The sequence below is a fragment of the Triticum aestivum genome, chromosome 6D (assembly GCF_018294505.1).
Source record: "Triticum aestivum cultivar Chinese Spring chromosome 6D, IWGSC CS RefSeq v2.1, whole genome shotgun sequence".
Taxonomy (NCBI): domain Eukaryota; kingdom Viridiplantae; phylum Streptophyta; class Magnoliopsida; order Poales; family Poaceae; genus Triticum; species Triticum aestivum.
In genome coordinates, this window is record NC_057811.1 from 153853467 (window position 1) to 153925555 (window position 72089).

Here is a 72089-nt window from a genome sequence, read left to right on the forward strand (position 1 = left end):
TATTCACTAAGTGCTAATGCTTTGGTCCGGTACTCTATTAAAAGGAGGCCTTAATATCCCTTAGTTTCCAGTAGGACCCCGCTGCCACGGGAGGGTAGGACAAAAGATGTCATGCAAGTTCTTTTCCATAAGCACGTATGACTATATTCAAAATACATGCCTACATTACATTGATGAACTGGAGCTAGTTCTGTGTCACCCTATGTTATAACTGTTGCATGAGGAATTGCATCCGACATAATTATCCATCACTGATCCAATGCCTACGAGCTTTTCACATATTGATCTTTGCTTACCGTTGCCACTGTTACAATTACTACAAAACTGCTACTGTTACACTTCCATACTACTTTGCTACTAAATACTTTGTTGCAGACATTAAGTTTTCCATTATGGGATTCACCACTAAGGATCTTATGACGTTTCATAGCATCAAATTCCAAGTACTGCGTGGGTAAAATAGGGTCATAAGGCCAAGGTGAAACACCCAGCTCTCTTGCTAAGCGTGTGGCATAAATTCCACCATAAAAATATCCACTACCAGCGTTGTGTTGCAACCTGCGTGCAACAATCGCTCCAAGGTTATAACTTTTGTCACCGGTGAGAGCGGTGCGTAAGAGGCTCAAGTCTGGAGCACGAAGTGTACTACAATCTTGTTTTCCTACAGTACATTTTCCATTAAATAACGCAAAGTACTGGACTGAGGGAAAATGAATGCTCTTTATTCTACCTTGCGTCACTTCGCTAGTCTCACCATAGAAAAGACTAGTCAAGAATATCTCAAACTCAGATCTTGGAGGTTCGTCAAGCGAACCCCAGAATGGGATTTTGCAGCAGTAGGCAAATCTCTCTAGAGATATGGTAAATGGATTTTCATACAGTTTAAATGACACCCTAGACTCACGAGGATGGAATTTAAATCCTTTGGTAAATGATTTAGTGAGGTTGAGGTGTTGGTTGCACTTATCTGAAATGCAGGGACCGAGCTCAGCATTGTGAACATATTGCTCAAGTTCTTACTTAATGCCCACACTCACCATATAATCGTTGCATGGCCATAAGCATGATTTGGTGGCGGCATCTCGTATGGAACTTTCACTTGGTTCAACATAAGACCGACGAGCGGAGCTGCTACTAGAAGATGCCTCCGAGGATCTCCTCCTCGAAGAACTCCTTCCAAAGAGGTTCATCATATTCACGTAATATTTTCTGAAAATTTTTGGGTCACAAAAATTTGTTAACAAAACTTCACAAGATTGGTAGCTACTACTCATGGGTATGCGTAGAGGCCATATCAAGCATTCAAACTACTTAGAACTCTAATAATTCAACATGCAAGCACATCTACAACAGCACCAACAACAACTAATTATTAAAAATATAAACCACTAAAGCAAAAACTAATTGGACCAATGGAGGAGTCACATACCAAGCAACAATCCCCCGAAACAGTTTCGAAAACGGAGCTTCGAGCAAAGAGATCGAAATCCGCGGGTTTGAGAGCAAGAACACGAGAGAGAGAGAGAGAGCAATGGTGAATTTTTTCTAGAGGTAGGTGATGATGTCGAATGAAGAGATAAGTGAGGGGGCCCACGTGGGGACCACAACCCACCAGGGCGCGCCTGGGGGTCCTGGCACGCCCAGGTAGGTTTTACCCACCTGGTGCACCTCCCTCTGATATTATTTGCACCAGAAATTCTTAAATATTCAGAAAAATCGTATTAAAATTTCAGAGCATTCTGAGAACTTTTATTTTTGGGTCATTTTTTTATTGCACGGGGAATTCAGAAAACAGACAAAACATGACATTTTATTTTATTTAACTAATAAAAACAGAAAACAAAAGGTAGGGATAGAAGGTAGTGCTCACTGAATTCATCAACTTCATACCTCTAAAAAATGATCCATTAATAAGATTGATCAAGTCTTATTAACAACCACTTTCGATTAGCATGAAACCGAAGAACTTTCGTAAATCACTAAGTTAGCTCAACGGGGATATGAATGTCCCCAACAATAAAGATTTTATATTTCTTTTTAGCAATAGGTAGAGGTAGTTGAAAACTTCCAATAGTGATTGTCGGAGATTTTTCAATAACATTAATACCATTCACTTGGAATTGTTTCTTCGGAAAGTGCACCGTATGCTCATTACCATTGATATGAAACGTGACCTTGCTTTTATTGCAATCAATAACAGCCCCTGCAGTATTCAAGAAGGGTCTACCAAGGATAATCGACATGTTGTCATCCTCGGGCATCTCAAGTATAACAAAGTCAGTCAAGATAGTAACATTTGCAACAACAACGAGCACATCCTCACAAATATCGATAGGTATGGTAGTTGATTTATCAGCCATTTGCAAAGATATTTCAGTAGGTGTGAGTTTATTCAAATCAAGTCTTTTATATAAAGAGAAAGGCATAACACTAACACAGCTCCTAAATCACATAAAGCAGTTTTCACATAGTTTCTTTTGATGGAGCAAGGTATAGTTGGTATTCCCGGATCTCCAAGTTTTTTAGGTGCTCCATCTTTAAAAGTATAATTAGCAAGCATGTTGGAGATTTTAGCTTCCGGTGTTTTTCTCTTATTGGTGATGATCTCTTTCATGTACTTTGCATGAGGCATTTTCAAGATAACAGTCAAGTGAGTACGCAAAAAGACTGGCCTAATCATTTCAGCAAAGCGTTCAAATTCTTCATCATCTTTCTTTTTAGTTGAACTAGGTGGAAAAGGCATAGGTTTTTGAACCCATGGTTCTCTTTCCTTCCCATGCTTTCTAGCAACAAAGTCTCTTTTATCATATCTTTTATTCTTGGGTTGTGGGTTATCAAGATCAACATCTGGTTCTATCTCAACATCATTGTCTGGTTCTTTATTATTTGTTTGGGCATCTTCATGAACCTCATCATTATCTTTTTCATTGTCAGAAGGTGAGTGTTCACTGCCAGATTGAGTTTCAGCATCAGAGATAGACACTTCATTGTCATTATCAGGAGGTTTCTCTACTTTAGGTCCACTAGAGGCAAGCAAAGTCCTATCATTTTTCTTTTTAGAAGGACTAGGTGCATCAGTGTTAACTCTTCGAGAGTCTTGTTCAATTCTTTTTGGGTGTCCCTCAGGATAAAGTGGTTCCTAAGTCATTCTACCTCCTCTAGTCATTACTCTAACAACATGATCACTAATATTATTATTCATTTCATCAAGCAATTCTCTTTGAGATTTAGCAACTTGTTCTAGTTGAGTTTGAACCATAGAAGCATCTTTTCCTACACCTCTAACATCATTTGAGATTCTAAATAACAAGTCACTCAAGCAAGCAATCATATCAGAATTGTATTTCAACTGTTTCATAACATTTGCATTGAAGTGATCTTGCTTTCAAATATAATTTTCAAACTCATAAAGGCATTGACTAGGATGCATATTGTGAGGATTATCATTGTCATTGAATTTCATTAGAGAATTTACCTTTACCAGCTTAGGTGGTGGTGGTGTATCAAGCCCATGTATTTCTTCAATAGGAGGTAAATTTTTGACATCCTCAGCTTTAATACCTTTTTCCTTCATAGATTTCTTTGCCTCTTGCATATCTTCAGGACTGAGATATAAGATACCCCTCTTCTTCGGAGTAGGTTTAAGCGATGGTTCTGGAAGAGTCCAATCATTGTAATTTTTCAATATGTTATTCAATAATTCTTCGGCTTGTCCAATAGTTCGTTCCTTGAAAACACAACCAGCACAACTATCTAGGAAATCCCTAGAAGCATCGGTTAATCCATTATAAAAGATATCAGGTATTTCATTATTCTTAAGAGGATGATCAGGCAGAGCATTAAGCAATTGGAGAAGCCTCCCCCAAGCTTGTGGGAGACTCTCTTCTTCAATTTGCACAAAGTTAAATATTTCCTGTAAGGCAGATTTTTTCTTATGAGCGGGAAAATATTTTTTAGAGAAGTAATAAATCATATCCTGGGGACTACGCACACAACCAGGAGCAAGATTATTATACCAAGTCTTAGCATCACCCTTTAATGAGAACGGAAATAATTTGAGCATATAATAATAGCGAATCTTCTCATCATGAGCAAAAAGGGTGGCTATATCATTCAACTTATTAAGATGTGCCACAACAGTTTCAGTTTCAGAACCATGGAAAGGATCAGATTCAACCAAAGTGATTAACTCTAGGTCAACAGAGAATTCATAATCCTTATCATCAACAAAGGTAGGTGAAGTAGCAAACTGAGGATCACATTTCATTTTAGCATTCAAAGTCTTTTCTTTATACTTGCATAATACTTTTTCCAGATCCTCTCTATCCTTACAAGCAAGAATGTCTCTAGTTGTCTCCTCATCCATAACATAACCTTCCGGTACCTTAGGCAATTCATATCTAGGAGAACTAGGTGTAATAGGCGTTTCAAGATTTTCAGTTTCAAGCTCTTCATCAATTTCAACAATCTCATTATGTCTTACTCTAGCAATTTGCTCATCAAGAAATTCACCCAGTGGAACATTATAATCAAGGAAGGTACTAGCATCATCATGAGTAGCATTCATAGCAGAAGTAGCATCATCAATAACTTGCGACATATCAGGATTGATAGCATGTGGTGGTGTTGCAAGTATACTTATAACAGAAGGTGAATCTAAAGCGGAGCTGGATGGCAGTTCCTTACCTCCCCTCGTCTTAGAGGGTGAAATCTTAGTCTTAGCGTCCTTCAGATTCTTCGTAGTGATAATTTGATAATAATCCCAAGTAACTCCACAAATATAGCCCACAAGTATAGGGGATCGCAACAGTTTTCGAGGGTAGAGTATTCAGCCCAAATTTATTGATTCGATACAAGGGGAGCCAAAGAATATTTGCAAGTATTAGCAGTTAAGTTGTCAATTCAACCACACTTGGAGATTAATTATCTACAACAAAGTAATCAGTAGCAAAGTAGTATGATAGTTTTGATAGTAGTAGCAAAATCAATGGTAACGGTAACAGTGATAGCAGTGATTTTGTAGCAAGTGTAATAGTAACAGCAGCAGTAGTAACTTAGCAGAAACAATATAAGAGAAATTCATAGGCATTGGGTTGGTGAATTCGTTCGATGATATTCATCATATAACAGTCATCACCCAGGGCGATACGGCACTAGCTCTAGTTCATAAATATAATGTAGGCATGTATTCCGTAAATAGTCATACATGCTTATGGAAAGAACTTGCATGACATCTTTTGTCCTACCCTACCGTGGCAGCGGGGTCCTATTGGAAACTAAGGGATATTAAGGCCTCCTTTTAATAGAGAACCATAACAAAGCATTAACACATAGTGAATACATGAACTCCTCACACTACTACAGGATGCTGCTAACGCGACACTACGATCAAAGACCCTTCGACGAAACTGTGTGTGATGCAATAATCAAAAACGGTGGTGTAAAAGAACCGTCAAAAAAGGTGCAAAACGTTTGCGATGGAGGATGCATCAAACACGGTTCAGATTTTAGTTGTGTGTGCGATGCAGGGCATACGGTTCAGTCCAATGAACTGTTTGCGATGAGGCGGAACAAAAGAAACGGGCAGCCTGATGAAGGCGTGTGCGATATACAACATACGGTTCACTCGGATGAACTGTTTGTGATTAGGCAACACAAAAGAAACGGTTCAGCCAGATCAAGGTGTGTGTGATTGAGGGCATACGCTTCAGAAGGATTAACTATTTGCAATTAGGCAACAGAACAGAAACGGGTCAGCCAAATCAAAGTGTCTGCGATTGATGGCATACACTTCACATGGATGAACTGTTTGCAATTAGCCACAACAAACTGAAACATTTAGATAGATCAACATGTGTGCGCCAGACGGGCACACACATTCTAATTAAAAGAAGCGTGCGCGATGGTAATAACGAGTGCGCACGGTTGTTGGAACAAGACGTGTGCTGACATTGCCTATTGCGGTGCACCCTATGGTGCAAACGCCACGTACGCGGCCGAGAAGGCGTACGTGCCCACGTTACGCCTTCCGGGAATAGTGCCGCACTTATAACCGTCAGTAAATTTTGAGCATGCGTCCCGTCACATTCCAAATTGCAAACCTGTTCACATCGATCAAAACCTAAACGGTTTCCCACTTAGGAGCGTATTACTACTCGGTTATAAATACTACTACTCCAAGATGACTGCATATTCCTCCTCAACTCCTCATCGACAAAAACAAACAAGTCATTCATCATCGTTCCCTTTGCATCTGCCATGGCCAGCGTGAGTTCTGGGTCGAGAGATTGCCACCAGGGAGATGCGAGCATGGAAGCGGAAGCACGAGAGATGTCCCACCTCGCCGCGAACGCAGCCGGCATGTCCCGTCGCGCAGCCGTAGCAGCACAGAGGTCCCGCCGCGCCGTCAATGCGGCAGACTGGTCCGGCCGCGCTGCGGAAGCAGAAAGATGTCCCGCCGCGCCGCGATTGCAGCAGAGATGTCCTCCCGCGCCGCGGCAGCCTAGGAAAATGTCTCGCGGGCAGGCGAGGACTCTTACAGGCACATGCATGCGGTCGTCCACAGCCAAATGGATCAGATCTCCGCTGGGCTAGGTTGCAGGACGACATGAAAGCCTCTTTTGAAGAGGCTACCGGCGTCATCCGGCAACTAAATGAGAGCAATGCGAAGCTCCGGGCCGAGCGCGACCTGCTGAGGGCGAAGATCGTCGGAAGTGTGGAGCAGCAGCAGGAGACCACTGCCTTGTTGAAGAGGACCGACGTCATCGTCGAGAAACTTATGGACGAGAATGCCATGCTGCGCATCGAGCGCAGAAGGCTGGTGGAGGAATCCGTGGATGCTCTCAAGCAGCATCTTGAGGACAAGAAAGAGCTCATCGCGCTCTCCGCGGAGACTAGTTCCCGCGGCCTGCAGCAACGTAGAGATCAGCTAGCCAGATCGTTGTCTTCCTTCTCCTTTTGCCCTTGTGTATTTCGGGCGTCGCCGCAAGTGGCTTTTTAAATTATATTCCTAAATATGTAAGACAATTATTATCCACTGTCATCGTCCTTATATTCATCATGCTTGCTATAAGTCGCAGTCGATGCTATATAGGTCCGTCAGATCTTACATCAAGATCCGTGCAAAACTTTCTTTTCAGATTTCATTTTTCTCTCTTAAATCCCAGTCCAGTGAGACATATAGCCACGCCGTAGAACAGGGGCTCGGGCGCCATTAATGGAGACGTGGGGAGGGAGGTGCGCGGCGAGTAGCGGTCAAAGGGCTCTCCTCCCGATGAGCACGCGTAGGGGTCTGATCGCACGCCTCCCGTACTCAAATAGCTACCCCGCACGGCACCTCCTAGCCAATAAAAAAACGGGACGCGTGGCGGCATGTAATTGGTAAGTAGAATGCCCACGGTTTCAATAATACTTGTGTCAATGTGACAGCACTTGTTCCAAAATGACTTTGTGATTGTTAATGTGTGCGCCTTCGCAAATAGGATAGAAAAATTACCACAACATGTTGGTGCCATGTCATGACACCATGCCAAGTTTCATGATTTTCAGGCGTGTTTTGGATTTACAGAATTATAAAACCAAGTTTCTCAATCTTTCCGGCCGAGCCACGACGCCCAGATGTTTGTATTTCATTCCCATTTCTTGCATGGGACCTAGAAATTCACCCAAGGACACACATGTGATTTTTCAAACAACTTTGGTACACTGGAGCCTGTGCTTGTAGTTCAAATTTGAATTATGCACATTAAATGCGTAGAAACTCAATTAATGTATAAAAAAAGGCCAAACGAACCAGGAATAATTCCAAAATTTAGCACGATACTTCTATTTGGCCTAATCTGCGTGTGTAAAAAAATTAAGGCGGGAGAAGGTAGTGTACGTATGTCGTTTCACACACGGAGGTGACACGTTCCCTCTCGGAACCACGAGCCTTCTTGAGGGATGCTCCGGTTTGCAAGAAGCTTACACCAAAGCTTGTCCCATTTCGGCCAAAAAATTACCGCAGCATGTTGGTGCCATGTCATGACACCATGCCAAGTTTCATGATTTTTAGGCGTGTTTTGGATTTACAGGAATTAAAAAACCAAGTTTCTCAATCTTTCTAGCCGAGCCACGACGCCCAGATGTTTGAATTTCATTCCCATTTCTTGCATGGGACCTATAAATTCACTAAAGGACACACATGTGATTTTTCAACCAACTTTGGTGCACTCGAGCATGTGCTTGTAGTTCAAATATGAATTATGCACATTAAATATGCAGAAACTCAATTATTATGTAAAGATGCCAAATGAACCCGGAATAATTCCTAAATTTAGCACGATACTTCTGTTTGGTCTAATCTTCCTGTGTAAAAAAATTAAGGCGGGAGAAGGCAGCGTACGTATCTCGTTTCGCACACGGAGCTGACACGTTCCCTCTCGGAACCACAAGCCTTCTGGAGGGAAGCTCTGGTTTGCATGAAGCTTACACCAAAGCTTGTCCCAATTCGGCCAAAAAAATTACTGCAGCATGTTGGTGCCATGTCATGACACCATGCCAAGTTTCATGATTTTCAGGCGTGTTTTGGATATACAGGAATTAAAAAACCAAGTTTCTCAATCTTTTCGGCCGAGCCACAGCGCCCAGATGTTTGAATTTCATTCCCATTTCTTGCATGGGACCTATAAATTCACCAAAGGACACACATGTGATTTCTCAACCAACTTTGGTGCACTGGAGCATGTGCTTGTAGTTCAAATTTGAATTATGCACATTAAATGCCTAGAAATTCAATTAATGTATAAAAAGGCCAAACGAACACGAAATAATTTCAAAATTTAGCACGATACTTCTATTTGGTCTAATCTGCCTGTGTAAAAAAATTAAGGCGAGAGAAGGCAGTGTACGTATCTCGTTTCGCACACGGAGGTGACACGTTCCCTCTCGGAACCACAAGCCTTCTTGAGGGAAGCTCCAGTTTGCAAGAAGTTTACACCAAAGCTTGTCCCAATTCGGCCAAAAAATTTACAGGAGCATGTTGGTGCAATGTCATGACACCATGCCAAGTTTCATGATTTTCAGGCGTGTTTTGGATTTACAGGAATTAAAAAACCAAGTTTCTCAATCTTTTCGGTCGAGCCACGACGCCCAGATGTTTGAATTTCATTCCCATTTCTTGCATGGGACCTAAAAATTCACCCAAGGACACACATGTAATTTTTCAACCAACTTTGGTGCATTGGAGCATGTGCTTGTAGTTCAAATTTGAATTATGCACGTTAAATGCGCAGAAACTCAATTAATGTATAAAAAGGCCAAACGAACCCGGAATAATTCCAAAACTTAGTACGATACTTCTATTTGGTCTAATCTGCCTGTGTAAAAAAAATTAAGGTGGGAGAAAGCAGTGTATGTATCTCATTTCGCACACGGAGGTGACACGTTCCCTCTCGGAACCACGAGCCTTCTTGAGGGAAGCTCCGGTTTGCAAGAAGCTTACACCAAAGCTTGTCCCAATTCGGCCAAAAAAATACCGCAGCATGTTGGTGCCATGTCATGACACCATGCCAAGTTTCATGATTTTCAGGCGTGTTTTGGATTTACAGGAATTAAAAAACCAAGTTTCTCAATCTTTCCGGCCGAGCCACGACGCCCAGATGTTTGAATTTCATTCCCATTTCTTGCATGGGACCTATAAATTCACCCAAAGACACACATGTGATTTTTCAACCAACTTTGGTGCACTGGAACATGTGCTTGTAGTTCAAATTTGAATTATGCACATTAAATGCCCAGAAACTCAATTAATGTATAAAAAGGCCAAACGAACCCGGAATAATTCCAAAATTTAGCACGATACTTCTATTTGGCCTAATCTGCCGGTGTACAAAAATTAAGGCGGGAGAAGGCAGTGTACGTATGTCGTTTCGAACACGGAGGTGACATGTTCCCTCTCGGAACCACAAGTCTTCTTGAGGGAAGCTCCGGTTTGCAAGAAGCTTACACCAAAGCTTTTCCCAATTCGGCCAAAAAAATTACCGCAGCATGTTGGTGCCATGTAATGACACCATGCCAAGTTTCATGATTTTAAAGCGTGTTTTGGATTTACAGGAATTAAAAAACCAAGTTTCTCAATCTTTCTGGCCGAGCCATGACGCCCAGATGTTTGAATTTCATTCTCATTTCTTGCATGGGACCTATAAATTCTCCCAAAGACACACATGTGATTTTTCAACAAACTTTGGTGCATTGGAGCATGTGATTGTAGTTCAAATTTGAATTATGCACATTAAATGCCTAGAAACTCAATTAATGCATAAAAATGCCAAACGAACCCGGAATAATTCCAAATTTAAACATGACACTCATGTACTAGTTGCATGTTCACTGTACGTCAATGTTCTAGCAATTCAAACACCAAACTTTCCCTCCATAACACAATTTTGTCTTTCAAAACATAATGAAAAAATCAGGTATACCACAAACAATTTACTAGAAATAATCGTGTGGGATGCGATATAAAATATCTTGGCGCACCGTCTTGTCTGGCTTATGCAGGAAGCTTCGTCGTCTACAGTCCACCGCCCCAGCTTGAACCACACTTGCGCGCCAGTTTCTCACGGCACCGAGCGAATTTCTTTTGCCACCGCGGAAATATCTATCTCCCCACCCCCTCCCTCCTACCAAAAGCAACATTTCCATTGTTCCTCCTTGCTTTTCAAGTTCAAACCTTCACTGCTGCTTACTGGCAGCTCAGCCTCCTCGCCCGTGACCCTTCTTCTTGCAGCGCCACCTCCTCGCCGGCTACCCTTCTTCTTGCAGCGCCGCCTCCTCGCCGGCAACCCTTCTTCTTGCAGCGCCGCCGCCTTGCTAGCGACCCTTCTTCTTGCTGCGCGACCTCCTCGCCGCCGACCCTTCTTCTTGCTGCGCGGCCTCGTCAATATGGTCAGGTAATCCACACCCCACCCACACCATCCTCCCCCTTTCCCGTCCCACATGCCCCGACCGACGGTGTGACACCTTCCACCGAAATCACTGCCCCCTCCTCCAATTAAGCGCCGTCCACAACCATTTTGCACGCGGTATAACATGGCGCTCAGTAGCATGCGGCCGCACGCGCGCACGAGGTCGCTATGGCTGCCATGTGTGTCGACCGCCATATCTTGGAGGAGCACCTCGTCTTCGAGGCCACCGTCGACACCACCACCCGGTTGTCTACTTTAAAATACAGTTCATGATGTTTTCTTGAGGCCACCGCCAGTGCCTTCCAGCGATTTGTCCTCTGTAATGTTAATATGCAATCTGATGTTCAGTTAACAGTTTGGTCCTCTGAAATGTAATGTTCAGTTAACACTTTGGTCCAACAATTGCTACATTTCGTAGTACTGTTCTCAAGCATTCTTTGTTTTGTTAACTGTCTTATCTTCTAGTACATGTTTCTATTCTGCAATGTCGTGCCCAGTTAAATATTTTGGTTCATTTGATCTGCTGTCCATTTAACTGTTTGGTTCAGTTCTGCAATTTGATTTTCATTTGCTGTAGGTACAATTTTGTATTGTTATGCATGTGACACCAATCGAATATGGCTGTACTCAATACATATTCTATAGTATGGAAACTCTCAGTTAACCTAATCAAGATCTTCCTTATGTGTGTTGCAGGGAAACAATGGGAGACACTGCGGTTTACCATCGAGGTTTGTTCAAGCAGGGTCCTTTGGCTAATAGCACATTATTTTGCAGTTGCATTAATCATTCTAATATTTAGGTTTCTTACAATTTGGTCTTGCACATGTAGGTCCTGCTGTCAGAGGCTTAGACCCACTGTTCGACCCATTTTGCATATGGGGAAATGAGATGTCCATGAATATCAGTCAAGTCAAGAAACTCAGAAAGATTGTTAGGATGAAGAAACTTGCGACGAATAACAACAAGATCTTTGTTTGCACAATGAAGAAGACATCAGTCAACTATAGGATGGTACCAACTCTTTTACCTTGTTTTTACCCCTTGCGCCATTTCAAAATTTACAACAACGATTTATGCATAGTTTTGTTTTCAGTACTTTTCAAAGCATTTCACCGATGATTACCTCCCAAACCACCTGCATGGTCAAGAGGCGAGGAAGGTATTCATTCAACACCCACGGTACAATATTGAAGTCTTGCTGAAGAGGACGAAGGTTGGGCGGGCAATTATCCATAGCCACTGGCCTAAAGTTGCAAGGACATTCAACATCACTAAAGGCTCAATATTTGCCTTCCGCTTCTACAGTTTCCCAGATGAGATTCATCTGTCTATTTACCGTGTATGATGCTACTTTCCAAAGTTTTTTGATGATGCATGTGAAACTTGGTGCTGTTGTGTAATGGCGTAACTGAGTGCCGAAGCTATCTGATGTAATTCGATTATGAAATCCTGGTTGCTTTTATACGGATATGAAATATCTGGCGTGTTTGATAAGAAATATCAGTTTGATTAGTACATGAATTATCAATAATAGGCTAATTACCCTGCTTATTGGGATTTTCTATTGCAGACGGTTACTCAGACAGCACCGTGGGCGATGAACTCAAACAACCTGCACGGTTTCTAGAAAATAGGCGTGTTCAATCAACTAACAATCACACACGGCTTCCGGCAGCGAACTGTTTGCGTTAGGCCACCTTGCACAAACGTTTCCACACAAAGAACTGTGTGTGATATACATACCTACGAAAATGTTTTTCTAGGATTCACCGTGTGGGATGTACATACCTACGGAAATGATTTTCTGGGATTCACCGTGTGGGATGTACATACCTACGGAAATGATTTTCTGGGATTCACCGTGTGGGACGTACATACCTACGAAAATGATTGGGTTTCGATGCCTCGCCCGATTGCACACGGCCCCAGCCTGTGTCCCATGAGGGCCTATCCCCGACGGTTTTTGGATCGTGTGGGAAGGACCCTCCTATCACCCACACTCACTTGGCGACGGTTCCAAATGCCGTCGCAGAAAGGGGTTAAAAACCGTTTGTATATCACCTCGCTGTACCAGTGTCAAACTACGGTCATCATCGGGAAGTGTCCCGACTATTGTCACTCCGGGGTTGCCGGATCATAACACGTAGTAGGTGACTATAACTTGCAAGATCGGATCTAGAACATAGATATAATGGTGATAACATAAACGGTTCAGATCTGAAATCATGGCACCTGGGCCCAAAGTAACAAGCATTAAGCATGGTAAAGTCATAGCAACATAAAGAACATAATGGATACTAGGGATCAAGCCTTACCAAAACTAACTCGATTACGTGATGAATCTCATCCAACTCCTCACCGACCAGCGAGCCTGCGAAGGAACTACTCACTCCCGGTGGGGAGCATCATGGAATTGGCGATGGAGAAGGGTTGGTGATGACGAAGATTGAAGATCCCCCTCTCCGGAGCCCCAAATGGACTCCAGATCTGGCTTCCCGATGAACAACAGGAGGTGGCGGCGGCTCCGTCTCGTGAAACGCGATAATTCTTTCTCCCTAATTTTTTCTAGAAATATGTGATTTTATAGCGTCGGTTTCAGGGTCTACGGGGCCACCAGGTGGGGACAACCCACCTAGGCGCGCCTGGAGGGGGCGCGCCCTGGTGGGTTGTGCCCACCCAGGTGCCCCCGTCCGGTGGTTCTTGGCTCCAGAAATTCTCTTTTATTGAATAAAAATCCTCGCAAAGTTTCGTTCCAATCCGAGAAATTTTATTTCTGCACAAAAACAACACCATGGTAGTTCTGCTGAAATCAGCGTCAGTCCGGGTTAGTTTCATTCAAATTGTGCAAATTAGAGTCCAAACAAGAGGAAAAGCATTAGCAAAAGTAGATACGGCGGAGACGTATCAAGGTGATGAAGAGCTTGTCGTAAATGGTTACATCGATGCTAGCTTCGACACAGATCCGGATGACTCTAAGTCACAAACCGGATACATATTTATATTGAATGGTGGAGCTGTTAGTTGGTGCAGTTCCAAGCAGAGCGTCATGGCGGGATCTACGTGTGAAGCGGAGTACATAGCTGATTCGGAAGCAACACATGAAGGAGTCTGGATGAAGGAGTTCATATCCGATCTGGGTGTAATACTCAGTGCATCGGGTCCAATGAAAATCTTTTGTGACAACACTGGAGCACTTGCCTTGGCGAAGGAATCCAGGTTTCACAAGAGAACCAAACACATCAAGAGACGCTTCAACTCCATTCGTGAAAAGGTCAAGGATGGAGACATAGAGATTTGCAAAATACACACGGATCTGAATGTAGCAAACCTGTTGACTAAGCCTCTTCCGCGAGCAAAACATGAGCAGCACCAAGACTCCATGGGTGTTGGATTCATTACAATGTAATCTAGATTACTGACTCTAGTGCAAGTGGGAGACTGAAGGAAATATGCCCTAGAGGCAATAATAAAGTTGTTATTTTATATTTCCTTATTCGTGATAAAGGTTTATTATTCATGCTAGAATTATATTGATCGGAAACTTAAATACATGTGTGAATACATAAACAAATATCGTGTCCCTAGTAAGCCTCTACTAGACTAGCTCGTTGATCAAAGATAGTTAAGGTTTCCTAACCATAGACATGTGTTGTTATTTGATAATGGGATCACGTCATTAGGAGAATGATGTGATGGACAAGACCCATCCGTTAGCTTAGCATATGATCGTTCAGTTTATTGCTACTGCTTTCTTGAATGTCAAATACATGTTCCTTCGACCATGAGATCATGAAACTCCCAAATATCGTAGGAATACCTTGTGTGCTATCAAACGTCACAACGTAACTGGGTGATCATAAAGATGCTCTATAGGTATCTCCAAAGGTGTTTGTTGAGTTGGGATGGATCGAGATTGGGATTTGTCACTCCGAGTATCAGACAGGTATCTCTGGGCCCTCTCGGTAATACACATCATAATAAGCCTTGCAAGCAAATGACTAATGAGTTAGTTATGAGATGATGTATTACGGAACGAGTAAAGAGACTTGCCGGTAACGATATTGAACTACGTATGAAGATACCGACGATCTAATCTCGGGCAAGTAACATACCGATGGACAAAGGGAATTACGTATGTTGTCATAAGGTTCGACCGATAAAGATCTTCATAGAATATGTAGGAGCCAATATGGGCATCTAGGTTCCGCTATTGGTTATTGACTGGAGAGTTGTCTCGGTCATGTCTACATAGTTCTCGAACCCGTAGGGTCCGCACGCTTAACGTTCATTGACGATATAGTGTTATATGAGTTATATGATTTGGTGACCGGATGTTGTTCAGAGTCCCGGATGAGATCACGCACGTGACGAGGAGCTCTGGAATGGTCCGGAGGTAAAGATTGATATATAGGACGATGATATTCGGACACCGGAAGAGTTTCGGAGTGCACCGGGTAGTCATCGGATCGCCGGAAGGGGTTCTGGACACCCCCGGGAGGTGTATGGGCCAAGGGGAGAGACACAACAGCCCACAAGGGGGTTGGCGCACCCCTCTCCCTGGCCGCTGACCCTAGGGAAGGAAAGGGGGAGGGCTAGCCCCTCCTGCCTTGCTCTTCTCATGGGAGAAAGGAAAGGGGGGGGCACCCTCCCCTGCCTTTCCCCGCTCACCTAAAAAAGGCAGGGGGCCCGGCTAGGGGCAGGACCCCAAGTGGGAGGCCCCACTTGGGGCGCCTCCTGGCTGCCTCCTCCCTGTCCATAGTTTCGTCCCTCGGTCATATTTTCGAGTGCTTAGGCGAAGCCCTGTGGAGATAGCTTCACCATCACCGTCACCACGCCGCGTGCTGCCGGAACTCATCCACTATTTCGCCGTCTTGCTGGATCAAGAAGGCGAGGAAGTCATCGAGCTGAACGTGTGCTGAACGCGGAGGTGTCGTACGTTCGGTACTCAATCGGTTGGATCACGAAGAAGTTTGACTACATCAACCGCGTTATTAAACGCTTCCGCTACGGTCTACGAGGGTACGTAGACACACTCTCCCCTCTCATTGCTATGCATCTCCATGGATAAATCTTGCGGGTGCGTAGAATTTTTTTTGTTTTCCATGCAACGTTTCCCAACAGTCAGAACTCTAACTTCCTAAGGCTAGCCATAGTGGGGGTAACATAAGCGGTATCATGCACTTGGGACTCACAAACATGCTTATGTGGCATACAATTAAAGAAGAAAGAGAGGGTTATAGTAATATTGGTAGATACCGTATCATAATTAATGTTATGCTATTATGTGTCATGCATGACAATAAATAAGACCACATATGATACTAATCTATGATACTATGCACTATAGGTGTAGTATTATACACTAGTATCATATGCATAATACTAGTGTATGATACTCCTCACTATGACCAGCCTAAGAGCATAGCTAATAGGAGCGCCAACTATTGGTTGTATCTAGTAACCATGTTATTTACAGCCAACTTGATAGTCAACTCATATAATAGTTAGATATAGACATTTATTTTACCATTGTTTGACCCACCTTCTTCTCTCACAAAGTTTTTTGGAGTCTATGCTGCAGCTGGCTACTAATCTATTGCTCTATTCTCTTCTCTCCTTTTCTCTACAACGCAATAAAAATATTATATTTAAATCATTATACTCTGCTTACAACACTTTAATGTACTTGCTCTAAGCTAACCAGTTAATATTTTCGTTGCATCGTTATTCATGAATTTTTTTACGTTTCTTTCATCCTATAATTACCCCCCAAGGCTTTGGTGAGCCGACCAGGAACCGGTGGCACACCCCGTTAGACACCCGACAATAGCATGTCCGTCCATTGCAGGGCGGGGCAGGGCCCAATGGCATTCAATGGAAACTTGGAGTTCAAGCGAAGCGCCCAAGCCATTCATTAGTCATGTAATTTTGGGTCAAACTTTTTTACCGCTATATATTTATTTCTCATATGAACTAATGTTTGACTTATTTCCCCTTGTTGTATGACACATGATGCATTGCTTGAATTTGGATTATTTGATAGCTAGAATGTGGTATTTCTTCTAATTTACTCAGGAGACGACATTCAAGAATTCAGGTGTTCTTTATCTTTCTTCTTAATTGTCACCTAAAACCATTTATTTGGTTGTGAGAAATGAAATAAGAGAAAACTTACAGATCAATTAATTGAATCACAAAAATATGCTATGCACAAATATTTTTTACTCTTATTGAATCGCGGTAAAGTTTCTAATTCAATAAGAATTTCGCGGGCGAATATTTACTCTTTCCTGTCTTATTTGTTAATTTATAAACTTACCAAATAAGACAATTTTTTTGGTTTGTTCTGCCTTCATTTAAAAAAATGCCACCGTTGAACATTGGAAGGTGATAGGTGTTCATATCCCCCTCTCTCCACACACACACCTAAATAGTTGATCCCTACTAACTTATTTATCTTAACAAGCAAGCATCCCAGCTCATCATATAACCATGCATGAAAAAGGTTCACCTTAACATGCAACCATGCATGAATAAAGGTCCACCACAACATGCAATTATGCATGAAAGTATACTCTATTTTATTAAAAAACATATATTCAATTAATATATCACAAATATATATATATATATATATATGTTCGATTTAATTCTCATGTTATTAATTTAAACATTCATGTTAATACAATCAAATTTTATTAAAGATGTTGCAACCAATTTCTGCTGCAACGCACGTGGTATCATCTTTTTTTAAGGGGCCGTGGTATCATCTATAGTTATAAAAGAATTAGGACTGAATCAAAAGGCAGCACAAGGCCCATTATACTTAGTTCGCACAAGCGCCTCTAGGTGGGAGCAACTAGTTAACGAGCGCTCCTTCGGGAGCCTCGCAACGATCACTTGCGAGTGGGCTGAGAGCGCGCCACTTGGCGCGCTCTCCGCTGCCGCCACATGTCGCGCTCTGGGCGCTCCTTCTGAATTTTGTTTTTTATTTTTCTCGCGTTTTCTGCTTTTAAACTGCTTTTCCCCGGGTTTTTTCGATTTTTTGGTTTTCTACCGGTCTTCCTTAGCTTTTGGACAAAAAAAAATTCCGAAAAAATATTTTCGCGCGAAGAAAATGCATTTCCATTTTTTTTTGCTTCCGCGAGAGGCACAGTTTTGCTTTCGCGAGAGGCATGGTCGTGCCTCTCGGAAACGAAAAAAACGCGTTTTCTGTTTTTTTCTTTCGCGAGAGGCTCGGTTTTGCTTCCGCGAGAGGCAGTTTTTTCGTTTGATTTTTTCGTGAAAAAGAAGTTCGTCAAAACCTATCAACACGATATCTAGTTTTGAAGGTCATGAGGCAAGCAATCCAACGATGAAAATAGTTCGAGATTTGGACGCACAGTTTAAAAGATAAAACGTTTTTAATAAACGAATCTACTGAAAAAGGAAAAACTCCCAGGTTGCGACAAGTGGCACACATGCAGCACACTACTTCTCGCAACCTGGGAAAATGAGAGTGATCTTTACAATAAGTACTCCTCAATTAATGATTTCGGCTCTAGGTTGTTAGGACCGGCCGAAGCATGGGCCATAGGAATTACCTCAAATAGTAGACCACCAGGGCTATATCTCGCCCGTACCTATACCTATTAAGAATCGCCTACGGGCGGGAGCATTCGGGTCGGCCCAACAATGTAACGGGACTCAAGGCCTTTTCTGTTGTTGTTTTTTTGTTTCAATTTTTCCACTTGTAGCACGGTTTTCCTATGGGTTTTCCTATGGGTTTTCGTTTTTTCTTTTCCTCTATTTTTTTCGGGTTTCTTCCCTTATTTTCCCCTTTTCTATTACCTACTAATAAAGCAAGGTGCGTTTCGTCGGTTTTTTCATCCGTTCACCGTTAAAATTTATTTTTCTATTCGAGGTGGTATTAAATTTTTGTGCGTACATCAGCTTTTTAGTAATCCAGAATTTTGTACTTGGCCCGCACATGTTTCGGCCCAGCGAAACCAGCCCACCTATTTGCCTGCCTATGTAGCCGCAAAAACACATTTCATGCCCTGTGCGATAAATAGTCAGAGTTCGCACAGGGCGCGCAAGATTGGGCCGGCCCGTTGTTTTTCGTCCAAATTTATTTTTATTTTACATTATTTCGTAAATATTTTTTTAAGTTCAGAATTTGATTTTTTGTCAAATTTACGGAAAATGTTCGAATTACAATATTGTCTCGCCCTTTTAAAAATGTGTGGAATATTAATTTATTTTTGCTTTCCGATTTTTTTAAATTACTAAATATTCCAAAATTGTTTTGGATTAAAAAACATGTATTTTAAAAAATAATAGGGATTTTAAATATATTATTGTTTTAGTAAAATGTTCACAGATTAAAAATAATATCTGTGTTTATTAACAAATTTTATTAAATTGTTCTAGATCTTCAAAACACGTTCCATTTTCAAAAGTCGGTCACAAATTAAAAAAAGTTTGGCTTTTGATAAAAGGTTCATGTCTTTCGAAAATTATGTTGTTTCAAATTTTGTTCATGTTTTTTTACAAAATAGACAGAATATTAAAAAACATTGTTTGTAATTTCAAAAAATGTTCATGTTTCCAATAATATTCGGCAATTCATATTTTTTTAAAAGTTCAAAAAATGTTTTAAATCAAACATTGCACTATCTTCTTAAATATTCGCATTGCAGTATGTTCTTAAATATTCGTGTTGGCCATTGGTTAGCAGTAGGCGTTTGTAGCTGTGGCTAGCGGTACAAGATCCTGTAAGGTCAAGCGTTCAATCGCTCAACATATTGTTTTTTTGGATTATTACTCGTTCCTTGCGAATATAGGTTATTTCGGTGCTTGCCAGTGGGCTGGCCCAGACACGAACTGTTGTGCGTCCCACACGCTATTTCATGCAAATATATTTTGTTCCGTCCATTCCACACGTCGTTCCCCAGTTTTTTTCGGTTATCCCCCAGGTTGGACGGACGAGCATAAAAAAATAAGGAGGTTGAACTATGGACCTTCCCTATTGTGCCGACGGATAAAACCAACTCAGCTAGGTTGCAATTATGATAGGAACAGTCCCATCTTGAAATTTTATACTAAATCATAACAGTTTTTATATGTCCCTAAGTTGTCTGGAAATAAGGAGGTTGTGTGAGAATAATGAAGTTCTCTCGAGAATCAAGAGCAGAACAAGGGACTTCAGAAATTATTGTCGGAGGTAACTTGCACGTGCCAATAAAAGACAATATGATATTTGGCTAGAATGGAAAAAAATATGGGCATGTGCTAATAAAAAATGTGAGCGCAAAAATAGTTTAGATAATAACCCCTAACAATGAAGGGACATTCATGCCTGGTCATGCGTTCATTATGCCAATGAAACATAATTTATGAACTGCAATTAGTAATTCATCCGGTTACGTCGTTGTAGAAGAAAGTAGTCGAAGCAACCCTGCCTCGAAGGTTGCCGCGCAGTAACCAAATAAGAACACAACCACAACTCTGAGACGGAGGTGGACCTGGAGGAAAAAAAGGTACCCGTTGGATGGTCGCCGCCACGCCGACTAACCCCACCACTATCAAGACCTCGCGGGCCAAACGTGACTCATGAGAAGACAGCAGCTCCTCGCTCCATCACCCACCGCCATGGAGATTGGTTTTGGTGAACACATCAATTATCTCTCCCACTGCTTCTTGCAATAAAAATTATCTCCCCGTTGCAACGCACGGGCAAATGTGCTAGTATGTCAAATACACATTGGAGCACTTTTTATTGATAAAAAATATAACTATGATTTTTTTTAAATTGTACAAACTTTTTTTGAAAATATCACGAATACATTTTTAGAACTCATCAATATTTTTTTAATGTAACGTACATTTTTCTGATTGTACGAAATATTTTTTAATTATATTTTTTTAGATGTCACGTACATGTTTTTTTTTAAACACGTGACGTTTTTTAAATGTTACAACAAAAAAAGAGCCACGCCCATAGACCCCACACGCACTACGACTTGCAGACAAGTCCGGTCCAGGAACGTTCCAGTTCACGAACGGGTGTTATTATGCAGCGATGCAACGAACCACACATTATAAAGGGTAGGGAAGGTAGAGAGGGCTTGTGTGCCATAAAACTTGACATGCACAAAGCATATGATAGAGTCGAGTGGCCTTTTTTGAAAGAGATTATGTTGAGATTGGGTTTTCGTCAAGAATGGGTGAATTTGATTATGCAATGTGTCTCAACTGTCGAATACAGAGTAAGGATCAATGCAGAGGAAAGTGAGAGCTTCAAGCCTACTAGAGGATTGAGGCAGGGTGATCCGCTATCACCATACCTCTTCTTGCTATGCACAGAGGGGTTGAATGCATTGCTGACACATGCCGAGGAAAACGAAAACATATCAGGAGTTAAAGTATGTAGGGACGCCCCGCCAGTCACAAATCTTCTCTTTGCGGATGATTCATTGATCTTGATGAAAGCCAATCAGCATAGTGCGGCGGCCCTGAAATCAGCATTAGATTTATATTGTGCGGCGTCGGGACAACTGGTAAGTGTGGAAAAATCCAGCATTTTTTTAGTCCTAATACAACGGTTGAGATCAGGGAACAAATGTGTACAACGCTGAATATAATGACGGAGGCAATGAATGATAAATACCTGGATTTACCAGCCAACGTGGGTGCTGATAAATCAGACTGCTTTAAATTTCTGATTGAACAAATTGTTAAGAAAATTAGTGGTTGGAAGGAAAAATTACTGTCTGCCCGGGGGAAGGAGATCCTACTCAAGGCTGTGATCCAAGCCATACCTACCTATGCAATGTCGGTCTTTAAAATTCCTAAAAAATTTTGTAAAGGAATCATTGACGCGATAGCGCATTTCTGGTGGGGTGACGAGGAGAACCAGAGGAGGATGCACTGGATGGCCTGGTGGAAAATGTGTGTACCAAAAAACCAAGGTGGAATGGGATTCCGTGATATCCACTGTTTCAACCTGGCTTTGCTCGCCAAACAAGCATGGCGTCTTATAGATAATCCTGATTCCTTGTGTGCCACTATTCTGAGGGCCAAGTACTACCTGATGGCGATTTGCTGAAGTCTAAGCCAAAGCGTGGCGCTTCTTTCACCTGGCAGAGCATTATGGTAGGTATAACTACTCTGAAACGTGGCTATATTTGGCGAGTGGGTAATGGACATAACATCAATATCTGGGAAGATGCCTGGATCCCAAACTGTGTCACTAGGAAGATTGTGACCCCTAGGGGAGCCATTTGCTATCAAAAGTGAGTGACCTGATTGACCCTGCTTCCAACAATTGGGACGAGGAACTGATTAGACAAACTATGTGGCCCATTGACGCACAACGAATTCTTTCAATCCCACTTTCGCAATATGATATGACAGATTTCATTGCCTGGAGTTACACAAAAAATGGTATGTTCTCGGTAAGGTCTGCTTACTCGGTGGAATGGAATTATCAGTATGAGAGTAGACTCAAATATTCTAATGGGATGGGGCGAAGCATACCAAATCCTATTTGGTGTCAGATATGGAAGTTAGCCTGCCCAACAAAGGTAAAAAAAATTATATGGCGTACATTACATGGCACTCTCCCATGTCGGGTAACACTCGCTAATAGACACATGAAGGTCTCGCCCTCTTGCCCGACTTGCTCTCGGGGTTTAGAAGATACGAAACACATGCTTTTCCTCTGTAGTAAAGCAAAGGAGGTTTGGAAGAGACTAGGGATGGATGTGATAATTGATAAAGCTTGTGAGGTTGATCTTGCCGGGGAGGCAATATTGGAATACCTTTTACTTCTTCCAGACCAAGACTTGAGTATTATGGGGTACCAAAATGTACGTGAAATGATAGCTATTTCAGCTTGGTACCTATGGTAGGAAAGACGAAAGTTAGTGCATAAGGAATTAACTCAGAATGCAAATCAGATAGCAATGGGGATCATAGCTCTCACATCCAACTTTGTAAATGCATCATCTCCAAAGGCGACGATGAAAAAGGGGGGTTGGTACTATCCTCCTAGGGGTTTTGTGAAACTTAATGTTGACGCCTCTTTTGATCATGATATGTTGAAGGGTACGATGGGGGCAGTTTTAAGAGACCACAAAGGTAGGTTCATTGCAGGAGGAAATGGAAAGATTGACTATTGTGCGGATGTTTTGATGGCTGAAGCTTTAGCTCTCAAGTTTGGCCTAACAATGGCGCAAAGGGCGGGGTGTAACCGCCTAATCATCAACTCAGACAACTTGGAGGTGGTTGAGACCATGCAGGAAGGAGGACAATCAACGGGGGCGGCGGCAGCAGTCTTCGAGGATTGTTACCACTACACCTGTGATTTTTTCACGACTAGATTCGAACATTGTAATAGAGGGGCAAATAAAGTAGCTCATGAACTTGCTAGATTAGCTAGATTTTCTTCAACTTCCGACTGGTTTGAGGAACCTCCAAATGAAATTGTAATGATCCTCACAAACGATGTACTGGTTATTTCAAATGAATAAAGCTTCCTTTTAAATAAAAAAAAGGGTAGGGAAGGTGGCCTGATCGCTTAACAGGAGTAATTGGACCAAAATATCGATATATATGATCCCGACGGTGGCTGCGGCAAGAGCGATGGATGGCAGTGACATCGAGAGCGGCGGCGTTTGGATGATGGAGGCGGAGCCGGACAACTGTGGTCGGTTCAGGGTTACCTTCGCCGTGGGCCTAGTGACTCTCTCTATTATGGTACTCTCCATATACCTAATGGGTCCAGACACGTTCGACCCTGACCCTCCAAAACCGGAGAGCATGTTTGTTTTCATCGCCGGCATTATATGCCTCGCAGTAGGTTGCTGTTTCTTCCTGCTCTTTGGAAGTCTCATCCAGGAGTGGGAGCTTGGCCACCCTGAGGGACGTAGACTTGTAGATAAGTTGCTGATGTAATTGCACAAGTATACCTAGTACGTGTTGTGTTCTTTATTGATTAAGGGCCTGTTCGGTAGCTCGCCAGCTCCCAGCTTCCACGAATCCGCGAGGGAAGTTGGCCCGAACGGCCCAGCTCCAGGAAGCTGGCTTCCCAGATCGAAACAACGTCGACGTACAAAAACTTGGAGCTGCAGTTTTGTCGATCCCAGAAGCTGGATTCCTGGAGTTGGCATTATTTACGATCGGATGCCACCGCGAAGTGCCTCACGTACCGGTTCGTTATGTTTCCCTCCGATCTGGGCCAAGCCCATCCTCTCTCCTCCTGTTTCACACCGATCCTACCTGTTGAGCCGACTGGGCTCCAGCCCGCCCAGGCAGGCCGGCCTGCTAGCGCGACGAGAAGCCGAAGTGATCGAGCCGAACGGTTTTCCATCGATCCCGATTCGTGGAAGAAGCTGGTGATCGAAAACAGAAGCTGGATTTGAGGATTTCCTGGAGCCAGGGAGTTGCCGAACAGGCCCTAACTCTCACCCGGCCGGCTAGTATACAGGCCGTGTGTGTAATGAGATGTATGGTTCTTACTGGCTACTGGATGATACAGAGTTCGCAGTCAGTCATAATCTTTTGTTGTTCCAGGCTGTTGAGCGCTCTATACGAATGTACTTTAATCTCCTTTCATCTCATTAGCGTTTAGTCACGTGATGATCTCTCTATTCATCTATATATTGGCACTCAATGCCCGTGAATATATGTGATTTGCATCCTATCAATCCTCTACATGATATCAGCCAAACTTGACCTGCCCACCCTCCCAACCCATGTTGCTGCCCCATCCTTCCCCTCTGTCGCCGCTTCTACCCGCACCCACCTCGCCGCTGCTTATGCCCGCCTCCTGCACCTCCTGCCGCGCCACTCCCACCACCTCCTGCCACACCGCTTCTCTCATACCCACCCAACTTGCCGCATCGCCGCTGCATCCAAACCCTATACCCCTCTCTAACCCTAGCCGCCTCCGAACCCAACCTAGTGGACTTCTCTGGCAACTCCTCCCTCTCCAAAAGTAGCAATCCCTTCGCTAGTCCACCCGCCCCATTAGCCGCTAGCATCCGGGATCTTCTGGTCTTTGATCATATCCCGGTGAAACTCTCCCACACCGAGGCCAATTTTTATGCATGGAAGACGTAACTCGGTCTTCTCTTCCGCAGGAATGATCTCTGCGACCACGTCGACGGCACTGTTGATTTCTTGGCCATGCGTGCTGATAGTGATTGGATGGCCATCGATACCACCATCATCCAGTGGTTCTTCCTCACTATCTTGAAGGAGATTTGTCACACCGTGGTGCGTGACGGCGACTTCGCTCGCACGATGTGGACCAAGATCACCGACCTCTTCATCGACAACAAGTTGCGGCGCATCGTCTTTCTTCAGGGAGAGTTTTTTGGTCTTCACCAGAACGACTCTTCCATAGACGAGTTCTCACTGCTTCTCAAAACTCTCTCTGATGAGTTGCAAGACTTGGAGTTCCCGATCTTGGATGAGCTTGTCCTCTCCATGTTGATGGTCAGTCTCAACGAGGATCTCGGCAACGCCGCCTCCAACCCGGCGCTTCTTGCCACACTGACATACGAGAATGCCGTTGAAGGAAATATGCCCTAGAGGCAATAATAAAGTTATTATTTATTTCCTTATTTCATGATAAATGTTTATTATTCATGCTAGAATTGTATTAACCGGAAACATAATACTTGTGTGAATACATAGACAAACAGAGTGTCACTAGTATGCCTCTACTTGACTAGCTCATTGATCAAAGATGGTTATGTTTCCTAGCCATAGACATGAGTTGTCATTTGATCAACGGGATCACATCATTAGGAGAATGATGTGATTGACTTGACCCATTCCGTTAGCTTAGCACACGATCGTTTAGTATTCTGCTATTGCTTTCTTCATGACTTATACATGTTCCTATGACTATGAGATTATGCAACTCCCGTTTACCGGAGGAACACTTTGTGTGCTACCAAACGTCACAACGTAACTGGGTGATTATAAAGGTGCTCTACAGGTGTCTCCAAATGTACTTGTTGGGTTGGCGTATTTCGAGATTAGGATTTGTCACTCCGATTGTCGGAGAGGTATCTCTGGGCCCACTCGGTAATGCACATCACTTAAGCCTTGCAAGCATTGCAACTAATGAGTTAGTTGTGGGATGATGTATTATGGAACGAGTAAAGAGACTTGCCGGTAACGAGATTGAACTAGGTATTAAGATACCGACGATCGAATCTCGGGCAAGTAACATACCGATGACAAAGGGAACAACGTATGTTGTTATGCGGTTTGACCGATAAAGATCTGCGTAGAATATTTGGGAGCCAATATGAGCATCCAGGTTCCGCTATTGGTTATTGACCGGAGACGTGTCTCGGTCATGTCTACATAGTTCTCGAACCCGTATGGTCCGCATGCTTAAAGTTTCGATGACAGTTATATTATGAGTTTATATGTTTTGATGTACTGAAGGTAGTTCGGAGTCCCGGATGAGATCACGGACATGACGAGGAGTCTCGAAATGGTCGAGACATGAAGATTGATATATTGGACGACTATATTCGGACACCGGAATGGTTCCGGGGGTTATCGGATATATACCGGAGTACCGGGAGGTTACCGGAACCCCCCCGGGGGTTTAATGGGCCTACATGGGCCTTAGTGGAGAAGAGGAGAGGCGGCTAGGGCAGGCCGCGCTCCCCCTCCCCCTCTAGTCCGAATTGGACAAGGAGGGGGGGCGGCGCCCCCCTTTCCTTCCTCTCTCTCTCCTCTTTCCCCCTTCTCCTAATCCAACAAGGAAGGGAGGGAGTCCTACTCCCGGTGGGAGTAGGACTCCTCCTGGCGCGCCCCTCTCCTGGCCGGCCACCTCTCCCCCCTTGCTCCTTTATATACGGGGGCAGGGGGCACCCCAAAGACACAACAATTGATCATTGATCTTTTAGCCGTGTGCGGTGCCCCCCTCCACCATAGTCCACCTCGATAATATCGTAGCGGTGCTTAGGCGAAGCCCTGCGTCGGTAGAACATCATCTGGCTGGATCGGAGTTCGAGGGACGTCATCGAGCTGAACGTGTGCTGAACTCGGAGGTGCCGTGCGTTCGGTACTTGATCGGTCGGATCATGAAGACGTACGACTACATCAACCACGTTGTGCTAAAGCTTCCGCTTTCGCTCTACGAGGGTACGTGGACACACTCTCTCCTCTCGTTGCTATGCATCACCATGATCTTGCGTGTGCGTAGGATTTTTTTTGAAATTACTACGTTCCCCAACTGTGGCATCCGAGCCTGGTTTTATGCGTAGATGTCATATGCACGAGTAGAACACAAGTGAGTTGTGGGCAATATAAGTGATACTGCTTACCAGCATGTCATACTTTGGTTCGGCGGTATTGTTGGATGAAGCGGCCCGGACCGACATTACGCGTACGCTTACGCGAGACTGGTTTTACCGCCGTGCTATGCACACAGGTGACTAGCGGGTGTCAGTTTCTCCAACTTTAGTTGAACCAAGTGTGGCTACGCCCGGTCCTTGCGAAGGTTAAAACAGCACCAACTTGACAAACTATCGTTGTGGTTTTGATGCGTAGGTAAGAACGGTTCTTACTCAGCCCGTAGCAGCCACGTAAAATTTTCACGAACAAAGTAGAGGACGTCTAACTTGTTTTTGCAGGGCATGTTGTGATGTGATATGGTCAAAGCATGATGCTAAATTTTATTGTATGAGATGATCATGTTTTGTAACCGAGTTATCGGCAACTGGCAGGAGCCATATGGTTGTCGCTTTATTGTATGCAATGCAATCGCCCTGTAATGCTTTACTTTATCACTAAGCGGTAGCGATAGTCGTAGAAGCATAAGATTGGCGAGACGACAACGATGCTACGATGGAGATCAAGGTGTCGCGTCGGTGACAATGGTGATCACGACGGTGCTTCGGAGATGGAGATCACAAGCACAAGAAGATGATGGCCATATCATATCACTTATATTGATTGCATGTGATGTTTATCTTTTATGCATGTTATCTTGCTTTGATTGAAGGTAGCATTATAAGATGATCTCTCACTAAATTACCAAGGTATAAGTGTTCTCCCTGAGTATGCACCGTTGCGAAAGTTCTTCGTGCTGAGACACCACGTGATGATCGGGTGTGATAGGCTCTACGTTCAAATACAACGGGTGCAAAACAGTTGCACACGCGGAATACTCAGGTTAAACTTGACGAGCCTAGCATATAACAGATATGGCCTCGGAACACTGAGACCGAAAGGTCGAGCATGAATCATATAGTAGATATGATCAACATAGTGATGTTCACCATTGAAACTACTCCATCTCGCGTGATGATCGGACATGGTTTAGTTGATTTGGATCACGTGATCACTTAGAGGATTAGAGGGATGTCTATCTAAGTGGGAGTTCTTAAGTAATATGATTAATTGAACTTTAATTTATCATGAACTTAGTCTTGGTAGTATTAGCATATCTATGTTGTAGATCAATAGCTCGCGTTGTTGCTTCCCTATATTTTATATATGTTCCTAGAGAAAACTAAGTTGAAAGATGTTAGTAGCAATGATGCGGATTGGATCCGTGATCTGAGGTTTATCCTCATTGCTGCACAGAAGAATTATGTCCTTGATGCACCGCTAGGTGACAGACCTATTGCAGGAGCAGATGCAGACGTTATGAACATTTGGCTAGCTCAATATGATGACTACTTGATAGTTTAGTGCACCATGCTTAACGGCTTAGAATCGGGACTTCAAAGACGTTTTGAACGTCATGGACCATATGAGATGTTCCAGGAGTTGAAGTTAATATTTCAAGCAAATACCCGAGTTGAGAGATATGAAGTCTCCAACAAGTTCTATAGCTAAAAGATGGAGGAGAATAGCTCAAGCAGTGAGCATGTGCTCAGATTGTCTGGGTACTACAATAGCTTGAATCAAGTGGGAGTTAATCTTCTAAATAAAATAGTGATTGACAGAATTCTCTAGTCACCATCACCAAGTTAGTAGAACTTCGTGATGAACTATAAATATGCAAGGGATGACGAAAGTAATTCCCAAGCTCTTCGTGATGCTGAAATCGACGAAGGTAGAAATCAAGAAAAACATCAAGTGTTGATGGTTAACAAGACCACTAGTTTAAAGAAAAGGGCAAAGGGAAGAAGGGGAACTTCAAGAAGAACGGCAAGCAAGTTGCTGCTCAAGTGAAGAAGCCCAAGTCTGGACCTAGGCCTGAGACTGAGTGCTTCTACTGCAAAGGGACTGGTCACTGGAAGCGGAACTGCCCCAAGTATTTGGTGGATAAGAAGGATGGCAAAGTGAACAAAGCTATATTTGATATACATGTTATTGATGTGTACTTTACTAGTGTTTATAGCAACCCCTCGGTATTTGATACTGGTTCAGTTGCTAAGAGTAGTAACTCGAAACGGGAGTTGCAGAATGAACAGAAACTAGTTAAGGGCGAGGTGACGATGTGTGTTGGAAGTAGTTTCAAGATTGATATGATCATCATCGCACACTCCCTATACTTTCGGGATTAGTGTTGAACCTAAATAAGTGTTATTTGGTGTTTGCGTTGAGCATGAATATGATTTGATCATGTTTATTGCAATGCGGTTATTCATTTAAGTTAGAGAATAATTGTTGTTCTGTTTACATGAATAAAACCTTCTATGGTCATACACCCAACGAAAATGGTTTGTTGGATCTCGATCGTAGTGATACACATATTCATAATATTGAAGCCAAAAGATGCAAAGTTAATAATGATAGTGCAACTTATTTGTGGCACTGCCGTTTAGGTCATATTGGTGTAAAGCGCATGAAGAAACTCCATGCTGATGGAATTTTGGAATCACTTGATGCTTGCGAACCATGCCTTATGGGCAAGATGACTAAAACTCCGTTCTCCGGAACAATGGAGCAAGCAACTGACTTATTGGAAATAATACATACTGATGTATGCAATCCGATGAGTGTTGAGGCTCGCGGCGGGTATCATTATTTTCTAACCTTCACAGATGATTTGAGCAGATATAGGTATATCTACTTGATTAAACACAAGTCTGAAACATTTGAAAAGTTCAAAGAATATTAGAGTGAAGTGGAGAATCATCGTAACAAAAATAAAAGTTTCTACGATATGATCGCAAAGGTAAAATATTTGAGTTACGAGTTTGGCCTTCAATTAAAACAATGTGGAATAGTTTCATAAACTCATGCCACCTGGAACACCACAGCATAATGGTGTGTCCGAACGTCATAACCGTACTTTATTGGATATAGTGCAATCTATGATGTCTCTTACCGATTTACCACTATCGTTCTGGGGTTATGCATTAGAGACAGCTGCATTCACATTAAATAGGGCACCGTCTAATCCGTTGAGACGACACCGTATGAACTATGGTTTGGCAAGAAACCTAAGCTGTCGTTTCTTAAAGTTTGGGGTTGCGATGCTTATGTGAAAAGGTGTGACGCCCCCGATTCAATCGTACACTAATCATGCACGCAAACGTGTACGATCAAGATCAGGGACTCACGGGAAGATATCACAACACAACTCTAAAACATAAATAAGTCATACAAGCATCATAATACAAGCCAGGGGCCTCGAGGGCTCGAATACAAGTGCTCGATCATAGATGAGTCAGCGGAAGCAACAATATCTGAGTACAGACATAAGTTAAACAAGTTTGCCTTAAGAAGGCTAGCACAAACTGGGATACAGATCGAACGAGGCGCAGGCCTCCTGCCTGGGATCCTTCTAACTACTCCTGGCCGTCGTCAGCGGGCTGCACGTAGTAGTAGGCACCTTCGGTGTAGTAGGAGTCGTCGTCGACGGTGGCGTCTGGCTCCTGGGCTCCAGCATCTGGTTGCGACAACCAGGTAGGAAGGAAAGGGGGAAAAGAGGGAGAAAAGCAACCGTGAGTACTCATCCAAAGTACTCGCAAGCAAGGAGCTACGCTACATATGCATGGGTATATGTGTAAAGGGCCATATCAGTGGACTGAACTACAGAATGCCAGAATAAGAGGGGGATAGCTAATCCTGTCGAAGACTACGCTTCTGGCAGCCTCCGTCTTGCAGAATGTAGAAGAGAGTAGATTGAAGTCCTCCAAGTAGCATCGTATAGCATAATCCTACCCGGCGATCCCCTCCTCGTCGCCCTGTTAGAGAGCGATCACCGGGTTATATCTGGCACTTGGAAGGGTGTGTTTTATTAAGTATCCGGTTCTAGTTGTCATAAGGTCAAGGTACCACTCCGGGTCGTCCTTTTACCAAGGGACACGGCTATTCGAATAGATAAACTTCCCTGCAGGGGTGCACCACATAACCCAACACCCTCGATCTCATTTGGCTGGACACACTTTTCTGGGTCATGCCCGGCCTCAGAAGATCAACACGTCGCAGCCCCACCTAGGCTCAACAGAGAGGTCAGCACGTCGGTCTAAATCCTATGCGCGCAGGGGTCTGGGCCCATCGCCCATTGCACACCTGCACGTTGCGTACGCGGCCGAAAGCAGACCTAGCCCCCTTAATACAAGTGCGAGCTTACGGTCCAATGCGGCGCGCGCCGCTCGGTCGCTGATGTCACGAAGGCTTCGGCTGATACCACGACGTCGAGTGCCCATAACTGTTCCCGCGTAGTTGGTTAGTGCGTATAGACCAAATGGCCAGACTCAGATCAAATACCAAGAACTCGTTAAGCGTGTTATTTTGAAGTAACCGTGGACGCCGTCCAGGGCCAGGCCCACTTCTCGCCTAGGTGGTCTCAACCTGCCCTGTCGCTCCGCCACAAGATCCACTCGCGGGTACTCCTACGAGCCGACCCGACTTTAGTCACCACAGGTATCATGTATAAAGTATATAAGTATATACCCGTGATCACCGCCCAAGTGATCACGGCCCGATAGTATAGCACAGCAAACGGACAAGGATGTAGGGCCACTGATGGAAAACTAGCATCCTATACTAAGCATGTAGGATTGCAGATAAAGGTAACAACGGTAGTAGCAAGGATAGGCTATGCATCAGGATAGGATTAACGGAAAGCAGTAACACGCTACACTACTCTAATGCAAGCAGTATAGAGAAGAATAGGCGATATCTGGTGATCAAGGGGGGGGGCTTGCCTGGTTGCTCTGGCAAGAAGGAGGGGTCGTCAACAACGTAGTTGATCGGGGCACCAGCAGCGGCGTCAGTCTCGTAGTCTACCGGAGAGAAGAGGGGGAAGAAACAATGAATACAACGCAAACAGATGCATCACAACATATAACAAGGCAATACGCGGTGCCAGGGGTGATCTAACGCAGGGATAGGTGATACTGGCAAAGGGAGGGAAACATCCGGGAAAGTATCCCCGGTGTTTCGCGTTTTCGGACAGATGAACCGGAGAGGGAAAGTTGCGTGTTTGTTATGCTAGGGATGTGTGGCGGACGAACGGAGAGTGTATCCGTATTCGTCTCGTCGTTCTGAGCAACTTTCATGTACAAAGTATTTGCATCCGAGTTACGAATTATTTTATATTAATTTCTAAAGATTTAATATCATTTTTAGAATTAACGGAATTAATTAAATCGAAAATCATTTTATCACGTCAGCATGACGTCAGCAGTCAAAGGTTCTGTTGACTGGTCAGACTGATGTGCGGGTCCCGTTTGTCATTGACTATTAACCTGGTTAACAAATTAATTAGGTTAATTAAGTTTAATTAAACATGACTAGTGAAGTTTTAATTAAGTGATTAGGCTAATTTTAAAGACTTAATTAAGTTAATTAATCATTTACTAATTAATTAATTATTTTCTAAATCCTTTTTCTTATAAAACAGGGGCGTGGGCCCCTGCGGTCAGTGTCATAGGGGAGGAACGGGGCGGGTTAGCGGGCTCCCGGCAACGAAGCCCCGAGGCGAACCCAGCGCGGCTAGCAGGCGCAAGGGCGCGCGTGCGCACGACGGGGAGAGGCGGGGCTGCGGCAGCAGCGGTGGAGGGCGGCAAAGGGGCGCAGCGGTGCGGCGCGACGCGGGCGGGACAAGCACTGCAAGCGCGGGGCAACGGGGGCGCGGGCGCGGCCTCAACTGGGTGAGCGCGTGCGGGCGCGAGGGGCAGGGCCGTCGCAGGTGCGACGAGCTACGGCGCGGACCGAGCGGCGCGAGCGGGGTCGACGCGTGGTGACCGGACGGGAGGAAAGAAGGGTCAGAGGGGGCCTCACATGCGGCGTCGATGCACGGGGCGGCGAGGCTCGTAGGAGCCAAGTCGAGGGGGAGGTTGAGGACGGGGCGACGACGTTGGGGCGGTCCGGCAACGGGGGGCTCCGCGCGACGGCGACGTCGAGGCAGAGGAGCTCCGGTGGGGTTGCCCCGACAATCGGCGACGGTGTTGGTGGAGATCCGACGAAGGTGCGACAGCGGCCGCAGGGGAGGGGGACGACACGGGCGTTGCGGCGGTGGGGGAGTCCGACGCCGGGGTCGGGGCGCTGGCGATGTGGGGCGATGGGGTCGGGGCGCTTGCCCGATCCAGATGGGGAGGAAAGGGGGGGATGAGTGCGAGGGGTGGGGGTTCGGTCTAGGGTTAGGCTGTGGTGGGGGGTTATGCAGTAGGCGGGGTGGGCCGACCTGGTGGCCCAGTTAGGCCACTTGGCCCAGTGGGGTGGGGGTTTCTTTTACCTTTTGCCTTTAGTTTTTATTCACTTTATTTCTTTTCTGTTTTTATCTTATTTACGCTTTTATTTTAGTTTTGCAAAATTATAAGACCAGTACCTAAATTGAGGTTGCAAACTAGCCCACTGCCACAATATATTTTGGTATTTTAAAATATTTAGTTCGCATTTTTATAAATTTCAAAAGGGCATTTATAATAGGTTTAGCTGCAGTTTTATTTATTTTAGTGCATTTGAATACTTTACAGAAGTGTGGTTTCTTCTCCATAATTACCTACGCATTATTTGGCACAACCCGAACATTTTAGTTTTAATATCTAAAAACTTTTATTGTTTGCTTGATTTTGATTTTGAATTCGAACCAGTTTCGAACTAACGCGAGATTAGCAATAGTAATCGAGGTGACGTGGCATCATTAGCAGAGGTTCATTGTAGCTAAATATCTGGGCGTCACAAAAAGTTTCATCCTAATAAGCTCAAACCCAAATCGGAAAAGTGCGTCTTCATAGGATACCCAAAAGTTACTGTTGGGTACACCTTCTATCACAGATCCGAAGGCAAGATATGTGTTGCTAAGAATGGATCCTTTCTAGAGAAGGAGTTTCTCTCGAAAGAAGTGAGTGGGAGGAAAGTAGAACTTGATGAGGTAACTGTACCTGCTCCCTTATTGGAAAATAGTTCATCACAGAAATCTGTTCCTGTGACTCCTACACCAATTAGTGAGGAAGCTAATGATGATGATCATGTAACTTCAGATCAAGTTACTACAAAACCTCGTAGGTCAACCAGAGTGAGATCCACACCAGAGTGGTACGGTAATCCTATTTTGGAGGTCATGTTACTTGACCATGACGAACCTACAGGAAGCGATGATGAGCCCAGATTCCGCGAAATGGCTTGAGGCCATGAAATCTGAGATGGGATCCATGTATGAGAACAAAGTGTGGACTTTGGTTGACTTGCCCGATGATCGGCAAGCCATAGAAAATAAATGGATCTTCAAGAGGAAGACGGACGCTGATAGTAGTGTTACTACCTACAAAGCTAGAATTGTCGCAAAAAGGTTTTCGACAAGTTCAAGGTGTTGACTATGATGAGATTTTCTCACTCGTAGAGATGCTTAAGTCTGTCCAAATCATGTTAGCAATTGCCGCATTTTATGAAATCTGGCAAATGGATAAACAAAACTGCATTCCTTAATGGATTTATTAAAGAAGAGTTGTATATGATGCAACCAGAAGGTTTTGTCAATCCTAAAGGTGCTAACAAAATATGCAAGCTCCAGCGATCCATCTATGGACTGGTGCAAGCATCTCAGAGTTGGAATATACGCTTTGATGAGTTGATCAAAGCATATAGTTTTATACAGACTTGCGGTGAAGCCTGTATTTACAAGAAAGTGAGTGGGAGCACTACAACATTTCTGATAAGTATATGTGAATGACATATTGTTGATCAGAAATAATGCAGAATTATTCTGCAAAGCATAAAGGAGTGTTTGAAAGGAGTTTTTCAAAGAAAGACCTCGGTGAAGCTGCTTACATATTGAGCATCAAGATCTATAGAGATAGATCAAAACGCTTGATAAGTTTTTTCAATGAGTACATACCTTGACAAGATTTTGAAGTAGTTCAAAATGGAACAGTCAAAGAAAGAGTTCTTACCTGTATTACAAGGTGTGAAATTGAGTAAGACTCAAAGCCCGACCACGGCAAAAGATAGAAAGAGAATGAAAGTCATTCCCTATGCCTCAGCCATAGGTTCTATAAAGTATGCCATGCTGTGTACCAGATCTATTGTATACCCTACACTGATTTTGGCAAGGGAGTACAATAGTGATCTAGGAGTAGATCACTGGACAGCGATCAAAATTATCCTTAGTGGAATAAGGGTATGTTTCTTGATTATGGAGGTGACAAAAAGGTTCGTCATAAAGGTGACGTCGATGCAAGTTTTGACACTGATCCAGATGACTCTAAGTCTTCATCTGGATACATATTGAAAGTGGGAGCAATTAGCTAAAGTAGCTCCGTGCAGAGCATTGTAGACATAGAAATTTGCAAAATACATACGGATCTGAATATGGCAGACCCGTTGACTAAACTTCTCTCACAAGCAAAACATGATCACACCTTAGTACTCTTTGGGTGTTAATCACATAGCGATGTGAACTAGATTATTGACTCTAGTAAACCCTTTGGGTGTTGGTCACATGACGATGTGAACTATGGGTGTTAATCACATGGTGATGTGAACTATTGATGTTAAATCACATGGCGATGTGATCTAGATTATTGACTCTAGTGCAAGTGGGAGACTGAAGGAAATATGCCCTAGAGGCAATAATAAAGTTATTATTTATTTCCTTATTTCATGATAAATGTTTATTATTCATGCTAGAATTGTATTAACCGGAAACATAATACTTGTGTGAATACATAGACAAACAGAGTGTCACTAGTATGCCTCTACTTGACTAGCTCGTTGATCAAAGATGGTTATGTTTCCTAGCCATAGACATGAGTTGTCATTTGATCAACGGGATCACATCATTAGGAGAATGGTGTGATTGACTTGACCCATTCCGTTAGCTTAGCACACGATCGTTTAGTATTCTGCTATTGCTTTCTTCATGACTTATACATGTTCCTATGACTATGAGATTATGCAACTCCCATTTACCGGAGGAACACTTTGTGTGCTACCAAACGTCACAACGTAACTGGTTATAAAGGTGCTCTACAGGTGTCTCCAAAGGTACTTGTTGGGTTGGCGTATTTCGAGATTAGGATTTGTCACTCCGATTGTCGGAGAGGTATCTCTGGGCCCACTCGGTAATGCACATCACTTAAGCCTTGCAAGCATTGCAACTAATGAGTTAGTTGCGGGATGATGTATTACGGAACGAGTAAAGAGACTTGCCGGTAACGAGATTGAACTAGGTTTTAAGATACCGACGATCGAATCTCGGGCAAGTAACATACCGATGACAAAGGGAACAACGTATGTTGTTATGCGGTTTGACCGATAAAGATCTTCGTAGAATATGTGGGAGCCAATATGAGCATCCAGGTTCCGCTATTGGTTATTGACCGGAGACGTGTCTTGGTCATGTCTACATAGTTCTCGAACCCGTAGGGTCCGCACGCTTAAAGTTTCGATGACAGTTATATTATGAGTTTATATGTTTTGATGTACCGAAGGTAGTTCGGAGTCCCGGATGAGATCATGGACATGACGAGGAGTCTCGAAATGGTCGAGACATGAAGATTGATATATTATACGACTATATTCGGACACCGGAATGGTTCCGGGGGTTATCGGATATATACTGGAGTACCAGGAGGTTACCGGAACCCCCCGTGGGTTTAATGGGCCTACATGGGCCTTAGTGGAGAAGAGGAGAGGCGGCTAGGACAGGCCGCGCGCCCCCTCCCCCTCTAGTCCGAATTGGACAAGGAGGGGGGCGGCGCCCCCCTTTCCTTCCTCTCTCTCTCCTCTTTCCCCCTTCTCCTAATCCAACAAGGAAGGGAGGGAGTCCTACTCCCAGTGGGAGTAGGACTCCTCCTAGCGCGCCCCTCTCCTGGCCGGCCGCCTCTCCCCCCCCTTGCTCCTTTATATACGGGGGCAGGGGGCACCCCAAAGACACAACAATTGATCATTGATCTTTTAGCCGTGTGCGGTGCCCCCTCCACCATAGTCCACCTCGATAATATCGTAGCGGTGCTGAGGCGAAGCCCTGCGTCGGTAGAACATCATCATCGTCACCACGCCATCATGCTGACGAAACTCTCCCTCAACACTCGGCTGGATCGGAGTTCCAGGGACGTCATCGGGCTGAACGTGTGCTGAACTCGGAGGTGTCGTGCGTTCGGTACTTGATCGGTCGGATCGTGAAGACGTACGACTACATCAACCGCGTTGTGCTAACGCTTCTGCTTTCGGTCTACGAGGGTACGTGGACACACTCTCTCCTCTCGTTGCTATGCATCACCATGATCTTGCGTGTGCGTAGGAATTTTTTTGAAATTACTATGTTCCCCAACAGCCGTGGCGTACCTTCGTCTCTAGAACGCCGGCTGCGGCACTTACATGTGCGCGAGTCACACTGCCCTCGCCTTCGGACTCTCCCACGGTGCCGCAACCCCGACCCCTCCGGCGCAGGCGCAACCTCCCACCCCCACCCCCCGCGTGCGCTTGTTGATACGTCTCCAACGTATCTACAATTTTTAATTGTTTCATGCTATTATATTATCACCTTTGTATGCTTTATATGCCATTTTATATTGTTTTTATCGACTAACCTATTAACTCAGTGTCCAGTGCCACTTCCTGTTTTCTACATGTTTTTGGTTTTTTCTAGGAAATCCATACCAAACAAAGTCCAAACACGATGAAACTTTTTAACGATATTTTCTAGATAGAAAGTGGCCCTAGAAGCTTCGGGAGAAGACCAGACAACCCACAAGGCGACCACAAGGCAAGGGCACGCCCTGGTGCCTTGTAGCCCCCCCTTGGCTCCGTTTTCCCTAATTCCTGGCCTATAAATTCCCATATATTCAGAAACCCCTGAGGCGAGACCCAAAAATAATTCTTTCGCCGCCGCAATCCTCTATTTTTTCGCTATCCCATTTGGAGCCCTGTTCCGGCATGCTGCCGGAGGGGGAAACCATTGGGGAGGCGATCTTCATCAACCTTGTTGCCTCCATGATGATCTGTGAATAGTTCCCACGGGACCTACGTGTCCATAGCAGTAGCTAGATGGCTTTCTCTCTCTTTTGATCTTCAATACAATGATCACATCTGAGATCAATCCGATGTAACTTATGTGGTGCATTTGTTGGGATCTGTTTTAGGTTATCGTCTAGGGAGAGTTGCCATGTGTTTATTCAGAAACATGGCAAGTAATGGGTTGTGGTTAAGAGGTACTTGTCATGTTCTTACTAAACAATATAATAAAGTGTTCAGGTACTGATTCAGAGAAAGTTGCCATGTTTGTATTCAGTGACATGGCAAGTAAATAGGTTGTTATCAAGAGGAAGTTGCCATGTTCTTATACAAATTGTGAGGATCAAAAACATTTGTTGTGATTGTGAACATTGACATGGCAACCGAAAATTCCAGATACACACTACACAAAATTTTTGTGGAATCTTAAACAAAGGAAACAAACGTTTGCACCAAAAAGCATTCTAAATCTAGGGTTCATACAAAAATGAACAAAACATGCGTTGTGGGTGAAGCCTTACACGGTCAAAAATCTCAACCCCGAGCCCAAGGCTTAGCTACACCGCAGGGACAACCCCCGGCGACAGGAACCGGCCTCCCATACCATTCAGACGCGGGTTTGCCATGGAACCGCCGTGGAAAACCCAGAGGAGCGGCGTGGAGCAGTGAGTATTCTTGCGACGCTGTGGGTGGAGCTTCCCGCGAGTGGAATGTCAACTGCGCGACGAGCCTATCTACACGGTGGGTACTCCCTGGCGACGGGAAACGAGATCCCGCACCCTTCCGCCGCGGATTCGCCATGGAACCACCGCGGGATCACAGAGAAGAAAGGGCGCCATCGAGGGGTTCGCAGGGTTAACTTTCCGCGGCTTCAAAGTCGACGCGATGGAGCGGCTGTGTGGACTCCCGGCAACGGGAACCGGCCTCCGAGACACTTCCACGGAGAGTCACCGCGGAATCGCCTCACTGTTGCCCAAAATTGCCACGAAGATGGGAGAAAACGGAGTGGAATGCGGGGTGGACGGGAAGTAAAGGCGACTGGGTGATTAAACGGCTACGTGCCGATATAACCGCGAGGCAGCGATCGTGGAGAGTGGCCGTTCGGGCAAGGCAAGCGGCGGTTCCACCGCACGTCGCCGCACGCTGACGTGGCACTCGAGCCAGGGGAGCAACGAAGTAAGATTCGTGCAACGAAAATGAATGGAGATCACTATCATTTAGGTTGTTAAATGGTAAAAACTGCAAAGATAAATTCAAGAAAAATAAAGGTTTTTCAGTGGCAGGAGCATATGCTCACATGGAAACATATGCTCCTGGTTTTCAAAATGTGTTTTAAAAATATTTTGAAATGTCACAGAATTCTGACAAAATGATTCCTGCGTACATCTCGACATTCCACATGCACACAAACTTGTTTCGCAGAAAACCGACAACTTATGTCACATGTAAAAAAGACAAAATTTGGTGTTAATAGGCTTTTCATGAGACATTTTTTTTTGTCTTTTTTACACAAGGCGTATAAAATGTCAGATTTTCACAAAATTTGGCGTGCGCACATACAATGATGAGATGTACACGTCAAATTTGTGTTCGGAATTTTTTGACATTTTGAAATATATTTTTCAGTGGCAGGAGCATATGCTCCCATGTGCCAAAGTGAATTTCGAAATAGCATCTTTATAGTTGACACGACTAAATGGAAATCATACCACAGCGGAGTTGAGTGATCATACGATGGATCGAGAAGCTCTAGGTGGATCGGGGCGAAGGGTCTAGTAAAATCTCCGCATGCCCTTCACTTTGATTAAATTGAGTGTTTCATTCACATCTTTACCTGACAAATTTACACAGTCCATATCTACAAACTGAACAAAACCATTAACATTAATCAGTATAACAGCGATAGGTTCTGTAACATGGCATGGAACACAGGTTAAGCTCGCACAAAATCAAACTTAGGGTCTCAGCCATTTGAGGCGCTCATTTGCAAGAAACAAGGTTGGTTGTATACAATTTCCAAAATTATGGGGATAGGACTGTTGAGCAAAGTAGCCTCCATTGTCTTTCCCATCAAGAGTAAAAGTGGCACTTTCCAGGCCCGGCACATACCGTACACTCATCGACTCCACCTGCAGCGTGCCTCAGGCAGTATTTGATGCGATCGCTCATAATATCCTGCAAAGCAACTTTTCCATTTTGATAAAAGAACTCGTAAACTTGCATCTTGTATAAAGAGGAGAATGCTTTAGTTGCTATCAATTCACCGACATTTTTCTAGAACAAACACTCAATGACTCTGAACCCTTCGTTAATAGTAGTACGTAGCAAACAAAATTCTACACTTCCTTTTCAACATTTCTATCCTGAAAAGTTGTAGCACATCATCAAAAGGGTGGCTGTTCCTATAGATCTACTTATAAAAAATATCACATTAGTTTGCTTTTCTACTAACGACAATTCTCATAAAAGATGGGCTACTGAATGCATAATTCAGTGTGACATAGATAATCTTGCACAATCCAGAGAATTAATTAGCACGTACCACCATAAGCTCATGTAATCCAAGAGGAGCCGTGATGATGTAGGGTACGCTTGAGTGCTCTTTAGAGGCTTCTGATGCTAAAGAAGGGATATCCTGAGAAAGACCAGTGCCAAATTGCATGAGAACTCATGTCTTACTGATGCGATATAAGCAATAGAATAGAACATAGGCACCGCTGACATCTTCCGTATTAAACATTTTAGAACTATCCATCCAGACAAAAAAAAAACGACAACATACTTGCTTCCAGTGTTGCCCAGGGGAAAGGAAATATGGACTGACAATAACGCGAGATGCTCCCTGCTGCACACATTTTCCAAATGCTTCCTTAATAGTAGGCTCAGCCAGCTCCTTCATTTTGTCAAAGCAAAAGTTTAGCAACTTCATGCATCTCAAAATGAAAAAATATCTCCAGATAAGAACTAACAGTGATATGATTCATTAGCACAAAAGCCTCCAGCTTTGAGTTCGAAAGAAAGATGCCTCCAGCCCATTAATTTAATATAACAAATAAATAACAATTGGAGAATGATGAAACAAATATCAATGAGATTTTGGTAATAGTAATACACCTTTCCGAGAAACCTCAAGAAAAAAGCATACAGGACAGTGGCTAAAAATATACGTTGGTAAATTATCGCTCATTAACAAAAGCATACAGGTATAGGCTGTAATGGAGGCCTGCATCAAGGGCAACTGTACTTCATTTTAATGAAGTTAATGTCGGTGATTAATCTAAACTGCCCTCCTGATGGTCAACTGAAAATGTGTGATTAATTTATAACAAGAGATCCAAGGAAACAGATGCTTATATTTTGACTGAACTAAACCCAATGTGCAAGCTAACTAAATGTACATGGACACTCCTAATAGAGAATAGTTAGACGAAAACAGGAATGCTTGTGCACAGCATATGTTTGACTTCATGTCTGACAGGCATTGGTAAGAATACAACATCTTTATACTAACTCAGAGTCACATTATTTGTCATGTCCTACATGTTTTTGTTCAAAAATAGAAAAAAATGATATTAGTGAAATGGAAAGAGAAGTCATTTATATCGGCTTGGCTATGAAAGTCACATTGTTTGTCTGGTCCCAAATATATTCATTCAAAACAAAAAACATTTTTTAAAGAAGCGAAAAAGATCTCATTTCTATTGGTTTAGCTATGAAATTAATTTCTTAAGTGAAAAGATTATCAAGACCAAGAAGTTGTGAAAGAAGTTTCTTGCAAAAAGGGTGCGGACACTGCCAAAGACGATCAGTGCCTGGTTAATTAGGACATGGCGTGTAGGCCAAAGAAGCTTGGAGGCCTCAGGATTCTTAACTTATGTCATACGAGCACAGCTGTGAAGGTTTGTTGGCTATCGCTACAGCGCACTGACATGACAAGGTCATGGAGAATCCTTCCTCTAGTTGCTGGTGCAGATGTTGCTATCTTACTCGCTGGAACCGATGTCCTAATTGAGTAATTGGGGATGGTAATTTCACGCGGTTTTGGCAGGATGCCTGGATCAACGGTTTTTCAGTTGCTGAGATCACACCAGACCTTCTCTCTGCTCTCCCTTTATCGATCCAGCAGAAAGGAACAGTGGCTGGGGCTTTGACCCTTGGTAGGTGGATCAACGATATCAAGGCCCTAACCTCCATTGCCAAGTTTATGCCAGTTCTGAACGTGCTGGGGGTACTCAAAGGGTTGACATTAATCTTCAAGTATCAGTACCTGGTCGTGGAGCCGGGATTCATCTGGAAAATACACATCCAGAACTGTCTATAAAGCCTTTTTTTTGGTCGCCATCGAGTCTCAGTATGCCAGAGTCATCCGGAAAGCCTGGGCATCCCTTAGTTGCAATATATTTATGTGGCTTCCTATCTGAAAGAGATGCTGGACTGCAGACCCCCTTGTGAAGCGTGGGTTACAGCACAACGAGACCCGTGTGTTCTGTCAGACTACGAGCAGAGACCTGGGCCATTTACTCATCAGGTGCGGCATCTTCAACATGATTTGGACCAGGGTACTGCAATGGTATGATACTTCAGCCAACGGTTGGAGCTCATTTTGAAGAATGGTGAATGGCATCCAGAGGCAGGCTGCGAACATGACCGAAGAAGCAGATTTGATAGCCTGGTAAAGCTGATTGCCAGAAATACGTTGAAGAGAAGGAATGGAAGAGTCTTCGAACAGGAGTATCACAGCTTTACAGCAGGTCTAGGACGACATCAGATCAAATACAGATCATGAATCACAGTTGGTGCAAAGTGAAATATCAAGGAAGACATACACAATTAGGGTCGTTTTTGGGGGTCACTAGCTACAGGTTTTTGCCCGCTTCTGTGTTGTAGTTGTTGTATCACTTTTTGGGGTTTCTTTTTCCCTGTTGCATTTCTGCTGGTGGTCATACCTTCTAGGCATTATAAAACTCTTTTCCCTAATTTATACATGCAGCTCTCCTACATGGTCTTGAAAAAAGAAATGATTTCTCCATATCCCGAGCTATTTCTTCATGCATGGAAATTGGTTACGACGTCGTATTTCTCAATCTAAGACAAGGCCATTGCAAGAAGTGAAATACTCCCTCCGTTCCAAATTAAATGAAGTTCTAGCTTTGTCCTATGTCAAACTTTTATAGGTATTGTCATGTGTATTGTCATGTAGCCTATGGGTAAAAGAAGTGCAACAGTGTGCAAACCTTCATAAATAGATACACAGGAACTCACTGGATATATCACTACTGCATAAAATCATGTCAGAGTTCTAAACGTGTGACTTTGTGACCAGTACAGGGTGCAATGCAGTACCTTAAAAAATAGTATCAACTCCATATGAATTAATTTGAAAAATTTGAAGTGATGAGTAAAATACTTTACTCAGTCTGCATCCTAAACATGCTCAATGATGGACAAGGAATTTAGACCCAGAAATACTATGGCAACTTGAACCCCAGATTGCGAGTTGACATAATTGTCAATAGTTTTTCCTTCACAAAATAATGGAAAGCTAATGATGCCAACAACTTTCACTTTGCTAATAAGGAAATTTCGAGCTACAAGCTTCAAGCAAAGCTTACTAAATTCATAATTTGCACCTCCTCGTTGAACAAATACATTTTCAGAAAAAACAACAATCAAAACATACCATGTGAGCAGGCTCAACAATCTTGTAGCAAGTCCTGGCCTTGAACATGCTAACAAAATCATCTGCAATTTTCAAGTGAGACTAATATAAGGTAGGCGTCGATATAAACACCAAAAAACTCACAAAAAATAATCAGTCCATTACGTAGCATGAGATTAGATTCTTGTCGACGTGACCCGTGATCAACTATGATCACACCATCATTCTCTCCCACTACACAATCATGTCCTACAGAAGTTTCAGGCCTAGACACAGAATTTGGTCTGAAATTTGTGGCCCAATGTCCACTACTTCTTCCAATTGGCACCAACTTTATAAAACCACGGTCATAATTCGCACTAGTGCTCCTAAAGCCAATAAACAAGAAATGGAGTTAAAAATGAATGCAACACAAGAGATAGGAAATGACAAAAAATTAATGGAGGCCGGTAAATTAATAAGAGCCATCAGGAAAGAAATACCTTAAAGAATATTTGTTTATTGAATTTGCAGTGAAGGGTTGTAAGGAGAGCGACATAGGGTGCATAGACATATTGGAGCACCCACTGTTATTCTTAAGGTAACAATAGGATCTTGAAGGAAATGCAGAAACTCAACTTAATAGGCCCTTCTCCGTAAGATAACTTTCAGACGGGACAACAATATTCCTGATCAGAGCATGCTCATTAGACATTGCAAAATGCAAGAAAAAAAATCTCTGGTACAAACTAAAGGCTCAGCAGTCCCTGCATTTTCCATATAAGCAGATCCACTTCCATTTGGAAAAATTAATAAGTACATGTACTTAGTGGCATTTAATTTGAAATTGGTTCCACTAGTAGCTAGGGCTCAACCTATGCACACAAACTTTATTTTATTAGAATTTAAGTAGAAATATAACTATCATGAAAGTAGGGTTTAAATCAAACCATTGTTAAATAAGAAATAGGAATCTTACTATTATCGGTGAGCAGACTCCGGACCAAAATCTAAGCACTGATAGCTACCCCAAAAAAATAGATCATGCCAAGGCATAGAAAATATGGCTCGATTGCCCAATGAATGTAGAATTTAAACGCAATGCTTAACGATCCAACAAAAATAGATAAAACCATGACAAAAACTACAGATTGTAGTGTCGAGATACGAAAGAGTACCAAATCAGTGGTTTGATTCATCTATGCCTCCCACGACCTGATCAACAGTGGAAGGAAGGCAATACCTTCAAGACATCAAAAATATAATTTCATAAGAAAAGGCATAAACATCAAGTGAAATAATTAATCATTGATACAAATATGAAAGCCTCCACTACGACGAGGTCAAACTCCTTTGAGAGACCTATAGGCTTGAAAACGATAAAAGGAAATGAATTTGAGTTCAATTCAGTACATACGCATCTTCTATCTCAATTCATTTTAACTTCAATGCCCCAATTTAGACGCATCTTCTCTTTCTGTTCACTATAATTTCAATGCACCAATTTAGAAATTACCTGGTCAAGAATTTACCCGGGGCGAAGCGAAGCAGCAGCCTGGCTGCGGCACGTCGCCGCGTTGGCGAGAAGCAGTGGGGCGCAGAGCAGCTGCGGGAGTAGGCGTTCCTCGGCCTCGGCGGCGCAGCGGAGGCAGGGGCCGACGGCCGAGGCCGGGGAGCACCGCCGAGACCGAGGGGGAACGGTGCGGTCGCGGTCTCGCGGAGCAGCCAGCAGACGGGACTGCGGGGGAACGGGGAGCTGGGCTGTAGGCTGTAGGCTGTAGCAGCAGTCGCACGGGAGAGGCCGGAGTAAATTGCAGAAAACACTACTGTTTCTAAAAAAAAAAACAGAAAACACTACTCTATTTTTTTTTCAGAAAACAACACATCTTGTGTAATCTATTTGCAAAAATCACTGATCGGCGGATCTCGTTCTGTTAAATGAGTTTATGTCAGATGGGCCCATTTTTTGTCTACATGGCCAAATGAGCCGTCCCGACCGCCATTAGACGGCGTTAGACGACGCCATTCACACCAAGTCCATTTCCCCTCCTCTTCGCGCCGCTTCATCGTTTTTCTCTTCCCGCTCCCCGCTCTCCCCCCCCCCTCAGTCCACTCCAGAGATGGCGACTCCGGTGAAACCAGGTGGTGGCGTAGGCGACGTGGATCCCGAGCTAGGCGAGTTTTGCGGGAGCTCGAACCCTAGCAAACCGGCGGAGACAGTGTTGCAGCGGTATTTGGTCGAATACACGGGGTGAGAGCGTTTGCCGCGGCGGTGAAGGCCAATCCGACGGGAATTCACCACCTCGCTTCATCCTTCGGCGGCGTCTAGTGATATTTCTCCCCCCTTTCCCCTTCCCCATCTCCTTTCTCTACGGCTTTGACTAGGGTTAGGGTTATTGTTGTTGTTATAGTCGAATAGTGTTATTATTATAGTTCGGTGTTGTTCAATGCTATGATATGCATATTGTTCAATTTATACACTGGTTGTGAGTGATTTAGTTCAAATTAGGTGTGCTGTGTCAAATTAGTTGTTGTTGAATGCTAGGGTTAGTGTACTATGTGTCAAATTAGATGTTGTTGAATGGTAGGTTTAGTTGTACTTAAGCATTTATGTTGCATTGCTTTGTATTGCACTGCTTTTTAATTGAGCAAAGCTTTGTATTGCTCTGTTTTTTGTTGTTCCTTTTTAATTAAGCAAACCTTTGTATTGCATTGCAATGATATGTTTCATTTGTTTTATACAGTTTTAGTTAAGCACTTATATTGCACTGTTATGTTGTTTTTATTATTTGCAGTCTGGATGATGAGATTTGGGAATTGAGAATGCATTTTCATGACAGAGACAATCTTGAGAGAACTATGATGTTGTCATACATCACATTTTACAACCTAGTAGCACTAATAGAGACAGAAGGATGTGGTTTGAGAGATTACATGTACTATGTCAGGGATCTTGGCCTAGGGATTGAATGAATGGAAGAAATAGATGATGATGGTAAGCTGGAGGAAATTCTAGGCCACATAGTCATGCAGAAGCAGAAGATATTGAATGTGATAATTGTTAGGGCCAGTTCTCCCAAACCTGCAGATATAAACAACAGTGCCAATGTTATTGAGGAGCAGATCCCTCTAGAAGAAATTGGAAAGACCCAACTGTATCAGATAGACGATGAAGGAGTCTTGTTCAATGCACAACATATAGATGTAGCAGCAGAAAATTCAGATGCGGCGGCAAAATAGGAGCCAATGCCAATAAAATTTCAAACACGGTGGAGCACAAACATTATGAGCCTGGAGCTTGCTTTAGGTGATGTAGAAGTGGAAGAAGATCATGTAACAAAAAATTCATAGGAGCAAGTGCAAATAGAAAAAATATGGAGGAGACAAGGAGAAAGGAAATTGAAATGTTTAGGAAGAATAAGAAACAAAAAGAGAAGGGCGCTTCTTTGAAAAGGAAAGCTGTAGTTATGGACAATGAAGAGGATAGCGATGATGATAATTTTCTAGAATATGGTGATACCCTTGCTAGGCTTGAGGATATGAAAAGACAGAGGGGTGATCCACTATTTCATTTTTAAGAGGAGACAGATGTTGAAATGTATGAGACAGAGGAGGAGGAGGAGGAGGAGGAGGAACTGTATAAGCCAGAAGGTGAAGAAGAGGATGAAGAGGAGCAAGAGGAGGAGGAATTGGAGGAAGCGGAAGAAAAGGAGGAGGCTGGACAAGATCTGCAAAAGAAGAAAAAGGCCGAGAGACACAAAAAAGTCCCAACAAGCAAAGCACATGCAAGTACAGATCACTTGCTTGAGGAGGAATGGACACCTTCATCTGACGAGGACAAGAAATCATTAGACTTGGGTCTGGAAGATGATGATGGGGCTGAGGCATTGCCATATGTGTTGCCCAATGGTAGGAAGACCAGATCAAAGAAGATGAAGCCAAGGACCTGGTATGATGAGGAGAGAGCGCACCCACAGGATCAATCTGTGAAGCATCTTTGCTTCATTGATGTGTACCAGTTCAAAAGTGCACTTCAAGCTCAGCATATTTCACAGAACAAGAACTTTGAGTACCATAGAAATTGCAATGATAGGATTATAGCATAGTGCATAGATGAAAGATGCCTTTTTATATAGCAGCTTCTCAGATTGCAAATGAGAAGACATTTACCATCAGGAAGCAGTATTTCGTGCACACATGCCCTTCTGTGTCAGAGAACACCAAAGTCACTGCCAAATGGGTTGCAAAGCATTGTGAGGAGGCAATTAGGAATGACCCATGCATAACAATCACAACAATCATGAACACTGCAAATAGCAAGTATGGAGTGGAGATATCAACCCACATGGCTTACAGGGCTAAGAGGGCAGCTAAGAAAGTTGTTTTAGGAGATCAGAAGGCCCAGTACACCAGGATTAGGGATTACTTGCAGGTTGTGCTAGATACTAATACAGGTTCTAGATGTATAGTTACAACAAAATATCCGAAGGAGCATCAAAGCAAGAACCCTAGGTTTCATGGGTTGTTCATCTGCCTAAATGGATGCAAAGAAGGGTTTCTTAGTGGCTGCAAAACCATTCATAGGTAATCCCCCTATATTGTTGTTTGTATAACCAGTATGTGCTTTCATCTACTTATTATTTATGCTTTCATTAACTTATTATAGGTGTGGATGGGTGCTTCATAAAGCTCACTACTGGTCAACAAATTTGTAATTGTTGCTGGTATTGAAAGAGATAGGAACCATAATACATTTCCCATTGCTTTTGGAATTGTTGACAAGGAGGCCACTGGTTCCTAGACATGGTTCCTATATCAGTTGAGGGTAGCAATTTGTGCACAATCAAGGAAGTTTGGTTACTACACAATCATTTCTGACAGGGAGAAGGTAATAGATTTCCCTTGTGGTTATTTTACTTTCTGCTAGTTACTTTCATTTAGTTGTAGTTATTAAATCACAATTAATTAGTTGTATTTAATTTCATACAGGGCCTTCTAAAATGTCATAAACAAAGTCTGCCCTAATTGCCCGCAAGGATTTTTCCTTAGACGTATTTACCAGAACTTTCAAAATGTTGGGTTTAGAGGACCAGAATTTAAAAAAATACATGGATGCAGGTATTTACTCATATACTGAGCATGGTTTTCAAGTTGCAATGGAAGAGTTAAAGAGTGAGAGTGAGGCAGCTTGGCCATGGCTTAGTAAAATACCTAAACACACTTGGGCTAGACATGCCATGGATTTGAACTACAAAACAAACTTAGTTGTCAACAAATTAAGTGAGGTTTTCAACAAGTAGGCTCTAGATGTCAGGGCTAAGCCAACAAGGACCATAGTTAATGGAAAAAGAACTAAGTTAAAGGTCAATTTTGATGCAAATAGAACCAAAACTGACACTGTCATATGGGAGATTTGTCCAACATATGGTGAGAAATTGGAGGAAGCAAAGAAGTGGTCTAGGAACTGCCAATCTTTGATGTCTGGCCCACATATTTACCAAGTGACAAGTGGAGAGAGAACTTATGCACTTAACCTGAAACATAGGACTTGTGGCTATAGGAAGTGGGATATGACAGCTGCGCCTTGCAACCATGTTGTTTCTGCCATACACAATGCTAAGCTTCAGCCAGAGGACTTTGTTCATGATTTTTTCTAAACTACAAGGCAGCTTATAGTCCCATAATATATCATGTACCTGGCCCTGACATGTGGCCCAGGACAGATAGTGTGGACGTTGAGCCTCCAATTTTCAAAGAACACAAGGGTAGAGCACAAACTAAGAGGATAAAGGGGCAATATGAGAAGCCAACTCTTAAAGACACTTCAATGATGGCCTCAAATTACTTGCTCTAATTGCAACAAGGTGGCCCATAGATACACCAGTTGCCATGATGCTTTGAAGCTTGCACTCGCCATGAGAAAGAACAAGCATCGGGTAACTAACATGCTAATAATAGTCTTAATTTTCTTGATACATGTTCTTTGTTTTGTTCATAACCAGCTTACTAATCTTCAATTACTTTGCAACCAAGCACCAGCTCTTACCCACCTGATGCTAGTGCTACACCAGCACCAGCAAGGACTGCAACCTCTGCTACTGCTAGTGCCACACCAACACCAGCAAGGACTGCAACCTCTGCCACTGCAAGTGCTGCACCACCAAAGAGGGTATCCTCTGCTGCTACACCAGCAAGGAGGGCATAATCTGCTGCAACCATGTTGTTTCTGCCATACACAATGCTAAGCTTCAGCCAGAGGACTTTGTTCATGCACTACTGCAGGATGCTGCTAACGCGACACCATGATCAGAGACCCTTCGACGAAACTGTGTGCGATGCCATAATCGCAAACGGTGGTGTAAAAAACCGTCAAAAAAGGTGCAAAACGTTTGTGATGGAGGATGCATCAAACACGGTTCAGATTTTAGTTGCGTGTGTGATTCAGGGCATACGGTTTAGTTAAATTAACCGTTTTTGATGAGGAGGAACAAAAGAAACATGCAGCCAGATGAAGTTGTGTGCGATGTACAGCATACGGTTCACTCGGATGAACTGTTTGTGATTAGGCAACACAAAAGAAACGGTCAGCCAGATGAAGGTGTGTGCGATATACGGCATGCGTTTCACTCGAATGAACTGTTTGCGTTGACATAAGAGAACAGAAACGGTTCAACTTAACAAGACGTGTGTGTTGTGCGATGGGATTGCATACAGAACAACAACATACACACACACACACACACACTTATAAGGACATGCTTGCATAACCAAATTAAACATCCACTTACATAGCTGGCTACTACAACCATGGCATTTGCACACACCAAAGTAAACTATTACATGCATAATTACATAGGTGGCTACTACACACATGACATTTCCACACACCAATAAAGTAAATTATATATTACATGCATGATTAACTAGCATAAATGATCATCTGATCATCATCTAGTTCTTGTGACGCTTGCTCTGCTTGTGGCTCGATCCGGTCTCATCGATTTGGGTAACGAGGCACTTCCTCATGTCAACGATCCGCCTGTGTATCTTGTAGCATGTGTACACTGGTGCGCGTCGGTCCTAAACAAACGGTTTAAAACCCCTTTCCGCGACGGCATTTGGAACCGTCGCTAAGTGAGTGTGGGCGATAGGGGGGGTCCTTCCCACACGACCCAGAAACCGTCGGGGATAGGGCCCCTACAGTACTCCTACTCGTTTCTACTCGCATTGCCATTGCAGTCGGTATTATGTGGTGCTATGTTTATGATGCGCGGCCCATCACAAACGGTTCACTATTATAGAACGTGTATGATGTGTGGCCCATCACAAACGGTTCACCGTTAAGAAGATTAGCTAATCGTCATACGAGTGTCGGACAGGATTACGAAACGTTGGACCGTCGTAACATCGTCGTACACGACAACTATCGCACACGCTATTCTGTGCTGCAACATTTACGATGCATACTTCATCAGAAACAGATCATGGTTGCGAATCGTGTACGATAAGGCAACTAACACGAACGTTTAGTTTGCCCGCACCGTTTGTGATATTGTCTGACATCACACACGCTTTGCAAACGGCAACTGTGTGCATGCTTGCACACGTTTCCTCTCTGTGAACCGTCTCGGATTATGGTGCATATCGCAAACGTATGTGTTTTACCAACCGTGTGTGCCGTAACAACCTGGAGAGCGTAATTTCACCGTAATTTAATTGTTGCTTTTCCAAATTGTACCGGATTTGGATTTGAATTTGAAGGTATGCTACAGCTTTATTCATATCCATCAGGTTCAAACAACCAATGCATTATTCGATTCATAGGTACATATGTTCAAGAATTACATAAGAACCAAATAAAGAATGATGAACCACAGTTGTATACTTGTACTATTAAAGACGGTAAAGAAAGAGGCGAAATATACTCTGGTTGCTGAACAAGGTGAAGCGGAATGCCCATATTGTGCCCTCCTCCATGCAGAAGGCACGCACGACTATAGTCCAACCCCTTGTGATGGCCAACCACCCATCCTTCACGGTCTTCATGAAAACATCTAGATAATCATCGTGTTCTGGTAGAAATACTTTAACCTTTGCATGCCCAGCAATCATGTAGTTTGAGAGGTAATCTTGAGTAAACTGCTTTGGCAACCACTGCAAAGGAATAAGATTTCAGACATTGTCATCTAACACAACTCATTATGGGCAGTACAAAGAAGGCTGCAGAGTTCTTACTTACCATCCTGCAGTTCGTTGTTGTCTTGGATAAAGTGTAAACAAATAGTTTAATTGCCATCTTTGGACCCATTTTACTAACAATCTTTATCAGCTTCCTCACTTGATGCTGGTTCATTGATATCTCATTGCCCCATACGCAGAAAGGGTCGAAACGCGGATCTTTACCAATGACATATGAACCTAAAAGCAGCAAGTTAATATTAGAAGCTAAACATCAATTGCACAATGATGTAGTACAACACTCTTTTATAATATGTCTATATACATCCGTATGTGGTAGTCCATTTGAAATCTCTGAAAAGACAATTAGGAACGGAGGGAGTATCTTATAACATCCAATATACTCACATATTAGATGAATTAACATCTTATATTATGGGCCAGAAGGAGTTTAGTTCATTCTTAAAAATTATCAGCTACTGTGTCCACGGGTTACAGTTAGTTTGAGCTAGTCCGAGCTCAAATAGCCCTAAAGTATATCTAAACATGAGGGCTAGTTTGAGCTAGTTGCATCTATAACCCACCCAAAAAAACTAGTATCCAACCCAAGAGGTGCTAATTGGAGCTAGTTCTCCTAGTGCATTTATTGTCAATCTAACCCTGCCATCCAAACAACTCTTTGGATGGAGTTAGTTCAGGGTTAGTAATGAGCTAGAAACTAACTCTAACCTCTAGCTAAGTTGAGTATCAAAACAGGGTTGTGTTGTTGCTGTTGCTGCTGCTGCTCTTCTACGTATATCTAGACATCATTAGAACATTAATGTAACACTCTTCCTTGTTGCTATGTAGCCTAGGATTGCATATTTAGACATTAAGTACAGTGCATGTTGCTATGTAGCCTCAGATATATTACATATGGCCGTAGTTAACCTAAGGAAAATGGGTTGCAGATATATTCAGTTAAAAGTCCGATTCACCGATTAGTCCCTTATCAGCCGCCGGCCTATATGGTACCAGCTACGGATATCCTGAACAGTGAGCAGATATAAGCCATGGGATGAAACTAACCTCGATGGAAAACAGCAGTCGTTCCCAAAATTGTCCTGTGTAGGTACATCAAGAAGCATGTTAAGCACAACAGACTAAACATCAACCAAAATTACACATGGCAGACAAAATCATCTTCAAAAGATAGCTTCAGTGTGCAGGTTTAAGCACGTTAGTAAAGCAAAACAAGTGGAAAGGTGTGCTAGCTGCAACAGGCCTAACATTTAACAACAAGCAAACATGGTCATTCAAACTGGTATTGTGCCGGTCTAAGTACACTGGTTATGGTTAAATAAAAATGGAAAGGCGTGTTAACTACAGGATGCAGCAACCAAATGTAGCCATTCATAGTGGTATTATTGAAACCGGTACTGATGAAATTGAACTGCATAGTTCATACTTGCACATATAGAACATCACGTTGTGAATAACTGGAATAAACAAGGCATACTACGAACAACCAAAGATAGCATTTGAAACTGAACATATGCTAACTACAGACAACTGAACAATCAAAAAACTTTAAAAGAGGCATATGCTAGCTATAACAGGCTTAACAGCAAGCAAATATATGCATTCCTATCGGTATGTTTAAAACTGGATTGATGAAATGTACTGCAAAGTAAATAATTGCACATATAGAGCATCACATTGTGAACAACTGAAATAAACAAATCATGGGTTTCCTCACTTGTCACAGATGGGCTCGTTCCCGTGGGAAGAGCACGGACCCTGGATGCGCTCCATGTTGTCGCAGATGGGCTCCTCCCCCTTGGAAGAGCACGACTGTAGGGTGCCCTCCCTGATGTCGCAGACAGGCGCTTTCCCCTTGGAAGAGCAGATGGACTCTTTCCCCTTGGAAGAGCCGGAGAGGGTGCCCTCCTCGTGGTCACCGTCGATGAGGTCTGACTTGGAAGCTGTGGATCCCAAGCCAGCGTCGCAGAACATGTCCTTCAGAAATGACAAAAGGGGCTCGATGGCGATGTAGAATCGCAAATTGTTGACAGCGAGCCAGAGGAGATCAGCGGCGGGGCCATGGATGAGATCGACAGCGGTTGAACCCGAGGGGTTGGGGGTGGGCCACTTAACCTGTGACACAGCCCGCCTCAAGGAGTCGCTGTGGATGACCTCGATGTCGTAGCCGGCGGATGAGACATGCCACATACTCTAGCCCGCTGCTTGAGTGCCTACCGCCAGTAATGGTCGTCAGCTTCCTCGGCGACGTCGGGCAAAGAGACCGCTATACACCTCGAGCACCACGGGAAGCGTAGCCGGGCTTAGGCTGCGACGCTCTGCAGTGGGGGATGGGGATGGGGATTTGTGGGAAAGGGGGCGTTTGGCAGGTGTCATCTAAGAAACTCAGGGCGGCCTGGGTATGGAGATCGGTGGGTAAGCTACACGGGCAAACTGGCAGATATTGACAATGGAAGCCTTGGCCTTGCGGCGGCGGGGACTTTGCTAGGGTTTCGAGCGAGGGAGGATGTGTGTGTGTGTGCGCGCGCGCATGCCCGAGGAGGTTTTGGTGTGTGTGTGTGTGTGTGTGTGTGTGTGGAGGGGGGCGCGGGGTGTTTGTCATGGTACTAAGAATGACAGTAGAATAGGGGGTAAGTATGGAGAGGCAAGATCCTAGCTATGGTGAAGTTGTACACACGAGTTTTACGAGTTCAGGCCCTTCTCGGAAGAAGTAACAGCCCTACGTCTCGGAGCCCGGAGGCGGTTGACTGGATTACGTATGTGCGTGTTTACAGGGGTGCGAACCCTTGTCCCAGAGGAGGGGGGTGGCTTATATAGAGTGCGCCAGGACCCCAGCTCCCCTCCATTACACAGGGTTCAATGTACATAAAGAGAGAGCGTTACAGGTAACGTCCATAATAAAGTGCTATAAATGATCATTAAGTATATGAGTAAATGCTCGACCGTTGCTGCGCGGAGTGGCTTTAGGTCTTCTGCACGTCGATGGTTTATTGGTCGAGTGACCTAAACAAGGAGGGGTCTCTGAGCGAATGGTAGGTCGAGTGGATTGCACTCGACACCTTTGTTGGGCCCCCTCTATTTACTCTTGAACTTCTTTGATTCTAGGACAAGGACCTTAGGTAGGACGTATAGGTCAGGCCTATTACCCTACCCCAGGTCCATGTCCTCATCATTAGCCCCCGAATGGATTGAGGTCCGAGTGAAAAGAAGGTTGAAGTTGACCTTGCTTTGACTCTTGCTTTCATCTCCAAATGGAGGCCAGTTGTTGGAACTTCGGCTTCGTTTAAGTCGCCTTGGTCGATTCAGAAATTGCCGACTGGTTTTTATAAGGTCACCCGTCGAGTGTTATCCTTGACATGGAATCTTTGGCATGATCGGTTGTAGAGGATCCCGGATTTCACGGGATTCGAAATTTTGGTGGAAGCGCTCCAGGTGGAGCGCGCCGTGGTAAGCGGAGTAGATAAATAGGACGTTTCGATTTCCGTGCCACCTTTTTCGCCACGTATCCCGTGTGCGACTGTTAAGGGATTTGACAGGATCGCCCGGGCCCGCGCATCAGCCACTCGGAAGTAGGCCTTTAAAAGCGGCGAGGTCGAGGCGTCCGCACTGTGCGTGCCCATTCTCCTTCTTCTTCCTATTGCTCCTTCACCTCATTCAGCTTCTCCACTCTCGACGCCGCTGCTCCGCCGCCATGGGGAAGGAGAAAACGGCGGCGCTGGAACGCGCGAAGAAGGTGACGGGGGCGGCGAAAAGCAAGAAGGCGAATCGGGGATCTTCATCGCGCTCGGGGCTGCCGTTGGGTTGGATCCAGGGAGATTGGATCCGATCCTCACTTTGGCAGGAAGACTTGGACGAAATGGCCGAGTTAGGGCTGATCGTCCATGAGTCTGTGCAGCTGCCGGAGGGGGAAACGGAGCCGCAGCCGCGACCGGGTGAGTGTGTTCTGCTCGCCACTCATGTCGACCGCGGCTTCTCGCTTCCTCCACACCCCTTCTTTCGAGTTTTCTTGAATTTCTTCGGGGCTCAACTCCATCATTTTACTCCCAACACCATCACATACCTTGCTGCATTCGTATCCATGTGCGAGAATTTCCTGGGGTGTCGACCGCACTGGGGTCTTTTCAAGCACATTTTCACCATCCGCTCCCAAACAGTGAAGAAAGCGAACTCGAACGACGAGAAAACCCATTTTATCCAGATGTGTGGGGGTCTGGGTATCCAGAAGAGGAAGAGGAGTTCCTTCCCTTCGATGACTCTTCCTGAGTCGGTCAGGGGCTGGCAGTCGACCTGGTTCTACTACCAGGATATCATGACCCCAGGCCAGTCGACTGGACTTCCCCCTTTCTCTTTTGATCGTGTTCAGACTCCATCTTCGTTGAAAGTGACCGCCGCGGAGAAGGCGGAGACGGGCATGCTGGTCGAGAGAGTAGTTCAACTGATCAACCAAGGTGTCACCAGCATGGATCTGCTGGAGGTGTTCCTCACTCGGCGCATTCAACCACTCCAAGCTCGTGACCACTCCATGTGGATGTACTCCGGGGCTGGCGACACCTCTCGGGTTCATCCGGAGGAGGTGACGGCCAAAACAGTGGCCCAGTGGCTGAGGGGCATCACCGGGAACAAGGACAACCCCAGGGGCGCCAGGAGAGTCAACCCTTACAGCGACAGCAACTAGCCAGACAAGGTTTGGCCACTACAACTGATTGAATTTGGATGTGTTTTCTGACTGTTTGTTGATCCGACTGATCTCCACTCGGCTCCTTGTTTTGTAGATTTACACAGAGATGTACTCAATGCCCAATGGCGAACAAGCTCTGGAGCAGGACCATGAGGGCGAGGACAGCACGGAGGAGAGCGGCGAGTGGGAGTCACCAGCCGACGATGATGAAGATGAGAGCGATGAGTCGAACGATGAGGAGGTAGCCGACTCACCACCTCGTTCCGAACGTCGATCCAAGCAGCACCATGATCCCGCGGGCAGGCGCGGCAAGGCTGTGGCCTCGAGCGCTCCATCTCAAAAGCGCGCTCAGTCTTCGACTCCAGAATTGGCTGAGAAGGTCACCAAGCAGCCCAAGATCAATCCTTCGAAGGCTCGGAAGACCTTGCCTAGAATCAAGATGGACGTTCCTGTTGCTTCTGGGTAAATGTTCTTCCCGTATTTTCTTGTTTCGACCGATTCTCTTGTACTGACCGAGTGGATGATGAACCTTTACAGCCCGGCCTCGGCCGCGACTGATATGGATATCGACTGATATGGATATGGATTGTTCGAGTCGGGTAGAATCTCAAGACTGCTCGTGATGAAGTAGCTGCCATGGGAGGTAACCAATCGTCAACTGTCTATCTCACTGCTGGCACTTTTCCTTTCCATTTTTTGAACTGAGTGACTCCACTCGAGCAGATGTATGTAGTGAAAACCGTCAACTCCAAGCCCGTCTGAAGAATGTTATTTCTTTAGAGAAAATGAAGCAGGCTTTGGAGAAGAAGGACCTGGATCTTGCTGCTGCACAGAAGGAAGCGCGAGAGAAAACGGCGCTTGCTGACAAGAAGCTTGCTTCAGTCGGCAAGTTAGAAGAAGAGAACTCCAAACTGAAGACTGCTATTTCTGACGCCAATCGGGAGGTCGAGCGACTGAAGAAAGACAAGGACAAGCTGACTACCGAGCTTGGGAGCCTCAAGGCCAAGAAGGGCGAGTTGATGTCTTATCTGGGCCAGCTTGCTGCAAAGCTGGTCTTAAAACTTGAAGGTACTGATGATTGACTGACTTATTACGATCGACTGTCAGGCCTGATTATATCATCGACTCACCATTTACTCAACTGTGCAGAGCTTTGCCAAGACTTTGAAGCGGAAACTGGGCGGGTCGAGACGGGTCTCCATCCCATAAATTGTCCAGTCAAGGATGATGTTGCGATGAATGTGCTGCGGTTGGAATCTCGCATGGACAACGCGATTGCTTATCTTGCCCGCCTGAAGGTAGCGATGACTCAGGTTGACGCTGAACTCTGGCCTCAGGCGGAACTGTCTCAAGTCCTCGAGTCTCTGATGGCTCGACTGAATCAAATACCTGACCGAGTGCAAGAATGGAAGAAGTCATCTGCTCGTTGTGGCGCTGATGTCGCGTTGTCCCTGGTCCGAGTGCACTGCAAAGACGTCAAAGAAGACAAGCTGGCGGAGCTCAAGGTTGCTAACACAAAGAGGCACACTTTCCAGTCCTTCATGGACACTTTCCTTGACGCCGCCACTCGCATTGCAGACAGCATCGACCTCGACAGTTTCTGCGACCCAGCCAGTCCTTCTCCTTCTGCGTGACCGAGAAACATTATGCTCCACCTTTATTTGCCTCGGAATGCCGAGTGATTGTGTAATCATTAAACTTCTTCGGGCTTGATGCCCGAATACTTTTGATCCGTCGTCCGGAACTTTAGGATTTATCTGAACTTGGTTTATCTCTGAATATGCTTGTGTTTTCCTTCAAGTGGAATTTGCTCTTCACTCGGAATAATCTTTGTACTTGAGATGCAGCTATTGTACTTATGGCGCAGCTCCGAGGAGAAGGTTGCAGTCGACCTGCACCACGCTGTCCTTGTGGATAAGGATGGAGCGTACGTTGTACTTGTGGCGTAGCTCTGGGGAGAAGGTTGTAGTCGACCTGCACCTCGCCGTCCTTACAGATAGGGATGGAGCGTACGTTGTACTTGTGGCGCAGCTCTGAGGAGAAGGTTGTAGTCGACCTGCACCTCACCGTCCTTGCAGATAAGGATGGAGCGTAATTGTACTTGTGGCGCAGTTTCGAGGAGAAGGTTGCAGTCGACCTGCACCTCGCCGTCCTTGCGGATAGGGATGTGTTTCAAACTTAGGCGAGTACGGGACTGCAGCTAAGCCTCCTGAGTGGGAGGGTTGCTCACCACTCGGTAGGAGTTTTTAAACTTAGGCAAGTACTGGACTGCAGCTAAGCCTCCGAGTGGGAGGGTTGCTCGCCACTCGGTAGGATTTTTCAAACTTAGGCGAGTACTGACTGCAGCTAAGCCCCCGAGTGGGAGGGTTGCTCACCACTCGGTAGGATTTTTAAAACTTAGGAGAGTTCTGGACTGCAGCTAAGTTCCCGAGTGAGAGGCTTGCTCACCACTCGGTAGGATTTTTCAAACTTAGGCGAGTACTGGACTGTAGCTAAGCCCCCGAGTGAGAGGCTTGCTCACCACTCGGTAGGATTTTTCAAACTTAGGCGAGTACTGGACTGCAGCTAAGCCCCCGAGTGAGAGGCTTTCTCACCACTCGGTAGGATTTTATAAACTTAGGCGAAACGGATTTTCGCGGCTAAGCCCCCGAGTGAGAGGCTTGCTCACCACTCGGTAGGATTTTATAAACTTAGGCGAAACGAATTCGCGGCTAAGCCCCCGAGTGAGAGGCTTGCTGACCACTCGGTAGGATTTTATAAACTTAGGCGAAACGGATTCGCGGCTAAGCCCCCGAGTGAGAGGCTTGCTCACCACTCGGTAGGATTTTATAAGCTTAGGCGAAACGGATTCGCGGCTAAGCCCCCGAGTGAGAGGCTTGCTCACCACTCGGTAGGATTTTATAAACTTAGGCGAAACGGATTCGCGGCTAAGTCACCCACTGGGGGATTTCAGACACAAGTAAGAGCAGCGACAATCATTTTTAGAAGACTGTAAAACTCTTGTCTCTAATAAACAAACTACAAAGGTATTTCTTATTACAACTCAATAGAATGAGCGCTTAAGTATAAAAAGGGGCGGAGCAGTATAACGCCCACGATGCGGCTATATCTCTCACGTGTCGAGGCACGACTTAGAGGCATAACCGCATAGTGGTTTTGTCGCAAGAAGGGTCATCTTCACACAATCCCATGTAATGAACAAGAATGGGATAAAGAGTTGGCTTACAATCGCCACTTCACACAATACATAAATATCATTCATACATCATCCAAAATACAATCATATAGACCGACTACGGTCAAAATCCAGATGAAAATAAGACAACCCCAAATGCTAGATCCCCGATCGTCCCAACTGGGCTCCACTACTGATCATCAGGAAAAGACACATAGTAACGACCACGTTCCTCGTCGAACTCCCACTTGAGATCGACGCCATCATCTGCACTGGCATCGTCGGCACCTGCAACTGGTTTTGGAAGTATCTGTGAGTCACGGGGACTCAGCAATCTCACACCCGCGAGATCAAGACTATTTAAGCTTAAGGGGAAATGGTGCAAAGAGGTGGAGCTGCAGCGGCAAAAGCATATATGGTGGCTAACTTGCGCAAATGAGAGCGAGAAGAGAAGCAATGGAACGGACGTCATCTAGCAATGACCAAGAAGAGGTCCTGAACACCTACTTACGTCATACATAACACAGACCGTGTTCACTTCCCGGACTCCGCCGAGAAGAGACCATCACGGCTACACACGCACTTGGTGTATTTTAATTGGGTCAAGTGACAAGTTATCTACAACCGGACATTAACAAATCCCATCTGCCTCATAACCGCGGGCACGGCTTTCGAAAGATAATACCCTGCAGGGGTGTCCCAACTTAGCCCATCATAAGCTCTCACGGTCAACGAAGGATAAACCTTCTCCCGGAAAGACCCGATCAGTCTCGGAATCCCGGTTTACAAGACATCTCGACAATGGTAAAACAAGACCAGCAAAGCCTCCCGAATGTGCCGACAAATCCCGATAGGAGCTGCACATATCTCGTTCTCAGGGCACACCGGATTGTCCAAGCTTCCGATAGGCCAGACCAGAGTTGCCCCTGGTGGCCACCGGCGACTGACAGTTTGGACCAATACTCAGAGGAGCACTGGCCCGGGGGTTTAAAATAAAGATGACCCTCGGGCTCTAGAAAACCCGGGGGAAAAAGGTATAGGTCGCAAATGGTAAAACCAAGGTTGGGCCTTGCTGGAGGAGTTTTATTCAAGGCGAACTGTCAAGGGGGTCCCATAAATCACCCGACCGCGTAAGGAACGCAAACTCAAGGAACATAATCCCGGTATAACAGTAACTAGGGCGGCAAGAGTGGAACAAAACACCAGGCATAAGGCCGAGCCTTCCACCCTTTACCAAAATATATAGATGCATTAATTAAATAAGAGATATTGTGATATCCCAACATATCCATGTTCCGACATGGAACAAACTTCAACTTCACCTGCAACTAGCAACGCTATAAGAGGGGCTGAGCAAAAGCGGTAACATAGCCAAACAACGGTTTGCTAGGAAAGGATGGTTAGGGCTGACATGGCTAAAATAGGAGACATGATATAGCAAGTGATAGGTAGCGAGCATGGCAATAGAGCGAACAACTAGCATAGCAAAGATAGAAGTGATTTCGAGGGGTGGTCATCTTGCCTGCAAGATTCTCAGAGTTGTCGAAAGCTTGATCCTCGTAAGCGTACTCGACAGGTTCCTCGTTCACGAACTCGTCTCCCGGCTCTACCCAAGACAAGAACACAAACAAACGGAACCACAATCAACAACGAGAAATGCACAAGCAACATGATGCAAACATGTATGATATGCAAGATATGATATGCGATGCATATGCGTGCTCCGGAAGGAAAATGATGAACATGGCAGTAACTTGGCAAACCAAGCATGCCACTGGAAAGATGAGATGATTTCGGTCGAAATCGATATAAAGATCACCGGAATCGGATGCACGGTTTGCAAATGGCAAGCAAAACAAGAATGACACTAATCTGCGATAAACAGCAAGATAGCACTTAAAATACAACAAGTAACAATGCTACAGCACCCCAACATAGCAACAAAGCACATGGCAGTAATCTACAGGAGATGCTTGACAAAAGATGAACACTGAGCTACGGCTAGTTCACAACATATCAAGCTCAAACAAGCATGGCAAAAGTGCAAAAGATTACAGGTTCACAGACTTAGTGAAAAACTGGACATGGCAGAAATCAGCATCAGGTAGCAATGTTCAGAGCACGAAATCAACATGCTACAGGAACTTAACATAGCAAAACAAGGCATGGTAGTGTTCTACTAAATGCACATGACAAAAGTCCCTTACTGACCATAAGCCAAAAAGGACCAGAAGATATGATGGCAAGCATGTAAACATAGCAAGTTTCGTTATCAGGTTTCAGACTTAGCAGAAAACAGAGCATGGCAGAAATATTAATATGTAGGCCTCTTTGTGAGCTTGATGCACTCACTACAGAGCAATGCATGACAAACCAAGCATACCTACAGCAAGATGGCATGTTTATGAAGCTATCCATGGCAAGAACAATTGCATAGCATGTATGGATAAACTACAATAAGCTTGGCAAAAAATGCATATCATGTTAAGAATCTGCCAGAAATATTTTATAGCAAAAGTAGAGCAAGATTGAGTCATGTTATGGTACTCTAAAATTGCAAACAATTGCAGGAATGGATCAATTACAACTATAGCTACAAAACATCCTTACTGAACATCTCCAAAATATGCATGGATCTCTCTCTAGCATCAAGTTTACATGGCAACAAAATTACAGCAGACAAACTTAGAGAAATCACTAAGTCCCTGAAATCAGAATTATTACGGGGCCTACTTTGCATGCTTGTGCTAGTCACCACAAAGACCACAAAAAATACATGGACTATACCACTGGAAAGATGGCATGGCATACTTCAAAACACATGTAGAGCTCATGCTCAAAAGATGCACAGAATAAATGAGACAAAAATGACAAATCTCCAAGTTCTGATAAGAACCAGAGATTAACAGCAACTAGCCCTCTTCCAACGAAGATTTGGGCATCAAGATGACCTCTAATGAACATGGTGCAATTGAACAAAATGAAGAGCATCATGAGGCAAACAATTTGACATATTATACGCGCGAATCGGAGCTACATGCACAAAGTTATCACATCTCGAACATAGGCACTTGCTGATGGAAATCACAGACTTAGGAAAAAAAGGGGGTTTCGGGGAAAAAGTCAACTCACGCCGAGCGAGATCCAGATCGGGGAGCTCCTCGACGGGCTCGGGACTCCGGCGGGAGGCTCACCAGCGGGAGAAGAGGAGAGGCCGGCGGGGCCTTTGGCGGAGGGAGGAGGCGGCGAGCCGGAGGAAGGGCAGGCGCCGGTCGCCGGCGGGGGCGGCGCCGGAGGGAGCGCGCGGCGGCGGGGCCGACCGGCGCCGGGCGGCGCGGGGAGCACGGCCGGCGAGGGGAGCACCCGAGGCGGCGGCGCACCCGAGGTGAGCGGCGGCGGCGAGGAAGACCGGCGCGGAGGCGCGCGCGCGGGCCCGCGGGCCGGCGGCGGGCCTGGCGGGCCGCGGCGGAGGAAGGCCGGCGATGACACGTGGCGGCTCCGGACTGGACGGGGCGCGGCGGCGGACGTGTCCGGCGGGGTACGGACGCGTCCGGCGGCGCGGAGGGAGAGGGTTAGGGTTTCGTCTGAGATTTCGTTTTTCGGGATGTCCACTCATTTATAGGTAGAGGGAGCTAGGAGACTCCAAATGAGGTGCGGTTTTCGCCCACACGATCGTGATCGAACGACCTAGAGCATGGAAGAGAGTTTGGTGGGCTTTGGGCTGGATCTGGAGGGGGTTTTTGCTGGACACTCAAATGGACATAGCGGAGGCCCGGTTAACCGTTGGAGTACCAAACGACCTCCGAATGGAACGAAACTTGACCGGTAGTCTCCGGGTGGTATAATAAAGCCACTTGACAAGCCTCGGTCCATTCCGAGAAAGTTTGACACACGCACACGAAAGAAAACTAGAGGGGTGCACCGGAGGAGATAGGAGCGCCGGATTGGAAAACGGACAACGGGGAAAATGCTCGGATGCATGAGACGAACACGTATGCGAATGCAATGCACATGATGATATGATATGAAAATGCATGACATGACAAAATACAAAACGAAAGACAAAACCCGACAACGGAGGGAAAAACATATCACATAGCCGGAAATGGCAAGAGTCGGAGTTACAAATATGGCAAGTTACATGCGGGGTGTTACAACACTCCACCACTACGAGAGGATCTCGTCCCGAGATCTAGGACTGAAAGAACTCCGGATATTCGGAACGGAGATGGTCCTCGCGTTCCCAGGTGGCTTCCCGGTCGGAATGGTGCGACCACTTCACTTTCAGGAATTTGATAGACTTGTTGCGAGTCTTGCGCTCAGTTTCTTCAAGAATAGCAACTGGGTGCTCATGATAAGACAAATCTTCTTGGAGGTCAATCTCTTCGAAGTCGATAGTGCGCTCAGGCGTCTTGAAGCACTTGCGGAGCTGTGACACGTGGAACACATCGTGCACGTTCGCGAAGTTGGAAGGAAGCTCAAGTTGATAGGCGAGGTCGCCTCTTTTGCCAATGATCTTGAAAGGACCCACGTATCTAGGGGCAAGCTTCCCTTTGATACCGAAGCGACGAGTGCCTTTCATTGGAGAGACGCGGAGGTAGACATGGTCTCCGATCTCGAAAGCCAAATCACGATGCTTACTATCATAGTAACTCTTCTGGCGCGATTGCGCGGCTTTGAGATTATCACGGATGACTTTACACATTTCTTCAGCTTCAGTGATTAAGTCATTGCCAAGAAGTTGGCGTTCACCAGTCTCTGACCAATTGAGAGGAGTACGGCACTTTCTGCCATAGAGAATCTCGAATGGGGCCTTGCCCGAACTCGCTTGGAAGCTGTTGTTGTAGGAGAATTCAGCATATGGAAGACAATCTTCCCATTTCATGCCAAAGGAAATGACACAAGCCCTGAGCATATCTTCAAGAATTTGATTAACTCGCTCGACTTGGCCACTAGTTTGAGGATGGAAAGCTGTGCTGAAGCGAATGTTTGTGCCCATGGCCTTCTGGAAGGAGTCCCAGAACTTAGAGGTGAAGATGCTTCCACGATCAGAAGAAATCAATTGTGGAATGCCGTGCAAGGAGACAATTCTGGAGGTGTAGAGCTCTGCCAGCTGAGCTGCTGTGATGGATTCTTTGATAGGAAGGAAATGAGCCACTTTAGAGAGCTTGTCGATGACAACGAAGATAGCGTCATTTCCGCGCTTGGACTTGGGAAATCCAGTCACGAAGTCCATTTCGATATGATCAAACTTCCATTCCGGAATAGCAAGAGCTTGGAGGAGACCAGCTAGTCATTGGTGTTCTGCTTTCACTCTTCGGCAGACATCACATTCATTCACGAATTGAGCAATTTCTCGCTTCATTCGAGTCCACCAATACGACTGCTTGAGGTCATGATACATCTTCGTACTTCCAGGATGAATGGAAAGGAGAGAATTGTGCGCCTCGTTCATTATGACTTTCCTTAGATCACCTTTCGGAACCACAATCCGGTCCTCGAAGAACAAAGTGTCTCTGTCATCAATGCGATAGCACTTGTATTTGGAAAGACCCTTGTCGATACCACGTTTCACCTTCTTCACCATGGCATCAAGGAGTTGTGCCTCACGAATTTGATCTTCCAAAGTAGGAGATACTATGAGGTTGGCAAGAACGCCTTGAGGAACAACTTGGAGATTCAGCTTGCGGAAAGCTTCACAAAGATCCGGTTGGAAAGGCTTGAGAATTAAGCTGTTGCAATAAGCTTTCCTGCTTAAAGCATCTGCAATGACATTTGCTTTGCCTGGAGTATATTCGATACTCGGATTGTACTCTTGAATCATTTCGACCCATCGAGTCTGCCTGAGGTTGAGGTTGGGCTGAGTGAAGATATACTTGAGACTCTTGTGATCAGTGAAAATGTCCACTTGTCTTCCCAACAAGAGATGTCTCCACGTAACCAATGCATGGACAACTGCCGCCAACTCAAGATCGTGAGTGGGGTAGTTCTTCTCGTTGGGCTTCAACTGCCGAGAGGTATAGGCCACAACTTTCTTCTCTTGCATTAACACAGCACCGAGACCTTGGAGAGAAGCATCACAGAAAACTTCATACGGCTTGGATTCATCAGGAGGAGTCAAGACAGGAGCTGTGACTAGTTTCTGTTTGAGAGTGTTGAAAGCAACGTCACACTCAGGAGACCAGACATACTTCACATGCTTCTGTAGGAGGTTGGAAAGAGGCTTTGCAATCTTGGAGAAATTCTCAACGAATCTTCGGCAATAGCTTGCAAGACCCAGAAAACTGCGGAGCTGCTTGACATTTTGAGGAGGTTCCCAATCCAGAACTGCGGACACCTTCTCGGGGTTAACAGCGATGCCTTTGGCAGAGATGATGTGACCAAGGAAAAGAACTTCATCGAGCCAAAACTCACATTTGGAGAACTTCGCATAGAATTGATACTCTCTGAGCTTGTCGAGCACCAATCGCAAATGTTTGGCATGATCCTGCTTATTCTTGGAGAAGACCAAGATATCATCGAGATACACCAGAACGAATTCATTGGTATAGGGGTTGAAGATGAAATTCATCATCCGAGAGAACACCGGAGGAGCATTGACAAGGCCGAAAGACACGACAGTATATTCATAAGAACCAAAGCTTGTTCTGAATGCTGTCTTGGGAATATCTTCTTCACGAATGCGAATCTGATGATAACCCATACGAAGGTCAAGCTTCGAGAATACTTTAGCGCCCTTTGAGTTGCTCAAATAGCTCATTGATGTTGGGAAGTGGATACTTGTTCTTGATTGTCTTCTTGTTCAATGGACGGTAGTCGACACAAAGTCGGTCCGTGCCATCCTTCTTCTTGACAAAAAGAACACCACAACCCCATGGAGAAGAACTCGGTCTGATCAAACCCAGACGTTCTTGTTCATCGAGCTGCTTCTTCAATTCCTTCAGCTCGTTAGGTCCAAGCTTGTATGGACGCTTGCAAACGGGTACAGTACCAGGCTCTAGTTCGATAACGAACTCAACTGGCCGGTGCGGAGGCATACCCGGAAGCTCTTCTGGAAAGACATCTTGATACTCGCAAACGACTGGAATTTGAGAGATGGCATCCAATTCGCCCTTCTCATTGAGAGAGAAAAACCGAATGGTTTCATCACGAGCGGCAAAAACAATCACATCCTCAGACGAGTGTGTCAATTGAATTTCTCTGGCAGCACAATCAAGTTGAGCCTTGTGCTTAGAAAGCCAGTCCATCCCGAGAATAAGATCAATATCCGAGTCACCAAGAACAATTGGAGAAGACTGAAATCTATAGTCGCCCATCTTGATGGTAACATTCGGAACCATGGAACTTGCATTCATGCATTTGCCCGGAGAGACAACTGCTAACGGCCTAGGCAATCCTTGGAAATGCAATTCATGCTTGGATGCAAAAGGTCTTGATATGAAAGAAAGCGATGCACCAGTATCAAAAAGAACTTTTGCAGGAATATCATTAACAGGAAGATTACCCATTATCACATCAGTAGATTCCTCCGCTTGAGCTGCATTCATCATGTTCACCTTTGCAAACTTTGGATTATGCTTGACCACTGCATTGCTGGAAGATCTGACAGGAGGAGGAGGAGGAAGACGCCTCTGGTTGAAGCACTTGTTAGCATAGTGACCTTTCTGCTGACATTTGTTGCAAGTCACCTCTGAGAGTGGACGGTGATAAGGAGCATTGGACTTTGGGAGCTTGATTCTGAGACTTGTTCTGATAGCCAGAGTTGGAAGAGTTTGAAGAACCATGGCCACCTTTGTTCTTCTGCTGGTAAGGCTGACGAAACGGAGGAGGAGGAGGCAACCAGAACTTCTGTTGCTTAGCTGTCACAAGTGAGGAAGAAGAAGACTGAACTGCGTCCCTGACTCTCTTCTTAGAAGCCTCACACTTGAGCTGAGCAGCCTCTTGCTTCAGTGCCATATTGTAGAATTGATCAAACTGAGTAGGCTCAACAAGAACGAGAGCTAACTGCAGATCCTCTTTAAGGCCACCTCTGAAGTGATAGATCATGCTCTTCTCATCAGGAACGTCTTGTTTAGCGAAGCGAGCAAGTTTCTGAAACTGAATGTTGTATTGATACACAGACATGTTTCCTTGCTTGAGATTGCGGAACTCCTCACGCTTGCTCTCAACAACACTTTGTGGAATGTGGTGCGCTTTGAAGTCCCGACAGAAGTCAGTCCAAGTGATCACACGACCTCCTCTGGAATCTTTGTATTGCTGAAACCAATCAGCAGCTTGGTCCTTGAGCTGGAAAGAAGCGAACTTGACAAAGTCCTCAGGCCTGACATTGCTACATTCAAAATGCTTGTTGATGTCCACGAGCCAATCATCGGCATCCGTGGCCTCGGCACAGTAGCTGAAAGACTTGGGCTGATTTGCGAGAAACTGGTTGAGAGTGGCAAAGTGAAACTGATTGTTGCCTTGACCTTGATTGCCTTGATTGCCTTGCCCTTGAGTACGTTCTTGCAAGAGTTGCAGAATCATCTGAGCATTGGCGTTGGTGGCTGCCATGATTGCTTGCCATGCCTCCGGAGGTGGAGGTGGTGGCGGAGGGTTCGCTTGACTCCCTTCATTGCGATCCGGATTCTGACGCGTTGGCGGAGCCATCCTGAAGAGGGTGACATCCGTTAGCATCTTGATAGACAAAAGATAAGTAGAATCAACGGATAGAAATTGCAACATATAGTCTTCACAATAAACATTCGAACGAAGATGAACGAATGAATTCCGTAGTAAATCATCACACTTCCATAAGTTGAGAAGCCACTTGAAAAAGATATGGAATGAACATATGAATTCGAAGCAACTCGAATACCACAATACAAAATAAAACAAAGTATTGGCTTGCAGAATAAGCCGGAACAAACATATGATAGATATTTCGTCCGAAGTTTTCGTGGTGGGGCCCACACGGGCTCAATCGTACAGCACCATCATGTACAAGGCTGTGCACATGACATACGAAGCGTCCCCGAGTCGGCAAAGCCATGGACTCTTTAAGACACAACGAGACCACTGTAAAATCAACCGTATACAGGCGGACCACTAGACGTCGAACCCCAATCTCATATCATGCGTCTGTCGGAAAGATATCCTAAGGCTACTTGAATTCCCACTTATAAACTCCCGAAACTTTCTGGTTATGCAATCTGGTGTAGGGGATACAGGGGACACAAATATATATCACCCAAACTAACAATCCCTAGATCCAGCTGTATCCATCCGTCAACACATAACCAAGAAACCTTCGGAAATCGTTTACCTCAACCTTCGAAAAACATCCGTTATACAAGTTATGGCAATACTCCCGAACTCCCGCCCCAGTACTGGGTGGCGTCGAGGTGATCTCACCAACAACTGCATAAAAGAGATTTCGATGTCGGCGAAACTCAGGTATTCCAGAACTGCAACGATAAAATTGTGACGACAACACCTCGGAGCTCAACTCCCCGGGACACTGCCACAACCCCTAAATGACAGGAGGCACCAAGAACAATGTTCTCGTCACAAATCGATCGGAACGATTCCAAGATACCCGCGTGATCCTAAAAAATTTTTAGTGAAATTTGAGGAGAGAGTAGTCAAAACTTCTACGTCAGGAGACCTCACCAGAGCGACGAAGGGACTGAGGAGTAAAAAGAATCCTACTCTCCGATATATATAATCCTAAGACTCAAAACATTTTTGTTCTAGACTCAACAACGCCAGCGATTCGATCAAGCAGGGGGCTCCTAAGTCGGGGATGGCTCTGATTACCAACTTGTAACGCCCACGATGCGGCTATATCTCCCACGTGTCGAGGCACGACTTAGAGGCATAACCGCATAGTGGTTTTGTCGCAAGAAGGGTCATCTTCACACAATCCCATGTAATGAACAAGAATGGGATAAAGAGTTGGCTTACAATCGCCACTTCACACAATACATAAATATCATTCATACATCATCCAAAATACAATCATATAGACCGACTACGGTCAAAATCCAGATGAAAATAAGACAACCCCAAATGCTAGATCCCCGATCGTCCCAACTGGGCTCCACTACTGATCATCAGGAAAAGACACATAGTAACGACCACGTTCCTCGTCGAACTCCCACTTGAGATCGACGCCATCATCTGCACTGGCATCGTCGGCACCTGCAACTGTTTTGGAAGTATCTGTGAGTCACGGGGACTCAGCAATCTCACACCCGCGAGATCAAGACTATTTAAGCTTATAGGAAAGGAGGTGCAAAGAGGTGGAGCTGCAGCGGCAAAAGCATATATGGTGGCTAACTTGCGCAAATGAGAGCGAGAAGAGAAGCAATGGAACGGACGTCATCTAGCAATGACCAAGAAGAGGTCCTGAACACCTACTTACGTCATACATAACACAGACCGTGTTCACTTCCCGGACTCCGCCGAGAAGAGACCATCACGGCTACACACGCACTTGGTGTATTTTAATTGGGTCAAGTGACAAGTTATCTACAACCGGACATTAACAAATTCCCATCTGCCTCATAACCGCGGGCACGGCTTTCGAAAGATAATACCCTGCAGGGGTGTCCCAACTTAGCCCATCATAAGCTCTCACGGTCAACGAAGGATAAACCTTCTCCCGGAAAGACCCGATCAGTCTCGGAATCCCGGTTTACAAGACATCTCGACAATGGTAAAACAAGACCAGCAAAGCCTCCCGAATGTGCCGACAAATCCCGATAGGAGCTGCACATATCTCGTTCTCAGGGCACACCGGATTGTCCAAGCTTCCGATAGGCCAGACCAGAGTTGCCCCTGGTGGCCACCGGCGACTGACAGTTTGGACCAATACTCAGAGGAGCACTGGCCCGGGGGTTTAAAATAAAGATGACCCTCGGGCTCTAGAAAACCCGGGGGAAAAAGGTATAGGTCGCAAATGGTAAAACCAAGGTTGGGCCTTGCTGGAGGAGTTTTATTCAAGGCGAACTGTCAAGGGGGTCCCATAAATCACCCGACCGCGTAAGGAACGCAAACTCAAGGAACATAATCCCGGTATAACAGTAACTAGGGCGGCAAGAGTGGAACAAAACACCAGGCATAAGGCCGAGCCTTCCACCCTTTACCAAAATATATAGATGCATTAATTAAATAAGAGATATTGTGATATCCCAACATATCCATGTTCCGACATGGAACAAACTTCAACTTCACCTGCAACTAGCAACGCTATAAGAGGGGCTGAGCAAAAGCGGTAACATAGCCAAACAACGGTTTGCTAGGAAAGGATGGTTAGGGCTGACATGGCTAAAATAGGAGACATGATATAGCAAGTGATAGGTAGCGAGCATGGCAATAGAGCGAACAACTAGCATAGCAAAGATAGAAGTGATTTCGAGGGGTGGTCATCTTGCCTGCAAGATTCTCAGAGTTGTCGAAAGCTTGATCCTCGTAAGCGTACTCGACAGGTTCCTCGTTCACGAACTCGTCTCCCGGCTCTACCCAAGACAAGAACACAAACAAACGGAACCACAATCAACAACGAGAAATGCGCAAGCAACATGATGCAAAACATGTATGATATGCAAGATATGATATGCGATGCATATGCGTGCTCCGGAAGGAAAATGATGAACATGGCAGTAACTTGGCAAACCAAGCATGCCACTGGAAAGATGAGATGATTTCGGTCGAAATCGATATAAAGATCACCGGAATCGGATGCACGGTTTGCAAATGGCAAGCAAAACAAGAATGACACTAATCTGCGATAAACAGCAAGATAGCACTTAAAATGCAACAAGTAACAATGCTACAGCACCCCAACATAGCAACAAAGCACATGGCAGTAATCTACAGGAGATGCTTGACAAAAGATGAACACTGAGCTACGGCTAGTTCACAACATATCAAGCTCAAACAAGCATGGCAAAAGTGCAAAAGATTACAGGTTCACAGACTTGGTGAAAAACTGGACATGGCAGAAATCAGCATCAGGTAGCAATGTTCAGAGCACGAAATCAACATGCTACAGGAACTTAACATAGCAAAACAAGGCATGGTAGTGTT

General features: G+C 44.7%; 1 protein-coding gene across 4 annotated transcripts; it reads right to left on the reverse strand.

Annotated features, from left to right (window-relative positions):
* Positions 1 to 40189: 40189 nt before the first annotated feature.
* On the reverse strand, positions 40190 to 45749 carry LOC123144244 (sirohydrochlorin ferrochelatase, chloroplastic). 4 transcript variants are annotated; one of them, XM_044563327.1, is made up of 8 exons: positions 45501 to 45749; positions 45147 to 45211; positions 44472 to 44657; positions 44155 to 44357; positions 44011 to 44072; positions 41113 to 41223; positions 40873 to 40965; positions 40190 to 40505 (listed from the first exon to the last, which is right to left on the reverse strand). In XM_044563327.1, exons 3-8 carry the CDS (start codon positions 44540 to 44542, stop codon positions 40401 to 40403), a joined length of 645 nt encoding a protein of 214 aa, XP_044419262.1. In that variant the 5' UTR covers positions 44543 to 44657; positions 45147 to 45211; positions 45501 to 45749; the 3' UTR covers positions 40190 to 40400. The 4 variants fall into 4 exon arrangements, with proteins under 4 accessions (XP_044419262.1, XP_044419261.1, XP_044419264.1 ...); XM_044563326.1 differs by having other exon boundaries at positions 45485 to 45749; XM_044563329.1 differs by having other exon boundaries at positions 40190 to 40516; positions 45485 to 45743.
* Positions 45750 to 72089: the final 26340 nt, after the last annotated feature.

Bases quoted from the DNA above. Each gene is read 5' to 3' on its own strand.
- LOC123144244 (XM_044563327.1), bottom strand. From the start codon at position 44,542: ATGTCTATGCACCCTATGTCGCTCTCCTTACAACCCTTCACTGCAAAT. The intron at 44,358-44,471 runs GTATTTCTTTCC...TATTGGCTTTAG, and splicing joins ATAAACAAATATTCTTTAAG to GAGCACTAGTGCGAATTATG. The intron at 40,506-40,872 runs GTACGTGCTAAT...GTTGCTTTGCAG, and splicing joins GATTACATGAGCTTATGGTG to GATATTATGAGCGATCGCAT.